General features: G+C 41.7%; 1 protein-coding gene across 1 annotated transcript; it reads right to left on the reverse strand.

The window, feature by feature from the left end:
- Nucleotides 1-32,859: 32,859 nt before the first annotated feature.
- GOLGA5 (golgin A5) lies at nucleotides 32,860-60,364 on the reverse strand. The gene is made up of 13 exons (XM_074996599.1): nucleotides 59,907-60,364; nucleotides 57,822-58,430; nucleotides 54,845-55,066; nucleotides 52,749-52,968; nucleotides 51,859-51,982; nucleotides 50,805-51,008; nucleotides 50,017-50,187; nucleotides 48,297-48,425; nucleotides 40,794-40,892; nucleotides 38,538-38,763; nucleotides 36,997-37,102; nucleotides 34,748-34,811; nucleotides 32,860-33,462 (listed from the first exon to the last, which is right to left on the reverse strand). The coding sequence occupies exons 2-13, from the start codon at nucleotides 58,378-58,380 to the stop codon at nucleotides 33,382-33,384; spliced, it is 2,205 nt and encodes a 734-aa protein (XP_074852700.1). The 5' UTR covers nucleotides 58,381-58,430; nucleotides 59,907-60,364; the 3' UTR covers nucleotides 32,860-33,381.
- Between the last annotated feature and the right edge of the window lie 3,061 nt (nucleotides 60,365-63,425).

Consider the following 63,425-nt stretch of genomic DNA (forward strand, 5'->3'; position numbering starts at 1 on the left):
CATTACCCCCGCCCTTAGTTAGTGGGTTAAAGTTTTAAAAACATCGAAGTGATTTAGGTGCCTTCATCCCATTGTGAAAATAATTGTGCACTGGACTATACTTAACATGATTGGCTTATCTAGGTCAGTAACGTGTGATTTCTTCTTTTTATTTTATGCCGGTAAAAACTGTGATGTGGCGGCCCTTACACCAATTTAGCTCATTTGGCTCCTGAATCAGAAACATTTTTATATCAGTCTAACTCCATCACCCTTGAGGTAGGGAGGGCGAGGAAAAAAGGGGTTTGCCTGTCTAACGATGTATAGATAAACTCACAGGCACTTAAAATCAGTCTCACTGAAAGTCAACAGGATTCCTATCCCATCCCTCCTCCTTCTTCACTGCCTCTTCCCCTTCTCCTTAACCTTACCCTATCCCATCCCTCCTTCTCCATTGCCTCTTCCCCTTCTTCCATACCCCAACCTCCTGCCCCTTTGCCATGCTCCCCATCCCACCAAAGGTGGATACTCACCCTGGCCCAGAAAGCAGGACGGTGACCATACAGGGTGCCCAGCACAGGGGAAAGAGGAAGAAGAATTACCAGCAGAATGCAGTAGGTAATAGCCAAATGAAGAGCACCCAGCAGAAGCAGCAGCTCCATATCACCCCACATCTTCCCCCAGCTCCAGCCGCAGCGCCTCAGTTAGGTTGGGCAGTACTGCCCTCAAACTATGCCCATGGACTCTGGGAAAGGCTGCTGGGCCTATTCCTGTAGGCGAGGGCTGACACAGTTGGGCCTGATCATATGTTGCCTCATATCTGTGCCCACATTAAGCTTCCTAGATGGCAGCCCTTCCTGCTTTACCCTTGTTGCCTCCCTGCAGTCTCCCACACTCTCCCTTCGGATATGTGCGGAGCTTTAGCAAAACCATTGGCCTCATAATGGACTTGGTAGCTGCAGTTTTTATAACCATCCCTTTGAAACTGACTGGAATGTTCAGCAGTGAACTCCACTCTACCATCTTGGTATATTTCATAAACAGACTCTTGACTGTCCAGTTAAGGTCCATTGACTCATTAAAGCAGTCAGCTAATGGAGAATAAAAGCAGGATGTGATGAAAGAGGGATACGGCAGTAGGTTAGACTCTGCTGTTCTAACTAGTGGCTGTTATAGAACAATGCAGACAGTGGATGAACAGGCAGCGGATACTGAATGTTATTATCATTATTATTAAAAGATTGTGGAGTAGGGTTTCTCTGCAACAATCTGACCCATTTAATTATAGCTCACTAAGTCCTACAGTTGAAGGCTACACCACCTATATCCTGCTGATTAACTAGTCTGCAACATGATGTATTCCAATCCTTTCTGCACTGGCAGCCTCATACAAGTGGGGGTGTGTTTTCTGGGTCTTTAGTGACTTTTGGCTGACTGAAGGAATGGAGCTGTTGGTTGTAACAGAGAGGTGGATCTAGTTCTCCTTGTGGAAGAGAGGGGCGTTGTGAGAGAAGGGGGATGAGAACTCATGATGGACCCCACCTCCCACAGAGAATCCATCCTCCACTGAAGCAGGCTTCTTCAATTACAAAAATTAAAATATCGATCTAACCTTCCTGTGACCAGTTCATTAAAAACTGTTTTTAATAATCCAGAAAAACTTCTGATGAAACTCAACTGCACGATGAATTAGTGCTGGGCCTAGGGCAATGACATGGTAAATGGAAGCATATTTAATTAAAGCTGACAGCCATAATGGCATTGCTTGTAATCGTGTCAGAGGATTATCTGTTGCAGGGCAGTGTGAGGGGCTCTGGAAAATTTCCTGCCAAGCCTCCCCCTTCAATCTAAATGTCTTTGTTTGTTTTGAACACCTCAAATCTGCAGGGAAATGAAATCAAATTTTTTTTTCACTTCTGGCCTTAATGCTGAACTGCTCTGTAAGATAAAAAGCCATCCTTATGTTGAGCAAGCTCGAAATAGTTCTGTGACAGCTGTTATGAGAAAATCTACTAGAACAGCATAAAATCTTGCCCCAGTCCTCACCACACTCCCACTGACAGAGGGAGAAAACTGATGAGACTGAAAAAAGAACTGAATGGCAGAACCAGTGCAGCATGCATGGTTAGACGAGCAGCATAAATATACCTGCTAAACACGCTGCCTAATCTATCATACAAAAACAGTCATTTCCAGGGGCTCAGAGAGAGTGGAAAGTTGTGTTAATCACTGTAATATTCTATTCTGTATTTCCCCTATTAGTAGCATCAAGCAATTTTTTATTATATGTAAATATATAGCTTTCTCTATCAGAAATGTGAAAGAAAAAGCAGGGTTCGTGTGTCTTGGTTATGAAGCCTGACAGGACATTTTTTTGATAAAAAAGTGCTGATTTGTTAAAGCCAAAACTTTTGGTGGGAACAGATCAGTTTCACTGCCACTTTCGCGTTTAAATTTTGTCTGATTAAGAATGGAATTTCCAGTTCAAACCAGAAACAAGACCTTTTGCATCACCAGTAGCCCAGTGGTTAGGTCCCTCACCTGCAGTGTGGGTCACTGAGGTTCAATTGAGCAGAGACTGGAACCTGAGTTTCCCACATTTCAAGTGAATGCCCAGCTGCTTGGCTGCTTATGGGGTGGAAAAATCCCTTGTTTTTAAAAAGTTTTGGAAAGTTTTTAGTTTTGTGCTAAGGCCGAGTGGACATATTTGAAATCTCAGAACTGGTTAGAGGATAGGGAAAGAACTCCTGCTCAGCTTAATTGGACACAAAGCCAATAGCAAAAAAGACAGAGCACAGTCACTCCAATAAACCACTGAACATACATCAGAGCAAAATGATTTCTGGTCCATTACTAAGTGGGCCTTGCTACAGACAGCTTGCTAGTGCCCCTGCTAGTGCTCTTGCCCCACCAGCTAAACAGTGCCTGTCTGATAGTGCGGGGGCTGCTGTTGGTTTAATAACAGGGTGGGATTTTCAAATACATTCTGTATTGGCTAAGTCAGATCCCCTCAAAGTCAATGGGGGATCATAGAATACTAGTACTGAAATGAACCTTGAGAGGTCATCAATCCAGTTGCTGGCACTCACAGCTGGACCAAGCACCATTGTTCTCGATGATCCCTGACAGAGGTTTGTCTAACCTGCTGTTAACGATCTCCAACAATAGAGATTCCACAGCCTATCTAAGCAATTTATATGAGTAAATTAACTATCATGGTAGTTAGGACATTTTTCCTAATGTCCAATCTAAGCCTCCCAGGCAGCAATTTAAGCCCATTGTTTCTTGTCCTACTCTCGGAGGTTAAGGAGAATAATTTTTCTCCCTCTTCCTTATAACAACCTTTTAGGTATTTGAAAGCTGTTATCATGTCCCTTCTCAGGCTTCTTTTTCCAAAGTAAACAAACCTAAGTATTTTAATCATCTCACATACAGCATGTTTTCTAGACCTTTAACGACTTTTGTTGCCCAGGACTAGACACAGTACTCTAGTTGAGATGTCACATCCAGAGTTCAGGATGTTGAAAAATGCCAGTGGGTACAATGATGCAGGGCAAATCCAGTTATACTTGTAGGGGAAATTAAGGTATACAAACAGAACAGAGAGTAATCCATTTGAGAGTCTATAGGTAAGGTATATGCTTAGGGCAGGGGCCTGCAACCCACAGCTCCAGAGACGCATGCAGCTTTTTAAGGATATCTTTGTGGCTTCTGACACTGTAACTGAGAAATTAAAAAACCCTGCCTGATTGTTCTTGATAAATGGTGAAAGTCCTGCAGTAAAAATGGAGCACATTACAAATCATTGTGTGTGCACAGTTCCTAAAATAGGGGTTACAAAAAGTACGGTTTGACATTATTTATAAAAGGACAGTCTCATATTAACATGCATCATGGCTCCTGCATTATTGATTTTTTTACAGAATTTAAAAAAAAAATAGCTCTTCTGCATATTTTGTTTGCTAACCTCTGTCTTAGGGAAAAACCACAGTGCCAAATGGAGATTAAATTTTAAGCAGCTTCTACTATTTCAGAAGTGGTACTTGCTTTAGGGCAATGTTGAGTGGGTATTGCCTGGACTAACAAAGATTTATAACCCTGCTACTTTCTCCCTCTCTTTACCAACTTAGACTACAAGTTCTCTGCCTGAAGGACTGGTTCTTGCACAAGTACACACTGCACTTCGTAAAGGGGACGCCATCTCAGTTGGGCTTTCTTGTTGCTACTTGTTACAAATCACAAGATATCATTGAGGTGAATGTGAGCTGTTCATGAAATTAGAGAAAGCAGCAAGGCATTTAAAAACACCAAATCCTTTGCTGGCATTAATTAGTGCTGCTCCATTGAAGTCCATGCCCTTCACTCCCACTGAGGAGCTGCCCTTGTGTATGTAACACGTTTCAATCAATCAGTGAAATGATGGAAAAGTAATATTTTAGCTTTCCAAATAAATAAAATGTCAATACATGACCACACAAAACAGAGCACTATTTCCTTTTAACAATGCAATTCCTTTATTGACTGACTAACCTTTTTTCAAAAAACAACAAAATAAAGCCTATAGAACTTAATTACAGCACTATTACACAAAGAAATTTACAGAGTAGTCCATCAATTGACGTGGATAATGAGATGCACATGTTAACAATGACAATGACTTTTGTTTTCAATCAATATCTTGGTATCTTGCCACTTGATTCTTGTGGGCCACACAGTAGCAGAATTAAAAGTAGCTATCCAACAGCAAAAAAATTCCAGGACCACACTCCAAAGAGAAATTGCTGAGCTACAATTCATCTGCAAATGCGACACCCTCAGCTCAGGCTTAAACAAAGACTGTGAATGGCTGGCTAAATACAAAATCAGCTTCCCCTCCCTTGGTGTTCACACCTGCAGATGAACTGCTGGTAGTAAGCCTCACCCTTGCTGACTGAGCTAACCTTGTTATCCCCACCCTTGCTCTGGCTTATTTATACCTGGCCCTGCAGATTTCCAAGACCAGCATCTGATGAAGTGAGTCTGTCCTCACAAAAGCTCATGCTCAAAACTTTTCTGTTAGTCTATAAGGTGCCACAGGACCCTTCATTGCTGTTACAGATCCAGACTAACGTGGCTACCCCTTCGATACTTTCCACTTGATGTAAGTCATTTTTAATATTGACCTCTGCAGAAGTCAATATCTATATGATGCAGCTAGAAAAGTCTAGCATCTAGGTCAGTGTTCAGATGCAGAGGACTATGGGGACTTCACAGTAGGCCATCCTGCACTATACAAATGGCAGATTATTTTGAAGCGGCAGGAAAAGAAAAAGAGGCGTTGAGAGACTGGAGGAGAACCATAATGGACAATTAGACTAAAATGCATGCTTCAGTGCTGTCAATAATGAACATGCAGATGGAGATCATGGAAGCAATTCCTAAAAATATCAGGCTGTACAAACTCTATACCCGCTGTGCAATACATGCCCCCATTTCCACATTCATTCTCCTCCCCTTGTCAGGGATCTGTACCCTCCAGCCACTCCAGGCCCTCCACTTCAAACCTCCCTCCACATAATTAGTCCTCTCCCCTGCTCTGGGCTTTGTATCCCCTGTCCAGTCTATGCCCCCAATTACATACTTTTTCCCCCTGCACATTCCACCCCCTCCCCTCATCAGAGTCCCAGAATGGGCGGGGGACAGTCACTGAGATCCCCACACTCTACTCCCAGGTTATCACCCACCAACAGAAGGCTAACATTCCAGCAACCATACGTGTATTATCCTTTTGTTTTCCCTATACCCACCTCTCTGCCTGTATGGCTCCCTAAATAAAAACATTGTAGGGTAGAAAAATAAAGTTTGTTTATTAGTTAACATGCTTTGGGGTTGGGTACCGTTGTGAGGGTTGTCACACAGTTGGAGGCAGTTTCATAAAGGGCAAGGAAACAGATGGGTATAGGAAGGATGCTAGTTAATGGCAGGAGACTCAGGACCCTTTACACTCATTCATAAACTTGGTTTTCAAGGCATCCATGATTTTTATTGCCTCTTTCTATGCTTTTCTGTTTGCCCTTGCGTTCAGTTGCTAATAAGTACTGGCCAGGAGATCTGCCTCTGCCCACCAAACTGGCATGAAATTCTTCCCCTGCCTCACACTTATTATGAAGAATACAGCAGGCCCCAATTGCAAAGGTAATGTTTTCTTCACTGAGGTCTAAGTGTGTCAGAAGGCACCTGAACCTGGCTTTTAAATGGCCAAAGGCACATTCTACCATCAGTCTGCACCTGCTCAGCCTCTAGTTGAGCTCTTTACTGGAGTCCAGTGTGCCTGTGTATGGCTTCATTAGCCAAGGGAACAAGGTTTAAGCAGGGTCAACAAGACTCACTATGGGCATTTCCATGTCCCCAGTATTGATTTTTTTTGTTCTGGGAAGAAAGTACCACTCTAAAGCCTTCTAAACAGACCAGAATTCTTTAAGACTCTGACATCATGCACCCTTCCCCACCACCCCATGTTGATGTCTGTGAAATGACCTTTATGATCCACCAGTGCCTGCAACACCATAGGCAAGTACGCCTTGTAGTTAATGTACTCTGAAGCCCAGTGGTCCAGTGCCAGGATGGGGATGTGTGTTTCTTCTATGGCTCCACCTCAGTTAGGGAACTGTATGGCAGCAAATCCATCCACTATGTCCTGCACATTCCCCAGAGTCACTATCTTTCACAGGAAAAGCTTAGTGATTACCTTGGCTACCTGAATGACAAGCCCCACTGCAGATTTGCCCACTCCAGATAGATTTCCCACTGACCAGTAGTTGTCTGGCATTGCAACTTCCATGGGGCAATTGCCACATGCTTCTCAACTGTCAAAGCAGGTCTCAGTCTGGTATTGCTGGGCTTCAGAGTGGGAGATAGCACTTCACAAATTTCATGAAAGTATCCTTACACATGCAGAAGTTTTGCAGCCCTGCTGATCATCCAATTACTGCAAAAAGATGCCATTGCATTAGTCTGAGCTGGTGTCACAGGACCAGAACCTGCACCCCATAGCGCACAGTGACTCCAGTGCTGCCAACAACTCTGCATTCCTACTTTCCAGATCTTGACATCCTTCACTGCACCTCTGCCTCAATCCACTCATTCTCCCTGGGCACAAAATTCAGAATATACTACACTGTAGTGTGGGAAGTCATCACAATACACAGCACCAAACATTGAAGCATCTTAGGATCCATGTTATTCTTTGTAATGGAAGGTGGCAATCAATGTAAAAGTGAAGCAAAAATTCCCTTGTTCATTTCTTTTCAGTGGGAAGTGAGGGAAATGCAGTCTGGCATGAGGACGTCAGAAACCCAGAACCACTTGCGGCGATGTTTTTTCCCCACAAGACACTGCTCCAACAGTTGAACTTAGGCAACACACTAAGTCAATTTTGTGAGCAGTTTTAGACACTCAACTAACTTCCACCTTATAAAAATCCTTTGTTAAAAAGTCGACTTAAATAAACTTGATTAATAAAATAAAATTTATTCCCACATGTACACATACCCAAAGTGTTCTGAAGAGCTGAAGAATTAAGGTCATTTGCAGTTCTTCCACAAGAGAGTCATTGGCTTCAACATTCTTTCTAAATTTCCTGGGAAAATCCTGAAGATTTTAATCTCTAATTTTTATACCTTAAGTTTATAATTTTAGCGAAAGAGAGGGTGAGGTGCATATAATACTTGAAGCAAGGGGATTGCATAAGGATGCAGCAGGCCTGAAGAGAGGAAACTACACTAAACCAAGCAAATCTGGGTTGTAGCATACTGGCCAATAGGTATGAGGAGTTACATTGCTTTCCCTGTGAAGATACTGATCTAAATCGGTCAAAGGAACAAAAGTACTCCTCACACTAACTGCATATTTCAGTGAAGTGTTGCTTCCAAAGCCCACTTATAGACACAATATGGGAAATAAAAACAATTATTTATTTGGACCAAGTGTAGAGATCACATGGCAGGGAAACGGGAGACACCACCTCTCTTGCACTATTCTGGATCCAGGGAGCTACTGTATGGAGGGGGTGGCTGGACCTCATTTTCTCACACATATTCCCCCACACCCTATTGAATGGAGTCTAAGCAAATGGGACCCATTCTCAGTTGGCCAATAGGCATGACCTTAATTAATAATACGTTATTTCCCATAATAAATGCAATGTAAGACATTAAAGAAAAACATTGCATTATATGCACTGTTTCACAGGTGGTTTCACATGCTTGATGAGAAATGGATTTATGGATTCACCAGCTATCCTCTTGTCATATAGCTGGCTATTGACGATTTGAAATGATTCCTGTTTGTCAGTCTTAGTATTTTCAACATCCTGGTTTGCCCAGTAAGGGTAAAATAAGCCAAACAGAGATGCTGGGTAGAAAATGAGTTGCACAGTGTGTGGCTTCACCTGGTTCTTTTGAATTAAAATGTTCACTATCATTCACTATCAATGTTCACGGAGGCGCCCATCTGTCGCCCTGACATTTCATCTCGGGAGGTGTGCTGCCTGCCAGGGGCCCGTATCCGAGACGTTACGCAGGCATTGTCGAGGATTATCCGGCCCTCTGACTACTATCCCATGCTTCTCATCCATGTGGGCACTAATGATACTGCGAGGTGTGACGCTGAGCAGGTCAAGAGTGACTTCAGGGCTCTGGGGGCACGGGTCAGGGAGTTTGGGACACAGGTGGTATTCTCTTCAATCCTGCATGGCAGAGGTAGGGGCCCAGGCAGAGACAGGTGTATCCTAGAGGTGAATGCTTGGTTGCATAGATGGTGTCGCCAGGAAGGCTTTGGTTTCTTTGACCACGGGATCCTTTTCCGGGAAGGACTGCTAGGTAGAGATGGCGTTCACCTTTCGAGGAGGGGGAAGACCATATTCGGACACAGGCTGTCTAACCTAGTGAGGAGGGCTTTAAACTAGGTTCGACGGGGGCAGGGGAGCAAAGCCTGCAGGTAAGTGGACAGCATGAATACATAAGAGATGAATTTGAAATGGGAAGGAGTATGGGCTACACTGGAAGAGTAAAAAGAGGGCCAGGGCAAAACTGGGAGGCAAGACCAAATCAATGTCTGAGATGCCTATACACAAATGCAAGAAGTATGGGAAATAAGCAAGAAGAATTGGAAGTACTAATAAATGAATACAACTATGATATCGTTGGCATCACAGAAACTTGGTGGGATAATACTCATGATTGGAATGTTGGTATTGAAGGGTACAGCCTGCTTAGGAAGGACAGGCAGGGAAAGAAGGGAGGAGGTGTTGCCTTGTACATTAAAAATGTACACACTTGGACAGAGGTGGAGATGGACGTAGGAGATGGACAGGTTGAAAGTCTCTGGGTTAGACTCAGAGGAGTAAAAAACAAGGATGAGGTCCTACTAGGAGTCTACTACAGGCCCCCTAGCCAGGTGGAAGAGGCTTTCTTTAAACAGCTAACAAAATCATCCAGAGCCCAGAATTTGGTGGTGACGGGGGACTTCAACTATCCAGGTATATGTTGGGAAACTAATACAGCAGGGGACAGACTGTCCAATAAATTCATGGATTGCATTGCAGACAACTTTTTATTCCAAAAGGTTGAAAAAGCTACCAGAGGGGAAGCTGTTCTAGATTTAATTTTAACAAATAGGGAGGAAATTATTGAGAATTTGAAAGTGGAAGGATGCTTGGGTGAAAGTGATCATGAAATCATAGAGTTCACAATTCTAAGGAAGGGTAGAAGGGAAAACAGTACAATAGAGATAATGGATTTCAGGAAGGCAGATTTTGGTAAACTCAGACAGCTGGTAGGTAAGGTCCCATGGGAAGCTAAACTGAGGGGAAAAACGGCTGAGGAGAGTTGGCAGTTTTTCAAAGGGACATTATTAAGGGCCCAAAAGCAAGCTATCCCACTGTGTAGGAAAGATAGAAAACATGGCAAAAGACTGCCTTGGCTTAACCAGGAGATCTCGCATGATCTCAAAATAAAAAAGGAATCGTATAAGAAATGGAAACTAGGACAAATTACAAAGGACGAATATAGGCAAACAACACGGGCGTGCAGGAGCAAGATTAGAAAGGCTAAGGCACAAAATGAGCTCAAACTAGCTACAAGCATAAAGGGAAACAAGAAGGCTTTTTACAAGTACATTAGTAACAAGAGGAAGACTAAGGAGAGGGTAGGGCCATTGGTCAGTGAGGAGGGAGGAACAGTAACAGGGAATTTGGAAATGGCAGAGATGTTTAATGATTTCTTTGTTTTGGTCTTCACTGAGAAATCTGAAGGAATGCCTGACATAGAGAATGCTAGTGGAAAAGGGGTAGATTTAGAAGTTGTAATAAGAAAAGAACAAATTAAAATTTACTTAGAAAAATTAGATGTCTGCAAATCACCAGGGCCTGATGAAATGCATCCTAGAATCCTCAAGGAGCTGATAGACGAGGTATCTGAGCCTTTAGCAATCATTTTTGGTAAATCATGGGAGATGGGAGAGATTCCAGAAGACTGGAAAAGGGCAAATACAGTACCCGTTTATAAAAAGGGGAACAAGAATAACCCAGGAAACTACAGGCCAGTCAGCGTAACTTCTGTACCAGGAAAGATAATGGAGCAGGTAATTAAAGAAATCATCTGCAAGCATTTGGAAGGTGGTAAGGTGATAGGGAACAGCCAGCATGGTTTTGTTAAAAACAGATCATGTCAAACCAATCTAATAGCTTTCTTTGACAGAATAACAAGTCTTGTGGATAAGGGAGAAGCGGTGGATGTGGTATACCTAGACTTCAGTAAAGCATTTGACATGGTCTCACATAATATACTTACCAATAAACTATGCAAATACAACTTAGATGGGGCTACTGTAAGGTGGGTGAACAACTGGCTGGATAACCGTACCCCGAGAGTGGTTATTAATGGATTTCAATCCGGCTGGAAAAGTATAACTAGTGGGGTTCCGCAGGGGTCTGTTTTCGGACCGGTTCTGTTCAATATCTTCATTAATGATTTAGATATTGACATAGAAAGTACACTTATTAAGTTTGCAGATGATACCAAGCTGGGAGGGGTTGCAACTTCTTTGGAGGATAGGGTCATAATTCAAAAGGATCTGGATAAACTGGAGAAATGGGCTGAGGTAAACAGGATGAAGTTTAATAAGGACAAATGCAAAGTGCTCCATTTAGGAAGGAACAATCAGTGTCACACATACAGAATGGGAAAGGACTGCCTAGGAATGAGTACAGCAGAAAGGGATCTGGGGGTTATAGTGGACCACAAGCTAAATATGAGTCAACAGTGTGATGCTGTTGCGAAAAAGGCAAACATGATTCTAGGATGCATTAACAGGTGTGTTGTGAACAAAACACGAGAAGTCATTCTCCCACTCTACTCTGCGCTGGTTAGGCCTCAGCTGGAGTACTGTGTCCAGTTCTGGGCACCGCAGTTCAGGAAGGATGTGGAGAAATTGGAGAGGGTCCAGAGGAGAGCAACGAGAATGATCAAAGGTCTAGAGAACATGACCTATGAAGAAAGGCTGAAAGAACTGGGCTTGTTTAGTTTGGAAAAGAGAAGATTGAGGGGGGACATGATAGCAGTTTTCAGGTATTTAAAAGGGTGTCATAAGGCAGAGGGAGGGAACTTGTTCTTCCTTGCCTCTGAGGATAGAACAAGAGGCAATGGACTGAAATTGGAGCAGGGGAGGTTCAGGTTGGACATTAGGAAAAAGTTCCTAACTGTCAGGGTGATCAAACACTGGAACGAATTGCCAAGGGAGGTGGTAGAATCTCCATCACTGGAGCTATTTAAGAAGAGGTTAGATAGATGGCTTTCAGGGATGGTCTAGAAAGTGCTTGGTGCTGCCATGAGGGCAGGGGGCTGGACTCGATGGCCTCTCGAGGTCCCTTCCAGTCCTACTCTTCTATGATTTTATGATTGTTTCTTCTACACATGGCAAAATTAATGGCAACTTTGTCATTATTTTCTGACTTTAGACAAAACATTGAGATTAGGGAGGTCAGTTGTGATGAACTTCATAAAATAATCTATTTGAACAAATTCTTTCAGGGGAAAGAAGCCACAGCCTTGATGTAACTTTAAAAATGTCCTTACCATTTTATTTTTATAACCATAAATAAATAAATACATACAAACAAGAGAGTATGGGCATGTGTACATGGGAGCTGGGAGCAGGCCTTCCTAATGGGGTATACAAATATGTTAGCTGATGCAGAGCTAGTATGCTAAAAGTAGCAGTGGGGATGGTGCATGAGCCACAACAGCCTATATTAGCTGCCCAAGCACAAGCTCATTCACATCCTTGAATTGATGTTTGGGGGGATAACTCATGCCGCTGTCTGTGCTGCAAAATCCACACTGCTATCTGTAGTGCTCTAACACTACTCGTGCTAGCATGTGTTGCTGATATGGTTAGGAAGGAGTGGGGAGCAAGGAGACAGTAACAAACAGGGAGGCAATTCTGCTCAGGATCTAATTTTCAGCAGACAACATAATTTTTGTTTTATGTATTTCTTGTTAGCTAGAATTATTTTCTGTTGTGGGTTCCTGTAGCAGCAGGTAAAGGACATTGTAAAAGAAAGACAATGCTACAAATATTTAGTTTGTTAAGTTTCAAAATTGTCCTTAATATTGTTACACTGGGGGTTGAGTGAAAACCTCTCTGAAATAGATGAGTTTCACTGCCACCCTTCATCCAGGGTTAATATAACAAGCAAACAAGCTCCTTTATGGAACAAATACCTGACACAACAGGAGCCCCTGCTCAAACCTCAGACCTCATTAATCTGAGCTCTGTGGGCAGAAGCGTTTCAAAGGAGAAGGAATGCAAATGGAGGGCTGGGTTTGGTTGGGTAGGGTGTGTGTAAGAGAGAGGAGCAGAAAACAGCAAAGAGGAGGCAAAAAGAGGAACAACTGGAGCATAATCCTGAATAAAGTGGACACAGCTTTTGGACAAAGTGCTGACTGCAAAGGGGCATGGAACTGTGAGCAAAGAAATGGTCTCCTACTGCTTGCAGAGAATCAGGACTTTGGGTACATTCTTTCAAAATAAACAGGACTGCATCAAAGAAATGCCTAACTCAGATCATTCACTTTTCCCCCTCATGGAAACAATCCACAAGACTGGAAATCACCTATATCAAACAGATGACGAAATTAAGTAGATCACCGTGTGACTGGTAGGTAAGCAAACATCACCCTCATTTTACAGATGGGGAAACTGAAGCAGAGAGTGACGAAGACCCATATTTTCACCAGCTGAAGCTGATTCTGGATGGATCCAATTTTGGACGCTCACCTTGGGGACCTGCAGGGCCTGATTATAAGGAGAGACAAGCCCCAGGAATGTCATCTTAAGTCACTGGGAGCTGCAGGTGCTCAGTGACTGTTTCTGCCTGAGGACATAGGAAGTCAATGACATCAGGTATAGTTTGGGCCCCCACCTTATGCACAGGTGCTAATTCATTATCAGTATCAGTTCTCTGGTCCTATCAGCTAAGACATGAAGGCTCTATTGCAATCCCACAATTGAAAAAACCAAATGTAGAGGTAACTTGGTAATGAGTATGTTGTGATTATAATGGTTTAAATCCAGATCTCTGACTGTCTCATGACCCCTGCAGAGGTGCTCTTGTGATAGTTTCGCTGACAGTGCTAAAATCTGGTCATTGCAGAGCAACACACATTTATACCCAAACCCCCCTCACCTAATTCACTTGCATCGCCACACTGATTGCTCCAAGATGCGAGCAGATGTCAGCCAGGAGAGCAGGCGTGAGAGGAATGGAATTTAAATCACAGCATTGTTTTATTGGCGGGGGCGGGAACCAAGGGCTCAATCTTTCAGACAAGATCTGTGTGCCATTTGGAGTCCCTTTAAAGCCACATTAAGGTCACTGATCTGCCTTCTGTGGCTGGCCAAGCTATTTAGCAGTAAGCCACTAATGAGCTCATGCTTATGCTGATACTTCAATACTTTATTTTGCTTCTCACAAGCTCAAAACCTAGTCCCCAGCAGCTGAAAGATGAAAGTGTTTTTATAAACCATGGAACATGTTGGTAGTACTTGCCTCCCTCTGCCACCATCCCACAGTGACCTTGCAACATCCCTCAGACTCTTGGCTTCTGGGAGCTGGGCCAGGAAATGTAAGGTAAGTACTTGGAGGGCCATTCTTCCTGAAGTCCTTCATACATCCTGAGGAGCGACTGCAGAGCAAACCTGCATGACTGCAGAATATGACCGAGCTTTGCCAAGGCAGATGCAATTAACTGTTTGTACTCAGTGGTGTGCAACACCCCTGGCTCAGGTGGGGCCAGTTTGGTTCTCTCACATAGGCACAGCTGCTGCACCTTCCGGTTAACTGCTTGCTGCAGCTGTAATAGATGATCTTCACAGCATTATGGATGTCTGCCAACCCGCTTGGTGGTTGTATTTCTCCCATGGACAGCGACGGCAGTCTTGCAAAGAGCAATGCAGTAAATTTCAGACAGCTGTCCAGCTGGGTAGATCTGGTGTATTTAAATCCCAGCATTTTACTCTGTGCTCTTTAGCTCCCAGATACTGCACCTCCCCATCTTTTCTGTGTCTGACAGAATAAAAAGAACTGGAGGTACAGAATGGATACGTGACTTTCACAAGGTCACAGCTGGGGACCACACTCTGCCCTTGGCTCCAGGCACTACTGCTGCCCTTCTCTGGCTCTGAGGACAGAAGAGATGCTTTTAAGCCAAATTGGCTGTATTCAGGGTTGGAGGCAGTGTCCAAGATGAGCTATTGGTCACCTCTCTTTGGCCTGTTCTACTGCAGGAAACTGAGGAAGCACCTGCCAGTCCTGCATTCTTACTAATGGGTAAACACTCGTGCAGGCCTTTTGATGGTGCCATTTATACCTGGGAAGGATTGCTTGCCCCACTCCTTTGTGGGGCTGTTATGTCCAATGGTAAAATCAGCTTCACAGTCTGTGCTACAGCTGGAATCTCTAAACTTAGGGCTACCATATAAAAGAGAGGACACCCCTGAGAGGGAGTGTATCTGTATCAGTCTCCACCAACTCACCTTGTATGAATATGTTATTAGCATGTATATATAGAACATTCATACAAGGTGAGTTGGTGGAGACTGATACAGATACACTCCCTCTCAGGGATGGCCTCTTTTTTGAAAGGTCAGATATGGTAACCTTACTAAACTGAGGCTGAAACAAGCTTCTACATTTTTCTATTGTAGACAAGGAACAAAGGAGGGACCAAAAAGCTCAGATGCAGTGGCAACATTTCCCCCTCCCTTGCCCACCGGTCGGCTTTACAAACTTCTTTAAAATGCTTACAAATTCCCACACTCTCTGCTACAGTCTGCAGCTATTCAGTCCAGCCGCTGGCAGACATGTGAAATGCAGCTTGCAGGGTGTATCTACACTTGCATTCCTCTTTCAAGAGGTATGCAAATGAATCAAATTGCAAATGCAAATGAGACATACATTTGCATATTTGGCACCTCATTTGCATACTCTAATTTCAAAAGAGCATCTTCGAAAGACGAAAGCCAGAGTAGATGCTGCTGTTTTGAAAGTAAACCAATATTTTCGAAAGAATCTTCTTCCCATTAAATAAAGGGAAGGATTCTTTCGAAGATGAGATTTACTTTTGGAAGAGCAGCGCCTACACTGGCTTTCTTCTTTCAAAAGAAGCTCTTTTGAAATTAGAATATGCAAATGAGGTGTTGGGTACGCAAATTTATACCTCATTTGCATTTTCAATTTACCTCATTTGCATATCTCTTTTGAAAGAGGAATGCAAGTGTAGCCGCACCTGTAGTGTCTCTGCTCTACTCCCTCACTCTACCCGCACTGCTCCACTCCCTAGTGTCCCTTCCAGGCTGAGGAGCAGGAAACAAAGGGGCATTTAGGAACTTTGGCCTTTTTTCAAGGGGGTGCCAGTGATGTGCACCTAGCAGCAGCCTCCTTACTGCACTTGCTAGTTGAGTTCTCCCTCCCTGGAATATTATAAGTTAAATGTTAAGAGCACTGCACTAATCCCAACTCTGCCAAGCCATTTGCTGGACTGTTTGGAACAGTAAAATAGTGTCCAGCTATGGGACATTGGTGCCACTTCTCTGGTCATAAATAAATGGGACTGCAACTTAAGGACATGGATCAGCATGTCCCAAGCACAGGCAGGCTAAGGAAATGGTGACTTTCCTTTGGTATCATTTCTCTTGTTTTTGCATGTCTTGAATGTTGGGTGTAAGACAATTCTCTCTGTACACAAAACTGGAGCTACACAAGCATTCAGAGCTGACATCACCAGCTGCTCCATGTCTTGGTTCTTGGTGACACCACCAGCTAACAACTGTCATCTCCTTCCTAGTATGCCTTGACTCGTTCCACTTGCTCTTCCTTTTGAGCCCACTGTTCTCCCTTTCCTCCTTTCTGCATTAGCTTGGCATTCCCCTGCTAAATCATGGCAGAGGTATATACTTCAGTATGTGGGCCCAATGCAACGGGGAGCAAAGATGGTCTGGACATCACAGAATTGGGCCCTAAATTCTTAGACTGTAATACTTGCCTCTGTAACTGATCAAGTAAATGGGCTGAATGACTGAGGGATGGATCCAGCCTTTAATGCTTTTCCTTTTTCCTATATCTGGTGATTAAAAAAAGGTGGGGTGGGGGCATTAAAACCATCAAGCCAACAGGGCAAGGGGAGAGGGAGGTGGGCAGAGTGAGGCTGGAGTTTATAGGGTACCACAGTGTTTTCATTTTTTTTAATCTAATGAAAATTCAGTGGAATCGTCTTCCTCATAAACCTGTACCACTCGCTTTCCCTATTGTTCCAATTAATCAGCTTTCCAAAGAGGCTGAGTGGTAGGTAACTGGACAGTTAGATCATTCCTCTTACATGTGCTTAAATGAAAACATGAAATACTAAAGCATGAATTATCCAGCTTTACCTAGGCTGCTGCGGAAACCTCTCTCTTCATCCCTTATTTGCATTAAATTAAACACTTTCCATTCTGGTTTCAAATGAATTCTATAGCTGCAATCAACAAAATACCTACCTGCCAATCCTTCAAAAGGGTATTAAGACCAGAATCCTCAAGAAAGCAGAGCTCTGGAATGCCAGTCACACCACACTTACCTGGTGAAGGAACATGAAGTAGCATTTGAGGGGTCTTGTTAGCTTTTCATGATTTTCAAGTAACTGGTTCTTGAAAAGAGATTTGTTCTATTGAAATATAAAAGGAGGGGGAAGGGAGGTCAGGAAGTTATGTGTTGTTAGTAATATTACAAACAGAGACAATCAGGTGCACTTCTTTGTTGCCTTTCTCCTATTAAAGCCCAGCCTGTGCAATTAAAATTTTGCTGAGTAGCTGATGTAATCTGAAATATAAAAGGTTAAACTTTGGGTGAGGAAATTACCAGAAAATGAATGTTTGTATTAAAACAGCAGCTTGAGTCTTCCACTGAGATCAGGGCCTGTTGTGCTAGCAACGGTGCAGATTTATTGTAAAATGACAACCCCAAGTCCAAAGGACTAACCATTGAAATAGGCCTTGAGCGAGAGAAAGGAAATATTACTACCTCCACATTACACATGGGGCCACTTAAAAGACTTGGTCAAGACTACACAGGTAGTCCATGGCAGAATCTCGCTCCAAAAGCTGTTGTCCCATCTTATTTTTCCCCCATATACTGCTGATGTGGTCACTCCCCTAACTAAAAGGCTGTAGCACTATATGGACATTCATTATCAGGCTAAGAAAAGACAGATGTGATCATTTTCCTTAGCTGCGTTGCAAATGACAGCCTGGATATTTTACATTGAAACATCTTGGGGTTATTTTTGAAAGAAAAAAAAAATCTCCCCACACAGTACGTTTTCCTTCTGTGTTCCTCTTTTTCACTTCACAGCTTGCCCAGTGTAACTAGGCTATCCAGCAGCTAGACACTTGGGGCTGATCCATGCCAGCTGACTGAGACTTACGGGATTTGGACTGTGGGGCTGTTTCCTTGCACTTTTGACTTCCAAGTCACAGTGTGGGTAGGTCTCAGAGCTCAGGCTTTGGCCTCAGTTGTCCAGCGCACACTCACTGCAGGGATTTCTTTGCAGAAAGAGGAAGCTGGGTGGCTTCTGTTTCTGTTGTAGTTTTGCACCTTCGGGTTCTGCTGCAAAAGCAGTATCTGGCTGTGTTTGGGTTTCCAGCACTGCAGGGGAATGCTTAAAACTTTAAATGTTATTGACGCTTCAGAAATCAACTCTCATTGTTTCCATTCATATCTCATTTGGTAATGTTGTTCTTAGGACAAACCTGACATTTGCAACCTAAAGCCAAAGCTTGAGAAAGTAATCAGTGAGTTGGTTGCCTCAAATCTGGAGGGGTGGGGGAGGGAGTCAGACTTGCAAGGTCCTGACTTTCAGAGGGCACAGCACCTGCCCACCAAAAATTAGGCCCTGATCTATCAAAGACAGGTATCTTCCTTCCAGGATGCAATAAATAATGCTAATGCAAAACTAGGAAGGAGTCTTAGCTCTGCAAAGTAGTCCTCAGATGTCAAATGGGATTGAAGGGCTGTAATGGCTCCCAGAGATGCTATTCCTATGCCCCTGACCTTGGGGTGGTTGACTGGGTTTCTAGATGCTAGGTGGTGAAGCTGTTGGTGTGCTGTGACTGCTGCTAATCCCATTAATCATAATTCTCCCACTTCGTTGCAAACAGCTCTGTGTTCGTTACAGCTGCCCGTTGTTTTTCATTTTACACTTAAACTGTAAATTGTTGAAGTCAAATACCACCTTATATGTGAATTTAGTGGCCTCTACAATGGGGCTTGTGTCTGGCTGGGGCCCCTATGTTCTATCCCAATACAAATAAATAAATACACTCCCCTTTCTTCTCCCCGTGCTGTATATAGTTGATTAACACAATACTTTTTTCCACATGTCAAGATGCTATATATTATAGCAGAGGCTGGTTGTTTTCATGGCTAACAATGGGGAAAATGTTTTTTGTTGCACCAATGATGTAAAAGAATTGCTCTTCCTCACCACCACCTCAATTATATATTTTTTTTAAATTTAAAAAGATGTCAATTGTGATATTCGTTCAAAGAGGCCAAATCCACATTGCACAGAAAAAGAGTCAGACTCTAACAGCAGTGGTGTTCTGACCAGTTTAAATAAAACATGTTATCTGATGCTGAATGAAATACATGGTTTTGCAGAGCTATTTGTTGGTAAAGCGTAGGAAGGTAGCACTTGCATCATTTACATTCAGTCCACATTTGGGACGGTCTTTGCAACCAAAACTAGCTGCGCATCTTTAAAACAGAAGCACAATCTGAAGCAGGTCTGCAGAGGAACAGTGAGCATCTCTGACTCTTTAGAAAGGGTGTGGAAGCTGTGGTAGCAAGACATTTTTCCCCCTTCTTGTCTGATATTAAAAATCATTGGTCTTATTTTGAACCATTAAAACTGAGCCAGACTCCCTGTGCTCCGAGTGAAAAGCACGTTACAACTGGTATGAGTTCCTACCAAACCCTTAGAAGTGGATTTGGCATGGGCATTCAGTGCAGCTGAGGAGATGGAGAGGAGGCGGATGGCTGTAGGGGCATGCCTCCCTTGGGAGCGGAGATGATGATTCCCAGCTCATGTAGATGTGCTCACCCTCCCTCTCCTGGAGCTAATGTGCTAGAGATAATAGAGTACTTGTAGTAGTATGGGCAGCAGTGACATGGGTTAGTTGCTCCAAGTATGCAGCCACAGGGTTCCAGCAGGTGTGTACTAGGGGAGGCTAGTCACCACTCATTGTGGCCTTTGCTGCCATAGCTATGTTACTCTTTTTAGCACACTAGCTCTGTAAGAACAACCTTATCTATGCAAACTAGGAAACAGGCTCCCTCCTTATGCCAGTTCAATGTCTACACTCAGCACAGTCAGCTTTCTACTTCCTACTCCTGGGCTGGGCAGGGAACAAAAACAACTGTTCAGAATTACACTGGCTGCAGAAGTACCCTTAGGCACTGCTGTGCCTGATAAAGACCTCGCAGATTGCCATGAGCTTCATCACTCCCCTGGCCTGCCTTCTTCTCCAGTTGTCTCCCTCCCTTTAGTTCCCACTGCTGGCTCTACGTCACCCAACTATGGCCCCTGCGGGAGTCCTTAGCTGCCCATTTAGGGAGTTCATCAGCTGTTCCTTGTTGCCTCAGTACCACAAAGCAGCTTTACCTAGGACCAGGAAATTGACCCCACATCTGTATCATAAAGGGTGCAACAATAACCCTGGAGAGCCACATGCCTCAATTTGGAAACCAGTTAATGGGATTGTGCTGGGAGCAGGGGCAGTATGTGAACCTTCTCTCCACTTCCTCTTCCCCTGAGCTCACAACTGCTGCAAAATAAACAGGGCCTTGCAGCTGCTTTTCTCAGTGGCAGGCGGGGAGCCTGCCTTAGTTTCCATGTTGCTTCCACGAGCCAAATCTGGGGGCTCAGGGGGCTGGCTCTAGCCTGGGAGCCATATTTTTGCCCAGCCCCAGCCCAGATGATGATGTCATCTGTGTAGTGCAAATAGAGAAGGGGCACTTGGGGACAGCCATAGTAATGTTGGGATACTAGGGGGCTATGCGGGTACCGATAGCAGTGCCGCTCACTTGAAAGTATAAATTGTCTCCAAACCTGAAATGGGTCTAGTTGAGGACAATGTCCCACTGTTCAGCCACCATGTGTGTCATGACATCATCGCGGATACTATTGCTGAGGGCTTGTAGTCCGTCTTTGTGTGAAATGTTGGTGTAGAGCTTCTACATCTATCCTGGCCAGGATGGTGTTTCAAATGTCAAAGCAAGTGGTGATTGTGAGTGCTAATCGGAAGTCCAAGACTCTGAACGCATTCCTCACTCTCTGTCCTCAAAGGAAGAGACCATGTGTGTAAGGATGCTGTCTGCCTGTTTTCTGTGAGAAGGGGCACTAGGAATGGACTCAAGGAAAGAGCCTTCACCTCTGGACTTTCTGGAGTTTAACGAGGCAGAATGAGTGAATGAGAAGAGGAAGACCCCCAGAGTTATTCATATTCATTCAGAGATTTTGGGGGAAAATGGCATTTTATTACTTCACTACAACCATTTGGAATTATAGACTGACTCACCTGTACATATATTTTACCTGCTTTAACCTCTCAATAACTCTTACTTTCTTTTCTTAGCTAATAAACCTTTAATTACTACAGAATTGGCTACCAGCACGTCCTTTGGTGAGAGTGCCCGTTGATCTGGGGTGCCTGGTCTCCTTGAATTGGGAGCAACCTGATTTGGTGTGATGTTTGGTTTAAGTCTTTTTAGCACAAACTCCAGTTTGTCTGAATGGCAAGATAGGCTGGAGAGACTTAGGGCTCTGTCTGCCACTCTCTGGTAAGACTGGCAATATGATCTGAGACTTCACATTTGTCACTGGTTTGATGAAATATAACTATGGAACATGTCACAAGCTTGGGGTGTTTGGCTGTCTGCCCTCAGTTAGGCACTCACAGTTGTGAACCACTCCAGACAGTACGACAGCTCCACTGGCTACAGGACTGAGGCCATCAAAGACGGCTGAAACAGTCATAATTAGACAATGATATTTGATCACTACTACTGATCTGGGTTGGATTTGAATCAATGATCTGCAGGTAAGAGGCTCTATTATCTCATCTTCCTCAGTATTCAGTACCAGCAAGTTACTTTTTGTTCATCAAGAAATTACCTCTCTATTACAGAAGCGACCTGGGCAACGCAAGCTTAACTGTTTTATTTTATTAGTTATTATATTCAAAGAAACACACTGGGCCAGAGCGAAGAACTATCGAGGTCAAGCAGAAAATAAAATCAACAAACAGTGGCAGTTGGTAACACAAGCACCTACATTACCTGCCTGTGCCTTGACAAAGGCACAGATTGGACTCATGTTCCCTGATATATTAATAAAAGGCTTAGCACAAAGGCCAGAGAGGACTAGAGGCGTTTGTTCTGACACAGAAAGAAAACAAATCAGCACCTAGGGCTCTATAGAATTCCCTAGCCCCTGCCCCTTCGTCTTTGTTTATTTAATACCTTTCTTTTTTTAATGAAAGTAAGTTTACATAGTGAGGCAGTCAGTAAAAAGGCAGAATGCCAGCAGCAATATAAAAGGCACGAGTTTGAAATGACCATTCATTTATTTGTAATATTCCTACCCTGATTGCAGGCAAACAGGCCTTTTTAATAAAGGCTTATGCCACATGGCCCTATTGACAGGGAGAAAGGACAAGAAGAACATAGTAAACAAGTTAGCTCTATCTCCCAGATAAATTAGCTTGATAAGATGTGCATTTACCTTATTCTAGACAGGAAAACAGCATTTACCTACTGTTAATTTAGGACATCACCCTATTCTTAACAGCCATAGCCTGACTCTTGGTCTTAACTAGCTGAAAAGATTAAACCAGCAAAATACTCCGACTGATTACAACCTGCCCATTTCCTATGACACGTTTCTGACCTGTTGTCTGCTAGTTCTTGAAACCAGATCACAAAGCCAATCTGCTGGTGTGATATCCAGGCCCAAATCTGTCACAATGAACACAATTTCCATCAGGCTTATTGTGCCTGCTTTCTGTTCAGCTTTAGGAAGGCAGATATATTAAGAAAAAGAACCAGATCTATTTCCTTCCTCCTCAGCATCTCCATTTATGCAGCCTCTTATAATAAATGGGACCTGTGGGATAGTGGATTAAAGTTCATAAAATGCTCCAGTCGCCAATAACAATGGCGCATTAGAACAGCTGTATTCCATCAGACCAAAGAGCCATCTAGCCCAGCAATCTGTTCACTGACAGTGGCCAACGCCCAGTGCCCCAGAGGGACTGAACAGAACAGGTGATCGTTGAGTAATCCACCCCCCCGCCACATGGACATCATCACTGCCCACTCTGGCTAATAGCCATTGGTGGACCTCCATGAATTTATCTAATTCTTTTTGGATCATGTTATAGTCTTGGCCACATCCCTCTACCATATCTCAGGTGGTCCTTTGTTCCTAGAGGGGAAGTTTCAGTGCTGTGGACAGAGAACGCTTTCTGCTGCAAAACAAAATACGCTAGTTTGAATGTAACCTTGAGTCTCATTCTTTTTTGTGAAGGGCTCATCGTAGCTAGTGCCAGATAAAAACTATTCAGTAAGTCCCACCCCATTACATGACAGGCTACACTGCGCCTGTGGCAGGCAACATAGCAAATCTTACACAGACTTGACAGTAGTTCAGACAGGAGAGACCCAGGGGCATATATTCCCTCACCTCATGGTCCCTAGGCTCAGACATAGACACCAAACTAAAAAACACTGGGGTTATTTTTAAATGACATGGCATTTGTTGCCAGAGTACACACAAGAGTTTTGATAGCTTCTATTTAATTATTTTGAAGTTGTGAAGTAGACTTCTAAAACAAAGATCTGTGTGATGGAGAAATGCTAAACTGGGACTTAAAAAACAAGGACCTGACGTTCTAAAGAGCTCAGCATGCAACATTACCTCCCATTTAGGCACTTTAATAAACAACTAGATTTCCAGACTTTTTCAGCATCTGGAAGATCTGGCTTCTATTAAGGACAACCATCACAAAAGACAGTGAAGCAGTAAGCAGAGTGAGGTATTCAAACATATATATCCTTAGTTTGAGGACTGAGAATTTACGCATGTAACTGCACACTATGAGATTAGAGCACAACCTATATTCTGACTGCATTTGTCATACAGTGCATTAGTAAATTCACTTTCATAGAAGCACTTATTACCTTAACTATAGAGAATACAGGCCCAACCTAGAGAGGAAGATGACATCTGCAGGTGTTGACATTTACATTGTCTCATGAGCTTGTCTGAAATATTTCAGAACAATTTTTTTATAAACATACACTAATATATTTGCACTGCTGGTACCTAAGAATAATTATCAATGGAATGCCAAATACACAAAATTCCTATGTTTCTTGGCTCACCTAGAATGACACCACATGATAAAATTTGAATTGTATCATTATGCCACAAGAGGTTGGGTTAAAGACAAATATCTCTGTAGGCTTTTAAGTTAAAGCAAGATGACTGTTGGATAGAATCAGTGAGGGAATATAGGCCCACATGAGTCCTGGATAAACTGTGATTTTAAAATTAGTTGGTAGTAGCATCAGTCATTGGCCCAAAGCATGTGATCAAGGTAATGAGAAAGAAGTTGTGTTAAACTTGTAATGACCATTAAAGCACCAGTGTTACCTTTAAAGTCTGGGCTGATGTAATAGAAATAAAAGATGGTTAATTGGATATCAGGTACAGTAAATAATTAGCTACATAAATGTGTTTAATACTCCGTAAAAAAACCAACCTTGTTTCATCTGGCCTCTGCTAAGTTTCAATAATTGGCAATAACCTTCTGTTTGTTAAAGGGTATAGGAAGTAAACTCTTAAAGGATTCTTTGTTAATACCTACCTGACCAACTTGGAGCCAACTGATATGGGCAAGCACCCGAAGGTTTAGCACTTTCATAAATATTTTGAATCAGATTCTTATAAATGTTTTGTTATTGTTTGGCTATAGTACATTGCTTATTATGTAGGCCTTTTTTAGACATGTTCAATACTATTCAGCCCACTGAATTAATGAAGGATTTCATGGTTATAGTAGTTTTATGATTGCATCCTGCATTCGTAATAATTCCAGCAATGAGTGGGAAGGTATTAAGCCCTGAAATTTTACTTACATTCCCAGAACGCCCTGAAAAATTAACACTTTCTCGGATTCTTGGGCTGCTGAATCATTCACATGACAAAACAAGCCAAAGATGCTGAAAGTAATATTTTTTGGAAAATATACTATCACTATGATTTGGTTTTGAGCTTTGTAGAACAATTCTGAAGTGACAAAACCCAGTTTTCATTTCAGCATCAGATCTGATGACTCTTCATAACCACATGGATCATTCTACTATAGGATTTTAGGCATAAGATTCTGGAATATCTCAACCTAAGTCCTTGTGTACACCAGCCCTACAAGTCAACATAATAGAGACAGCAGCAAGCAGTGGTAGAATAAGTCAAGAATGACAGGGCAATGAGGGAGGCTTTTGAGACACAACAGTATAGGATATGATGCAGATCCTTTAAAATAAGAGGGGATGCAAAGAACCCATTGTTTTGTATTCTGGGAGGAAATAGTCTCTCACTGTCCAACTATGCAAATGACAGATCTCCAGAGTAACCTGGCATCATGTATCTCACACTGGTATTCATGAACCTTTCTCCATGGTTGACCAAGGCCTGCATGATGAATAAGTGTCCTTTTCGCTTGACAAACTCATGTGCACCTTATGGAGGTAAGGGACAGAGCATTCCAGTGAAGACATTATCGCAGTTTCGGAATCTCATTCTCTCATAGCCAGCAATTATTCTGGTGACATAGGCAGTCTTCACCACCTGGGGGTAAACCAGAGTATTATGTGGTTCATAAACTCCAGCACTACAGCATTAACAGGTAACTTGCCAACACCAAACTGGTTACCTACTGAGCCATTGCAGTCTGGGATACATTGGCATTGCTGTAGCTAGCTCCCAGGTGACAACTGCTCCATTATTCTCAGCCAGGATGCCGCCTCCCCATGGGCATGTCCTGGTCCTGAAGGGTCAGACAAGCTCATGAAGGCGTCTTTCATGTGGACATTCTGACCCACAGCTGCCATCTCAAGTGTACATGACTATGTAGTTCCATTTGGTGTCTGTGGTCATGCTTCAGAACCACCGGCCAGCATAAGGAGATTCCACAGCTATTAACATGCATCTGCTGGCTCCACTGCATCACATCTGCATGCAGCCTGCTGGATTGCCTCAGCAAAGCATGCCAGTGCCTCTTCATAATGATAAAATGCTACTGAAATGCCTACTGGCACCATTTCTAGGCAACTGCCCCTTTACTCTCCCTCTATGGTGCCTTGAGGGTTCCCCCTTTAGGATTCTCACTCGCACACATCACCTCTCTTGCATGGAGACCTGTCTTTTACACTCCTGACAAGGTTTTAAGACTACACAGCTCTCTGCCTGACGCTGACATCCCTAAGCAAGCCGGTCTGCCTAAAACCCAATCCCTGCACTTTTCTTTTCCTCCCTTAGAGGGTTATAAACAGCATACTGCCAGCAATTACAAATTACCATAGAGCACTCCCTAGGTAACCACATTTATTCTGAAAGTAAAAGCATTATAGCAAAAACATATAAAAACAGAACAAGTCAATATATGCACGCTAAAAGCTTACCAGAGGTCACCTGTCAGCAGTATGGGTTCAACGTCTATCCTAAACTTCACAGAAGGATTGGTGCCCACTTTGAACAGAAGGTCCAGTCTCTCTGTGAGATCAAAAAGAAGGTCCCTAGGCAGTTTAAATTAAGTCAGTTTTATGCCAGCGGCACTTTCTTTGTTGTTCTCTCAGGCTCTGTCGACACTAGAGCATAAAGTTAACTTTGAGGGAGTTAGGTCAATTTCATAATGTACCTGTCTTTACTACAAATATCATTAAGTTGATTTCTATGGGTCGGTCCTAAGGTCAACTTTTTTACTCCAGCTATTTCACAAGGAGTAATGCCAAATTTGAATTTACAAGGTCAACTTAATGCTAGTGTAGACACAGTGTTATTTAATTCCATTTTATTGGCCTCCAGAAGTGTTCCACAATGCCCCCAGTACATCTTTTCTGACCATTGCTTTCACCGCCACTGCTCTCCAGATAAGCAGGAAGTAGGAAACAGGAATCAGTTCAGGATTTCTGGCTGTCCCCCCCACTATGCGGCTGCTGGGCTCTCCAGCTCAACCGCTCTACCACATGGCTGACGGGCTCTCTGGCTCGACCCCTCACCACATGCTGGGCTGCTGGGCTCTCCGGCTAGTCACCTAGCCCCCACCATGCAGCTGCCCTGCCACCACATGGCTGCTGGGTCAAAATTAAGTGAATAAAAATAACACTGTAAAAATGAAGCACTTCAACAATACCATGAAAAAAGTTTTCAATAGCTCCAAATTAAAACTTTTCAGATTGTTATTTCTGCATTTTACATTTCTCAGGACTGACCTGCTAGCCTTGTAATGGCTTGTACTGGGGCCACGCTGTGGAAAAATGGCACAAAATACATTTGGTAGTTTGTTTTCAACAGGAGCAGGGAGTGACAGAAATGCACTCTGGGATGATGACATCAGACACCCACAACCACTTGCAGCACCTTCCCCCCCACCCCTGATAACACACTGGCACAGAAACCCAGAATGCAATGGGGCGCAGGAACTCTGTGACAGGTACCCACAATGCACTGCTGACAGAGTCAAACTTAGCAAAGATAATGGAGACACACTGTCAACTTACTAAACATGTGGACACTCACCATCAACTTTATAAAATACAGTGGAATAAAGTCGACTTTAATAAATTCGACTTCATTTCCTAGTGCAGACATAGCCTCAGGAAAACCCACTTGAACCACTATATGCAAGCCTCTCTAAGAGGTGGTACTGCTCTGGAGGTGGTTAACTTGAGTGATTTATCTTAATCACCCCCCACTGTTCTTAGCTCCTGGAGATGCTTAAAGAAACCCTGTGCTCCTGACATGGCATATAGTTCCAAAACCACTTACAACCTTAATAAAGTCTCAAAAGATTCTTCATACCATCACCATTTGTCACTCTCATGTCCTGTTTTCTCTGTTCTTCCCCAAATGCCAACTGCCGGAGCAATCGGGAGATGGATGCATACCTTACAATAGATTGGAAAACAGGTCGCAGAAGGTCATATTTAAATAGGTACATAAATGACCTGATTTTCAAATGTGCCAACTGCCCTGTATATCTCCAGGCATGCAATAGGAGCTGCAGGTGCTGACGAAGGATGAACAAAATCAAGCCAGTTATTTGAATACTTACACATGGATTGAAGAGTTTCACATCAGGTATAATTTTGGAAAATATTCCCCTAGGTATCTTTCACCAACTGGTAAAGACAAATGGGCAATTTGGGGTATCTTGGCTTTTTTGTTTAGTGTGTAATTTGTGTTTAAACATGACTGCGACCAGTGGGGAAATACTAATTCCTGCTGTTTGCTTCATATTCTGTTTCAGTAAGGAGGAGAGGAAGAAAGCCTGCTGATTCCCAGCAGCAATGGTAAGTCACAAAGGCTATTTGGTGCAATACCACACTGCTTGCCAGGATATGATACAGTAATGATGGCATACTCCTTGAGGGGGCTATCCGGAGACACCTGTTAGTTTTGCCAGAAAGGCTGGCATTAACTGTCTTGCTTCCAGCAGGCTACGTTTTCTCATTCCAAATTACACACTAATTGGAATCATTATAGTTCATAACCACAGAAGATAGGAACATAAATGCTCACAATAAGCTTCTTCATTTTCTAAATAGGGCATTTTGGAATTTAATTATCCCCTTGAAGTTGTACATAAATACTACTCTCTGTGGTACAGAATTATCCAAGTTGCACAGAAATTTAATTTTAAAGAGGATATTTTCATTGTCTTGAGGGGACATTGAATAATAGGGTCACATTCTGGTATTAGCTATGTCCACAAAGCAGGAGAAATTGTTAATATCACTAGAGTTATTCTAGATTAAGTCTTGGAATAACAGACCCCAAATTGGCCTGCTTTTCCTTCCCATCTCTCCCCCAAATTTGAGGCTTTTTCAGCCTTTGTCCTGCTGGAGTTCTGTACTAATTACCTGTTTGGATGACAGGAACAGTACTGAAGTCTTACTAGCTTCCTGACAGCAAAGCTTTTCAAAAACATCCATCATAAAATGTCAGTTTGGGAGGTCCGTTCAACCCATTTATGAGACACAATGGAATCCAGAATGCTATTAATTCTGTGCATCAATTTATCTTGAATGAACCTGGCTTTCCACAAAAGTTCACTGGAATCATTTGATTTTAAATCACCAAGTAGCACTTCAACAAATTATGTGAAAATTTAACTTCTATGGAATAAGAATTAAATTTTAAAAGCACAGAATAAAGTTGTAGGTAACATTTGAGATGTATAGAGAAAGAAACTACTTGTTTTTCCTTAGAGAGAGAGAGAGAGAGAGAGAGAGAGACTTACCTCACAAACATAAAATATCCTGACGTTTCAATTATCAGACTTCTAAGTAAAAGCTCCTCTACTCATATATTCAAGATTTGCCTATTCAGAATTTGAACAACTTGAGTAGAGTCAGCTACAAACATAGTGCTGTTCACTCCCTTTGGGGCATCTAGCACTGGCCACTGTCACAAGACAGGATACTAAGCTAAATGACCCTTTGGTCTGACCTAGTATGGTTGTTCTTATGGCAGACTTCCCCTCCCCTACATTTTTGTCCAATAATCCAATGACATGAATATGCCTGTTATTAAAACCAGCCAAAATTTCCATAAGAAAGGGGGAGGGCAGGGATTGGTCAAGTATACTTTTAATTTAGATGTTCATTTTCAGCAAAAATATCCAAAAACTGATTTAAAACATATTTTAAACTCTTGAATTTTTGCAAGAATGTTTTTCCTGACCAGCTCTACCTATGACCACTATAAGTTGTATAATCCAAGCCTTGTAAGGTTTTCCTTCATTGCATTTACTAACAAAACAGTGTTCATATACCAATCGTCTCCCCTGGAACAACAATAGCTAGTATTTCTACATCCCTTTTCATATACAGATCTTACATCACTTTCCAAAACTGACCCTGTGCAAACTATGAGGAATGTAACCCTTAAATAGTCTCAGAGGAGTAGCTGTGTTGGTCTGTAGTTTTACAAACAACAAGCAGTCCTGTGGCACCTTAGAAATTAACAAATTTATTAGGTCATGAGCTAATAAACCAACCTCCCCTGCAATATAAACCCTGGATTCTGTTTTTCTTCCTCATCTTTCCCCACTAAAGCTCGTGACCTGATAAATGTGTTAGTCTCTAACGTGCCAGGGGACTGCTTGTTATTTGTAACCCTTAAAGAGCACCTCCAATTTTCCTTTCATGCATTGTACCTAACCCTGTAGTCACACCTGTGCTGTGACAGCATCCTCCCCAAATTGGTCCATTTATGTCTTGGGTCTATTCCTTGGGACATCATTCTCCATCTCCATTTGAATAGGTGAAAACCAATAGTAGAAAGCAGCAATAATTACAAACAGCGAAACAGCTTACTCCAGAACCACTACTTCTCTGATCTCTAAGCATCTGAACTCAAGCAACAGTTACAGAAAACAAAAATTGCTGTATTTTCATGTGTTCAATAAGCTTTTTGCCCCAATGTCATATTTCTCAGAGAGACATGATGATGCAGTTAACAATTACAATAGAATCTCTGGTTGCTATAGGAAAAGAACAGTATGTGTTAGGTTTGTTAATGGTGCTATTGTTAAAAATACCCTCCAATATCTTAATACTATCCCTCCACCAACATTTTTGTCACATTTATTACTATACACATAACCATGCTACAAAAGGACACTAAAGCGTGTTGCACTGTTAATTTACAGACAAAACATTGGTGGTAATTTCCTGATAGTTTATTCTCTGTATTTTCAAAGCCCCTTTAAAAACATTATTCTTGAATATTTGTTTTTCAAGACTTTTATCAGACGTAAGGCAGTTTTTGGACTAGGTTGCAGCTGATCTTTTAGGAGGGAACAATAGAAGCAAACAAACCTGATACCTAAGGTAAAGCAACAGCTGCAGCCACCCTGGTAAGAAATGAATATGCTGATTAGTGTGTAACTCTGGATTTTCCCCACTGATTAGCAGATATTTGAACAGTTATTCAAAGAAACCAATTTCCTTTGTACCTTGTCTTAATAAGCATATAACTGGCTTCATGTATTCCAGTTACACACAAGTCAAACTGTTAGCAAATCAAGGCTGCAAGGGAGGAGATGATATTAGAATACTAAAGCCTGTGACTACCATAGGACGCCATGTCAGGTAGAAAAATCAGTAGTCATTCAAAGTCCGTATTCACATACGGCTAAATTCAGTTCTCAGCATGAACCTGAGGTGGATTTCAGAACTTTATTACAATGTTGAAATAATCTCCAAATTAAGTCCAACCCAAAAGGCAGGATGTTGTTGAACTAGAAAAGAAATTGCATATGGTAGGGGCAGGACAGATTCAGCCCACCAAGCCTTTTGATCCAACCCAGCCCAGCAGGACCCTGAGGCAGGCTCTCTGCCGTCTGCAACCTGAGATTGGCTGGTGGCTCCCTCTAGGTGCCACAAGCCCCTTGTGGGGAGTGGTGGAGGAAGACTTCACATGTTGCCCCTGCTCAATCATTGCAGCTCCCATTGGCCAGAATTTGGACAATGGGAGCTGTGATGATTGGGGTGGGGGCAGGGGCAGGGTGTGAAGCCCCTCCCACCCCATCAAAAGACGTATGGAACAGAAAGGCACATGGAGGGAGCCTCCAAATGTTTTGAGAAGCCTGGGGCTGATGGAGGCATGGGGCCCGCCCTGAGGACCTGCTGGCCTGGAGTTATATATGTTCCCTCCTGGCCAGAGCATGCCTCTAGGCACTCCACCCCCTCCACAACTTCATGCTCCAGGTCATCATCCAAACCCTCTGCACTCCCTCTCCCCAAGGTCACAATTCCCTCCCAGACCCTGCACCCACGCCTGCATCTCTCCTACCAGCCAGGATATTCTCTTGCACCCATACCTCCTCCCAGACCCTGAACTCCATTCTCCTGCTTCAGGTCCCAACTTCCTCCTCCACTCAAACACCTTCTCAGACCCCACCAACTCTTCTGCATCCAATCCCCTACCCTGAGCTTCCTTCTGTGCCCGACCACTGTCCCAGACCCGTACCCCTAGAAAAGTACGGCCCTTGACCATTTACCAAATCTTGGAGTGATCCACCATCAAAAATTATTGCATACCCCTTGTGTACGGAGTCCTTAGTAAGTCCTAAAAAAGGGAAACAAGCAGATTTTGGCAAAGCAACCTGTGGCTACCAAGGAGGTGCCTGGGAGGGTGGCTGGTTCATTAGAGTTTTACGAATGCTAGGGAAACAACTTGCAGAACTTACAAGAATCGCGTTATGTATTTAAACAGCCCTTACCTGACCTCTTTTCATTCCGCCAGGCTGTCTTCCAAGAGTTAGTGGTAGCTGCAGTATCACTACTGGGACGTGACAGCCAGCCAGGACATATCACGCTTAGTCTGTGTTCCTTCCATATGTGGGACATCACCAAAGTTGGCATGTCTGACACAATTTTTAGTCATCTTTTTATTACTCAGACTGGAGCACCATATGGGGAAAAGTTAACCCCTTTAAAATTGTACTGATTTACCAAGGATTAAATAAATGCATGATGTCACAATCAAATCTAAACCCATATTACAGTGGGTTTGATTTTGGGGTTATTGTTTTCACAATTATTACCCAATGAAGCTGCTTAGTGATGAACCTCTGAAGTGGTTATGTATCATTCTGAAACCATGGTTGGTAATACATTTGTATAAAAACATTTGAATTTGGCTAACCACCTAAAATGTCAGATAGAAACTACCTACATTTCAAATCTGCTCAGATACCTTATGTGTAATGAGAGAGATGCAAAGAATAAATAGCAACAGTATAGTTAATTATATAAATTGCAAAAGCAAATGACATTTCTGAAGCATCTGAAGATATCTTTTGTGTCTGAATTATAAATTAAAAGTTCTAGCTTACCATTAAAAATTCCACGTTTCAGCATACCAGAGAAGATACATTTCTGTTGTGCTAAATTGACAAAGCTACAACAAATGTTTAACATTTTATTTGTAAAAGGTATTTACAAAGAGATATTGCACTAATTATCAGTTCTGCTTCAACAGATGAAAGAAAAAACTCATCTGTATTAACAAAATCAAAAACTAATACAAAAGATTGAGTAACAGGGAGAATAAAGTTTATTTAAAATTTCTAAGTACAGTTAGTTTCCCTGATTACAGCCCATGTTCAGTATGATCTCGAGTATGTACATATACAGCTATAATCTTAGAAATCCTTGTATCTCTATGCAGGTATGAATTTTATATTGTACATGAACCATCAGAAGAGTTAATGTCAAATGTAGAGTATACGCATAGCTTAACAACTGCCTTTTCCCTGGAAACTGCTGTCATTTTAAATAAACTGAAGAAGCTATGCAATAATACTTGTCCAATAATTTAAGTTTTGAAAAGTAGTGCTAAAACAGGTGTGACGTTGTCCTTCTTCCATGGATAATGCCAGGAAAGTGATTTCTCTCATATTTCAGTACTGATCACTAAAAATATGCTCAGTCCAGAATACAGTGAGAACTAGCATAAAGTATATCTCAGTCTATTTGCCAGCTGGACCATCATGGTGCATTTCCGGGGTGTAGGTCAGCAGAACAATCATGACCCAGAGGTGAAGCAATGCCTGGCCAATGAAACACAGAAGTTAGCACACAATGCTAACTACCAACCATGATTTATAAGTTGTAAATCTGAATATAGACAGAAGCAGCGATTTCTGCATATGTGTTTTGCCCAAGTGCCTTTCGTAACACATTTGTTTCGGGGCTTCTTCCATTTTATTCCATTGCACCTAACAAAGGAAGGCAATTCTGATTTGCACTGTGAAGCATTGTGCCAGAAGCCAAAATAAGAAGCATTTTACAGCAAAATTATGAAACACTTGTTATAAATTACAATTAACGTGTCAGTCTCTTGCTAGGCATGGACAATATCTGAAGAAAAAGAATTACATCAGATGGTCCCATACAGGACTAATTTACCACACTGACCGAGATCCAGTTTAGAAAGCAGTTTCAGAACCATATTAAATCAGTAAAATTATCAACTGTTTTCAGTATGAAGCATTTTGCTCACCTTTTGAAAAAGTATAATGGCAGCATTAAATAAGAAAGGAAGAGGGAAAGCTCATCAAAATGGCCAAATTCCATCCCGCATTCAAAAAATGGAACAGGTGGTGGTACAGAAAAGCGGCGTTACACACACTTGACAAAATTAAAGGTATTTGGCTGCTTTGTAACCCCAAAGAGTGCAGCCCAAGGCACCCAGGGATTTATTTTAAAAGCATTATTATGCTTTCTCAAATAATATAGTCATGAAATACAGAGTTAGGAGTACTGAAATATTTAACATAACAGCATACTGCAGATGGGCTCTCTTATATAACTACTGATTACATCAACTGACAGAGACATCAACCCTCTAGTGGAACTGGGAGAAATTTCACTGGAAGTCATGAGAGATGTGAAAAACAAACTACCTTTCTATAGCCGAAGACTAAATAAAAATCATGCTTGCTACTTTGTAGCTTCTTGAACAGAATGATTAATAACCACCAGGCTGAGATAAAATATTATTAAAACATCAGTTTCCAAGTTGTTATTTTAATGGAAGCCAGTCAGCCACAGAAATGTAGTATATTTTTTCAATGAGACTAGAAAATTACCACCAGTATTAGTTATGTAGAAATGTACATACTTTTAAAGGTACTACAAATTCAAGGCAAGACTGTACATATATTGTCAAGCCACATGATTCAAGAACCTGTGTTCCACAAGCAGACTTTAAAATAGAACAGTCAAAATTAATTATATGCGCTTTTTCTTTTATACACTACTGAATGTCTTTCAGATGAAGGCTGATATTGTATAAAACTAATGATAAAAAATACTGCACAATGTTGTACTCACCATATAAATGATCACAAATACTCTTGCTATGGGATACCGTCTTAAAAAGATTCCCAGTCGAATGCTGTGCACGTGAAATACAAACATTAGGACTGAAAAATATTCTGATTCCTTTATCCTAACCCCTCCCAAAATTGTAAAAACCAACCAGCGTTACACATATTTTTCCGCATTTCTGCCTTTTGAATTTTACTTCTCACTCACAACACAGGGGAGCTTAGCTGGCAGAGGTACGTCCACATGGCCTCAGTGCCAGCACTCCCCTCCTGAGAAGCACATTTTGCATAACTCTGCTGGCAACGGCGCTGGGCAGAGCACCATGTAGACATAGCCTTAGTGAAAGAGATGTGTGTCTTTCTTACACTTAGTTATACCCGAGAAAGAGAATGGCCCGTAGAATTCTAGTAATAACACAACATGAAGATTATTATTTCTGTAGATTGCATCATGGTTTAGTAATCTGCTTTAATAAAATAAAAATACACTAGTGCGAAAGTGACAATACTAACACAGAAAAAACATTTAAGTCTCAAGTGTCACATACAGCAGGTCACTCAACAAGGAACCAAGGGTATGAGTAATCCTTCTATAAATTTCTTACAAAACTAGTCTCAGAGGGGTAGATATGCACTACAGAAATGCAAAGCATATCCTATTGAAGCAGCCTGGTTTTTAAGGTTTAAAACTATTACTCCCAAATGAAATGATTTAAGCTTAAGCTTCCCTTTTTTGTGGAGAGCAGAGGGAAGACTAAGATAAGACAGATAAGGTAGCTCCTGAGACAAGAGATCAGAGTAAGTTGGTTGGTAATTCCAAAGCATTTCTGACTCATTCTAGGCATACATTTTGATCACCGTTAGTTCACAGCACAGAATTTTTCTTTGATACTTAAAAAAAAAGTTTGAGGAGTAGCTAGTAAAATAATGTATAACAGCTATATTTCATGCCATTAGTGCTGATCCATGAATACATGGTAACATGTTTCAGTAAAACTAACATACTGGGTGCATTTCCAGATCAGGTAGAATGTTCCTCATCTAAACAACACAGAAACATGACAGTCGGAAAGTTCTGATAAAGAAGATTTCTCTGTCAAAGTCTCAGAAGAAGAAAAGAAATGAGAAGTAGTAGTAGCTGTGACATTGGAAGACCAGGCGCAAGCTCTGGTCAGTGCTGTAAGCATCAGCTGAGCGCTGACAAATTCACAGCTGAAAGCTCACCAATACATTAGTATTGGTCAAGGTGGGTGTTTAAATTTGTAAGAATGTGTCTAAGGCAGGTATGGGGAACCTTTTTTGGTCAGGGATACTGACCCACAGAAAAATCAGTCCAGGGCCACACACAAGTAAAAAGCAAAAACCAACCAACCAAATACCTCACATTCACCTATTCCTGAGAAGTAAAAAAACACTCCAGACCCCCACTCACCTGCTTCCAAGTGAGAAGCAAAAAACCCTAACTCCTAAACCTTCACTCATACTCAACTTAGGGCACTGTGGCTTGTCCTGTTCTGGCCAGCTGGCGCTCCTTCTGCAGTTCTGTGGGGGCAGCCAAAATTCAGGGATTCCAGCTTGCAGCACAGAGATCTAATGCAGGCCGTACCAAATTAAGCCTGGGGCCAGATCTGGCCTGTGAGCTGGAGGTTCCCCACTCCCCATCTAAGGTAAGTGACTAGTCTCTTGGGAGTGGGAGCAACCCAATTATTTTGTGATCTTTGATACCTGGCAACCAACTACCACAAAGTCCAACTTGCCTGGGGGCAAGATACATTGGAATGCCCAAAGGTATAGTCTGTGACTCTCTGTAAGATTGCTACAATGACTCAGGAATTCACAGCTGATACTGAGTTGGGTAAATATAATCACAGAACGCACCATCAGTTCTCCCAGTTTGTCCTGAGGCTGACACTCACAGTTGCTACTTCAGACAGCATGACAATGTCGAAGTTAATTGTTACATATATACGATAACTTGCCATGTTCTATAAAACCTGATAGATTCTTTTAACATGTACCCAGATTGTAACATAATTTGTGACAGCAAAAGAACATACCCATCACAAGATATTGTGATGGGAATAAAGTGAATGGGAATGAACCATATTTAATTTAATATGAATTTGTACCATATTAAACATAGGGTGTATTTTTATACAATTAGAAACAATTAAAAGGAATATTGAAGAGGAATATTACATAAGGAACTAATCCAAGAAGGGAAACATTCCTTTATGACTAATATACTCTTACCTAAACTGGTCTATACTACTTGCAGCTTTGCGAACTTTTCCATACATTCCTGCTACATTAGCATCTACATCACCAAAAAGGACAGGAACACTTCGCATGCGAGCACCTATTTAAAAAACAAACAAATCTGATTAAGCTAAAGATTCACTTCCAGGTAACTCACTTGTCTATTCAAGAGGTACATACAGTTAAATAATTAATTTCATCTTCTTGAAATGTTCAAGATTTTCAATGCATACAGGAAAGGAAATCAGATGAATTATTGTATATTTAAAGGGCACATCTGTCGTGAGAGGAACTGCTGGATAAGATTACAATTCAGTCAAAAGATGTATCCTAGAATATGTTTTTTATATTTTTGTATATACTAAATACACATTTTTAGTATCCAGCACAGATGTTTTATACTCCAAAATAGGAAATTATAATAAGACAAAAATTAAATATATCCTGCAATGATTTGTTATATTTTTATCACAACAACACACGTGCCAGGCAATTGCTTTATCCGATAGCATTTCTAATATGAATTCAGGGTTCACATATACAGGGTTTTATAATGTCATGAAAAAACCTGAAGCAGATTAAAATTTTCACAGATTTTTTTGAATTGAAAGTCTAAGTGTGACTTAACAAAATTACCTTGTTTTAATTTGGCTTTATAAAAGCAGAAAAAACTGAAGACGGTATTTCAGATTTTATTATTCTCCTTACAAAGGAAGTTGTAAAAGAAAAATAAAAGACATTCTACAGGCAAATAACTGGGCTAGCATTTTAAATTAAAGTCCAAGGAGTGGGTATAGTTTGTTTTTAAGTTAATACAATTACTTTTTTCACAGTGCTGCAAAGTAAGGTATCAAAGCAGAAACCAATAGCAGCTGAAGTTTCTCAGATATGATACTACTCAAAGCAGCCAAACCAATCCCAGTGAAGAAGACACATTTGTAGACTGCTTTCTCACAGGATTCCAAGGAAAACAGAATGAGGGCAAACTAATTTTAGCCAAACAGAGGACAATGAATTCAAGGTTTGTTAGAGCTTTCCAAGAGAAACTTGACTGTAGAATACTTATTACTATCCCCACCTTTCAAAAGACAAAAAAAAACCCACAACCACCTTCCCAACCACAACTTTTCCAAAAAAAAAAAAACAAAAAACCACAACACCCCATCACAGGACACACATGCAGGTACCACTGAAACCCACACAAAGTAATTCACAGGTGAAATTGCACTCCAGGTTACAATGGCAGATGTCATGATAAACTGATGTTAAAAGAACATACACGCTATAATTTTAATCACCACGTGTAGAATTATGATTTTTGCTTTATTAAATTCACTTAAAATTCTCTGGACATTGAATAGCCTTTTTTTGTTATTTTCAACTGTACTAGTCAATTGAAAAGATCAATTCACTAAACTCCTTAATTACCATATTTCTCTTATACATAGAGATGTTTAGGGAAATGAACGGGGAATGTAAGTCCTTAGTTAAGCTGAGCACACACACATTTTTAAATATTATCCTTCCATGTTTACCTTCACCAATGTCAATTCCTGCCATATTAATTGTAGGTCCATTAGTACTACTGCCTTGGGCAGTCTTAAGCTGTTGCTCAAGGCGTTCCAGCTGATAGACGAGGGAATTTTTCTCTGTGCTAAGACTCTCCAACATGGTCTGCTTCTGAATCAGAGTCTCCGTCAGCTGATGAAGCCGATTTTCCAGCTCTGACTGACTGCTGCTGCTCAAAGCCTTGTTTGTGAGCTGAAAAAGAAAAGTCAGTGCAAAAAATCTAAGCCATTACACAGGTTTTGAAATAGCTCAACTCCAATGTGCTGCACAAGAGAGGATGATGCAAGCAGTGAGATGCTTCAAATTTTAATGACGTGACAGCTATTAGAGCTACCATCATTAACAAAGGCCAAGACACTTGACTATGAAAGTATTGTGCCTTGGTAACTGATTTCACTAGAAAGCTCCTGGCAAGTTTGTAGGCATAAAACATGAAGAGGGAAGTGAGGGAACTTGGTGCCAGTTAACTGGAAGGCTGTTACAAGTCCATGGCAGCACAAAAGAAGGCATGAAATTGGACATAGGTGAAGAAGAATTAGGGAAAGGGAAGGCACATGGGCACTGGATACAAACAGAAGAAGGATGAGACTAAGGGCTTGTCTATCCATATAACACTTCAGTGGCATAGCTGCTCTGATGCAATGCTTAGTGAAGATGCTCCTTATCCTGTTGGCAAAGTTAATCCACCTATCCAAGAGAAACTAGCTACGTTGATAGAAAAAGTCTTCCTGTCTACACCAGCAATTCAGTCAGTACTTCCCACAGCCTCTGGGCAACAGAGCTTTACTGGCATAAGCCTATAGTGAAGACTTAGTTGCCTTGGTGGTGGGGGAAGGGGGAAAAATCAGCCATATTTATAACTTTGCGCTCAAAAGAATACACTCATCCCTCGCCATACAAGCACAATTGGTTCCCAACTTTCTGCTAGTAGGTGAAAACTTGTAAGAGGGACATTAAATTACCAGTAAAATACATGTAAAAGCCTCTGGTTCCTAGTGCTCCTCAGGGAAGGAGTGGCAGCATGTGACGCTGCTTTGAAAAGGTAAGTGAACTTTGGGTTGGCAGGGGGTTGTGGAGGGTTAAGGCCGGGGACAGTTTGGGGCCATGAGCAGGAGGGTGGGTTAAAACCTGGTGGCGGCTTCTGTGGAGGAGGTGGGGGCTTGTTCCTCTGGGCTGCAGCATAGGAGGGCTTGTTCCTCTGGGGCCGGGCCAGGATGGGTGTTCGGAGTGGGCCGGGGAGGAGGGCTGGGGGAGTGTTGGGAGAGGGCTGGGTGGGGCTGCGGATCTCCCCGGCCCCCAGGCAGGGATTCCGTGGCTGGAGCTGAGCCAGCTGTGGAGCTGCAGGTTTCCCTGCCCCCCCCCCCCGGCCAGGGACCCCGTGGCTGGAGCTGAGCCAGTTGCAGGGCTGCAGGTCTCCTCGCCTCCTGAGCAGAGACCCTGCACTTGGCTCATATAAGCCGGGGAAGTTCACTTTGCACAGTGAACAATGGTAAGTATGTGTGTCCCTCATTTTAGCAAGTACTCATAAGTAAAGTACTCGTTAAACAAGGGATGAGGGTACTTGCTTATGGCTTAATCCACTGACTGTGAACTATACTAGTAAAAAAGAATGCGTGTCTTCCCTCCATAAGGGGGCAAACACCAGATTTCTCACATCAGGCTAGTTCTAGCAGGCAGGCTTCAGATTTCTACAAAGTCTTGGCAGACAAATGGGATCTGACAATTTACATACAACAGCTCTCCAATTTATTTGATAGAGCTGTAGTGACAAAAAATAGCTATTAGTGAGGATGGGCATGGATGGTTTCCCTAGCCTCTGTTTGTCAGAAGCTGGGAATGGAGGACAGGGGACAGATCACTGTTCTGTTCATTTCCTCTGAGGCACAGAACACTTATGTTTCTGAAGACAGACATTTTAAAATTATGTGCTTTTGACATTTATTGCAAAGTTAATTTTCCTTGTAGAGTAGATTTTCTGAAAACCTAATATACTGTTTCATTACTGGAACCTGAACAGTGCATGCGACTGTCAAAAGGATTGCACAAGCACCAAAGTTTTTCAAACAGAATCTGACAATTTCATTTTAACAGCTTTACAACCAGATGAAAAACAGAGTTTTACACAAGCAAAAGTGTAAACTAAAACAAAGAAGGTAATTTAGTTTTACCACCTTTTTAATGGTTTAACAGCATTAAATATACTTAAAGGCAAATAAATTTACCTGATTTCTGAGTTTCTGAATTTCCTCCTCTCTGTCTTTTATTCTGCTTTGTAAAGTATTCTTTGTCCGGTACAATTCTTCTTCGTTGTAATGGAGTTCCTATAAAATTAATTGCAACCAATTACAAAACAAAGGATTTAATAGACAGCTTTTGGAAAGTATTTTGGGTGACATTTTAGCCACTATTTGAGGCTTTACAATAAAGCAGGGTGTTGTATGTTATCCTAAAAATCTTACTGTCTAAAGAAACAAACAACACAGTGAAGGAAGGGATGTAGCAAAGGAGTACCTGACTGAATAGTGAAGAGACCTTGTTAGTACAATTTTTGTACAATGCTTTTAAATTCCCACCTAAAGATAAAACATGTTTATTGTGATTTTTTTTAAAATCTGCCTTAATTCAGTCACCTACTCTTAGAGCAGCACAAAACTGAACTCTCCCTTCAAATCACTGAGTATGCACGGCAGAAGACAAAAATCCTTATCTTACTCATCCTCAACCTGTCTTCAATAGCAAAAACCTAAACAGTAAATACTTTAAAAGAATCTCCATATATAAAAAGTCACAGTTCCATATGTTAAGTGTGGTACTCTGTGCTCCAAAGCAGTTATTAGGTGAATCTTATAATCCCCTTAGTTACCATTGTGATGTGAAATATTTTGCATAAAGTGTGTCCTGCAACATACTGTTTTAAAAGGCTCAATATGTTGAACTAAAATATCCTGTTGGATTGCATGGACTATCGCTGGATATGGGGTTATGAAACTTTGCTGTGTGTGTATTATAGAAGCATGTTGGGAGGCTGGGAATACCCAGGACCAGCCTCAGATGCAACAATAGAGAGATACGCTAACAGCCCATTAAAGAATGCACACTCCCAAGGACTATCACACGAACCTATACAATAGAGGCTGCTTGACCTAGCTGGAAGAAACTAGAAAGGAAAAGAAATAACATCATGCCTCCCCGCCCTCCACCCAGGTCTGCTGGGCACACTCCAGTTGCGGCCAGGATATAAAAGGCAGCAAAGCAACTCGGTTCTGGGTTGACCTCAGGAAGGGAAGGAGGAGCATCAATAGCTCCTGAGAGGATTACTTTTACTCCAAGATGTGGAGGCCAGACAGACTGAGATGGACCCTGACACACAGACATGAGAGGGCAGAGAAAGGAGAGACCAGAGAGTCCCAGAGATGGAGGATTCCCGAGACTTGAGTAGGAAGAGACCCAGGGAAGTTTTACAGGGAACAGTGACCGAACTGGAGAAAGGCTTGGCATGTTTTGGTCAGACCCCCAACAAGCTGATGCAGGTAAACCCACCACTGACTAGGCTCTGGGTTGTGACCCAGTGAAGAGGGCAGGCCTGGGTCCCCCTATCCTGGCCACCACCTATTCTGAGATGATAGTCCAGCTGAGTAGTCGTCTTGATTTCTGCTCAGGTCTCGTTGCCCTGAGAGCAAGAGTTACAGTATTGACTCTGGCCATTGTGCTGCACTTTCCTGACAGCAAGAGCTGTAGTACTGACTTTGGCTGATAGAATGGTGTAGCCTATCAAGGGCTGTATTAAGGACTGGAGCCTCTGAGTCTCACAACCCTGAGACACAGGCCACCTCTTTCAACTCAACTGGGTGGCAATGACACCCCTCCTTCCCAATCCTGGTAAGTGATGGGGATATCAGCTCTGTGACAATCTCTCTAATGGAAATTTCCAATCGCTCAATGAATATAAAATTTTCACAATTTTTTTTACTCCACTCTTTGTCTCTCTGTTGATATAGCAAGGCCTTAGGATATACCCCATGCTCATAAGGACAGAGGTAACAAAATACACTCTACCATCTGCTTTGGTATAATAAACATTATTTAGCCATGCATCTGGGGCAGATTTAAACTTGTGAATTTTAATTTGTTCAAGCAAGCATCAAATTAAAATGTAACTTCCAAAGGACAGATAATCCTACAAAATAAATTGTTCCATGCACATTCGTATTCTCCAGCCATACTTATTTTTTTCTTCTCTTAACAGCAGTTACTTGTTTACAATTACAAAAAATGCCATCAAGATATCAGACACTGGCCTGGGTTCAACTGAATAATTAACCTAATAGTACTAGGCATTAAAACATTCAGTATTATGGCACATTTTAAAGTAGAGAACTCCTCACAGAGATTACTATGGAGTTCTGCTTTAAGTTTAATGGAATAATATGGCTCAGTATGCTCAGAACCTTTTATTGACAATTTAGCCATACCATAGACTAAGCTGTCCAAATGCAACAATACTTGGACAATAGCTTCCAAAAATATCTGTGTAAGCAGGGACATTATTTTCAAACTGCTACATGCTAATATAATCAAGACTTGCTGAAATCCTTTGGATGAATTAGGCAGCAAAAGTTCTGTTGTACCTCATATTTAAATGTTCCAATTTTTTCTTATTTATAGTTTTCTAAATCATCTCACTGGAAATACAAAATGTGAAAGGAGCAAACAAAAAGATGTTACATGTATTTCCTGATATAGAATACACTATTTACCTAAACAGTAAATATACTGTAATAAGTACACTTCGTTTTTTTAAAATTTAAGCCATTTTATCGTTTGTTGTTAAAAACGTTTACAAACAACTATATATGTGGGGCACAGCTGGATCACACAGGATTTTTACATATAAAACCGTTGGATCTCTCTAAAACTGACCATGGAAGATCAAAAAGACAACTTAAAATTGTGCCAGGTGTTCATGTGTGGGGAACTTTTTTTGGGTCATGTGCCACATGAGTAAGAGGCAAAAACCCCCAAAATCTCATTGATGTGGCCGTCAATTGAGAAGAAGAAAAACCATCTCATTCCACTCAAGCTTCAGCCACACAGCGAAGGGATTTTGTAGGCCTCCCTTGGCTCTGGGGTAGGGCCAAAAATATCGGATTCAGTATGTGAGAGAGAGGCTGCAAGGAAGCAGGATGGGTGTGCAGTATCTGGGAGGGGGCAGGGTGCAGGAGTGGGCTGGGGTGGTGAGTTTAGGTAGGGTAAAGGAGCAGGAGGGGAATGCTGCTTTGGGGTCTGTGTGGGAGGTAGGGCACAGGTATGTGCTGGGGGTAGGCGGATGAAGTCTGAGTGGGAGGTAAAGGGCAGCAGAGGGAGGAAGTGGGGCGGGGGGCGGGTCTGGGGACTTTGCAGGAGAGCTCCTGGAGTGTAAACATGAGTTCCGCAGTCAGCCACTTTAAGTGGTGTGCTGTGGTGGAGCAGGCAGGGAGCCTGAGCAAGACACCTGCCAGGCCGCAGATTGGATTGTGGGCTGTGGATCGTGTTTTGCCCTCTACTGGTCTAAAAGCAACACTTCAACAGAAAAGTATACTTGAATAACGATGTGGAATTATTGCTAATTTATTCACAACTTTATTTATTCAACAGTGCTAAGCAATATAATCTTAATATATACACAAACAGCTGGAAAAAAGGAGGTAGCTGATTAGCAAGGATTCTAGTTTTCATGATAAAACAACCAAAATTCTAGGGGAAAAAAAAAAACTTTAAAAATCCAATTTTTTTTATGACCGAAATGGAACATCCTAGCCACAATGTGTGGGTGTGGATGTGTATGTACATATACACGCATACAGAGAGAAAGAGAGAGAGAGAGAGAGAGAGAGGTAAAAATATAAGTTGAACATAATGTTTTATTTATATACACAATAGAACCCTATTTATTCAAACCTACTTTAGCCGTCATTTCCCATTCATATTTCAATTTTACATATCCAAACCACCAATTGTAACACAGCTAACTGCCCGACCTGCCATCACTGTCAGCTCCAGCTGACTGGTGGTTTGGGTAACATGGAGAATAAACTGAGCACAATTGCTCAACCAGATTCATTTTAAAGAAAACACAATATAGAACTAGCCCCAGCAAAACTCCAAGGGAAGTCAGGGGAAGACAATGGGAACATTAAAACTTCTCAAAGGACTGAAAGCCCTCGACCTTTCACTGTTGCAATAGAAAACACCCTGATATATCTTTGACATTCTATCATAAACGTACTACTTACAGAACACGCTTATATGTAACAGAAATTTAATATTAAGAAAAATAGATTGGGGGAAAAAGCTCATTTATTCATGGATTATCCCATTAAAGCTCTAGATGTCAGTCTTCCACCAGTCTACCCACAATAACTTCAATTTTAGACTACATAAACTAATATATAAATATTTAATAATTATATAAATCTTTCAAAACCAAAATACTTATATTTGAAAAGCAATCGAGGTTATGTAATTGCATTGGCACTGATCACATCATTTACAAAATTCTAGCATCTAAAAGATGGGGAATGAACAGCTGCTGACATAACTCTTACACTGTTCAAGTTATGAGCGCTGTAAGAAACTTAAAGCATAAAATGTGAATGAAGTACTTTGTTATCTCACTTCCAATACACAAAAATGTTCTTTTACATAAAATTGTTTTTTTTGGAAATATCTATGTGTGTGTTTCATAACACTTATTTTTTTTATCAAACTAAATATCTATAGATGTGCATCTCAAGCTCATGAAACTGCATTTTACAGAGCACTAAGGTTTTGTTTACACTGCACACCAGTTAAACTCAAATTATCTTGAGTTTATCAATGAAAAATATTTTATTAGAGCTAAGCACATTGTGTTGTGATAAAATATATACTGTTTTATATTTTTTAAGAATGCTAATGTAATTAGACTACCCAATATAGTATTTATTATTTTCTTCATAATTTTTTGCTTTGCATTAGGCACCTATAAAGGATGCGGTATGCATGTTTACACAAAAATTTACCAAAGGGAAAGCTCTACGCAACCCATCAACGCTCTGAAAAATGGGAAGTTACTGCACTATCGCACCAGGGACCTACACTGCTGGTCTTTGTTTCATAGCCAATGCTTAGTGCACACAGTGCTTCTCTGACAACCCACTGAAGTTCTTCACACAGTAGTAGTCATCAGAAAATTTGCAGTCAAGGCTTTTCACTTAGCTCGTGTTCTATCAAACAGTACCCAAAGCACTCTACAGAAAGGCATAAATGCTATTCTCACATTTGGCCTTCAATATAGAACTCTGAGAAAACTGTGTATGAAACAATTCTGTTTCCAACTTCCTGTGGAAACTTGGATAAGGCACAAATTGTCTAGTCCTGTCACATCCACTGTAAACACAGCCTTGAAATTCCTTTTAGGGCCAGAGGTGGATCGGGGAGAGGAATATACTTTGATAGGTTATAAAAATTACTCCTTTATCAATAGCTACTAGTTTCACTTCACTTTCGAAAATTAGACCAGCTCAATTCAGAGTTAAATGGTGCAAATATTTGTCATCCCTGCCCACTGTGGGGTTTTTTTTTGGCCCCCGTCTTCAGAGAAAATCATCTTTTGGATTTTTCAAACAAACATTTTTACCATTCCTGATCTTAAAAATTGCCTCTTGCGTAAGTCATTGTCAAAAAGTATCTATATTTCAAGTCTGCTGCATAGAGTAGTTGAATTAGAGATACAGAAGGGCCCAAAGAAACATTTGATGCTTTGCAAACATTTTAAAAGAACACTCAGGATTTATTTTCAAGAGCATGTCTTCAGTTTAATCAAATTTACAGAAAACATTCCAACTGTCAATGAGACTTCAGACTACAAAATCGAAGGATCTCTCTTCTGTTTGGAACTGAAGTGAAATTAATTTCTGTCTTGCAATGGGACTATAGTTGCAACTTTTACAATGAAGAAGCAGCCCCCTTTCCACTGTCAAGTATGTTCTTGCAGAACCAGAACTGGAACCCTGCCTCTCCAGCTCTAGAAACCACCAGTCTCTTATCACTAGAGCTAAAACAAGAGCTCTGCAAGCAGCCACCTATAAAAATATCCTTATATCCCTTCTAAATTGCAGCCAGGTAATCAGGGCTGGCAATAGGCTTCACTGGGCCCTGGGCAACATGTGTGTGTTGGCGGGGAGGAAGCCTCAGCTCCAGGCACCCTGAAGTGGGTAGAGCCTTGGGTGGAAGGCACAGGGCGATGGGCCAGCCTCCCCAGAATCACCTGAATTACATCACGTGGGACTCCAGTGGTGATTTAAAAGGCCCAAGACTCTGGCTGCTGCTGCCACCACAGCATCAGCTTAGAGACCCGAGCCCTTTTAAATCACCAGGTTCAGGAGCAACTGCCTCCTCTGTCATCCTCTCAGTGGTCCCGCAGACAATAGAGCAGGCAGAACATGCACATATATACAGGCCATACTCCTGTAATCACTTAATCCAAGCAGATTGCTGTATAGGTCTGATCGGATCTTCCAGAACCTGAGATCCTACTGAAGAACTACCACATCCCATCCCAGAAAAAAGAGCAGTAGAGGTGAGTGTTCCAGGCTGGCTAGAGCAGCTGTGGGGAAGCAGAACAGATCAGTTGCTGGCTAAAGCCAGAGATACAAGAATGCTGCTCCTTGCTACACAACCTGCAGGACAGAGTAACTGCTTGTGAGGACTAGGGGAGCAAGGAAGATGTTCATGTCTTGCTTGAATCCCTGCAGTGAGCTTTTGGCTTGAACTAACAGTGAAGCGGCCCAGAGAACAGTAGCTGCACAGTTAAAAGAAGACACAGCAGGTGGCTGCTGCTATGTAAAGGCTCCCCAAGGTGGGACCTGGAGTTAAGGGCAGATCCAGGTCCCCCCACTCTGAGTACACACAGAACAGCCAAAGTCCTAAAGAAGAGGAGTCTACACAGGCACAGGGAACAGACTGAAGGTCCCAAAGACGGTGAACATTTGTGGACTTTGGTATGTCCTCAGAAAGGGATAGGATAATTCTGCTGGACGGTTGGGGCTCCACAGGAGGCAAAAAGTCTCCAGGGACGGAGCCCTGCTCCATTCCCAGAGCAGAGACTGTCGAGATGGGCTATTTTAAGACTAGTCCAGCAGGAGGGCTGAAGATACTAATTAAAGGCATCATGACAGGGTCTTTTGGACTTGTATCTCCAGAGTTCCCTAGCCAAAAGACCAAATCACAGGAGATCTTCTCAAGAAGTTAACTGCCCAGTAAGTGCTGCCACAAATGGTACAGCTAGAGACAGAATGAAGGTAACCACGATAGGAGGTGATTATGTGAGATGAGTGGGTAAATCACAACAGTTTCATTAGCTTGAGTTGAATTCCCTGAAGGCAGAAGAAAATATTAGTGCACATCAAATAGCAGGAGACACCGTGACCAACTGTGTACACACTGAAATCAGAGGCATATAATATTTACTGAAGTCATCAGGCCTACAATGACCCACAACACAAATCATCCATGTTGTTAAATTACAAACCGATTTTTTGAAATACAGATAATGCAAGAAAATGGCTGACAAATCCTCTCCATCCTTATAGAAGCATTCTCCTTTGCCTTCATATTAACTCAAGCAACTCTAAGCCAAAATGATTTTCAAAGCCACGGCTGTACAGAGCTTAGAATAACATTTCTCAGCAATCCAACTCTGTTACCTGCTTTTGCCGTTCCAGTTCAGCCTCCACTTCTTGTCTGGCCATTTTGTGGGTTGTTATCTGGTCTTGGAGGTCTTGAAGTTGTTCTTTTGCTGACTCAGCTTCACTTACCTGCTGAACCTCCATATCCTAAAATAATACATATGTTGTTATTCCTATCCCTGTAGTAATAAGAAAAACTACTCCTGAAGAGTTGAACTTAAAAGATGGAGTTAGCTACTTTTTTGCCTAATCTTCGCTTTCTTAAAAATCAACTTCAGTCTGGATAAATGACCTAATGCATATTTTGTTTTATTTTTTTTTAAATATTTAGGTACTACCAACTGACTGTCTCCTTTCTCTTAGGCTACGTCTACACGTGCCCCAAACTTCGAAATGGCCATGCAAATGGCCATTTCGAAGTTTACTAATGAAGCGCTGAAATGCATATTCAGCGCTTCATTAGCATGCGGGTGGCAGCCGCGCTTCGAAATTGACGCTCCTTGCCACCGTGTGGCGTGTCCAAACGGGGCTCCTTTTCGAAAGGACGCCGCCTACTTCGAAGTCCCCTTATTCCCATGAGCTCATGGGAATAAGGGGACTTCGAAGAAGGCAGCATCCTTTCGAAAAGGAGCCCCGTCTGGACGCGCCGCGCGGCGGCAAGGAGCGTCAATTTCGAAGCGCGGCTGCCGCCCTCATGCTAATGAAGCGCTGAATATGCATTTCAGCGCTTCATTAGTAAACTTCAAAATGGCCATTTGCATGGCCATTTCGAAGTTTGGGGCACGTGTAGACACAGCCTTACTGTCTTCAGGTTCATCTCACCAGGTAGACTTGCCCATCCCTGCAGAAAGCAGGGCTGACCAAAGACAACTGGTGCCTGCTAATATTGGTGTGTATGTGTGTGGGGGTACCACTCTGGAACAACTCAAACCATTACTGCCCCCCAAGGGCAGCATGTCCCTTTCTGGAAAGCAAATTATACCTAGGAAAGCAGCAGCTGCTCTGTGCAGCTCTAAGCTGTTCCTCTGCCTCTTCTAGCAGAATTAAAGCAAAAGCAATTTAGATCAGCTCTAAGCTGTTCATCTGCTCCTACCCATGCCTCTCCCTGGCTCAAATGCTCCATAGGGAGGGACCCAGACAACCCAACAACCAGGGGGTCACGCAACCCTGAATCTTTCCTCTGTCTCCTTCCCATTGCCTGTGGGGCCAACTAAGAAAACATTAGTTGTACAGAGACTACAAAAAGTCCTGTGGCAACTTATAGACTAACACAGATACCCCCTCTGATACTTGCACAGAGACTGCAATTACCATGGAAATCAACAGTCCTAAGCAAGCTTTGACCGAAAAAGCACACCCTTCACTCTCCAAAGAAGTATCAATAACAGTTGTTGGGAAAGGAACAAAACCTTTTGAAGTGGGGCTGGGATGAGGGGAACACAGACAGCAGGAGGGGCAACACATATGTTTTCTCCTCATGCCCTAAAATATCTTATCACCTCTACCCTAAGAATGGGAGTGGTCAAGGAGAATGGAGAAAAACTGAAATATCAATAATAAAGCCTCTGTCTCACTCACACGAGGCTTTAAAAAAATTAAAAAGGTGTCTAATACATTAAAACCTAATAAAGGTGTTTTTAATACCATTTTAATAGTAACACCACAGGCAGTATGAAGGACACCGCAATGCCGTATACTTCTGAACTCAACTATAAGGGTTGCATACAAAGATATCTACCTGTAGCTCTGTTCTCAGCTGCTGTATCTGCCCCATTAATTTCTGTATTTCGTCCTTCTGTGTTTCTCTCTCATGTCTCAGTTCTTCTAGTTCCACAGTACTTGCAGTAAGGCTGTCCAGCCCTTCAATACCAGAGCCTTCTTTTAGACTGTTTATCAGCTTCTCTTTAGACTGAAAGATTAAAAGTGCTTTTGTACTTATAAAGATTCTAACTTCAGTTCTTCCATTAAATACATATGCTCCACTCCCCCGACTCTTATGAGGTCCATGCTAGAATCTCAACAAAAGGTGGCTCTAAATTTTGGGCACAAATCTAACATTTTTTGTAAATATGTATGATTGGGTGTGTGCCCGTGTGTTTCTCTCTTATATACTTATATACTGAACCTGCAATTTAATTCATACAGGTGAACTCTTAAACCTGCATAAAATCCACAGACTATAATGTTGTTCCACCACAGCACAATGGTCCATCCACAGAGATTATATTGCACCATGAGTATCTTAACTTGCATGTCAGTTATCTAAATCGGTCTTCAGCACCATGGGATTCTACTAAATGTAATTCGATCACCCTGTATTTTAAAATCTATTGCATTATTTTATATTGCTGATCGTATACTACAGAGTCCAAATATATATTTCGTGGATCAAATGTGTTAAATGTAAATGTAACAAAATGAAAGACGATACTTCATGGCTCCATTCCCTTTTATATGAAATGTGTCAACATTTTTGCATGGTTTTCTTCTCAATTATTTATACTCAGAAGGGAGCTGCAAGCTTACTTGGAGTATGCGAGTAGCTTTTTGTTTGTAGTCCACCAACTCCTGCTTAACTGATTCCAGGTTGTTTTTAGTTACTTTGACTTGCTGCTGAAGCTCCTCCACTCTCCTCTTTTCATCCACATATTTTCGTTCTGATGCAGTAACTGCTTCTGCCAAGCTCTGCCGCTCAACTTCCATTTTACTAAGGCGAGCTGCAAACTCATTCTATTAGTGCCAAAAAAGTTCGAACAATTAGCACGATCCCAACTTCCAGTTAGCTTCGAAACATCTTATTTTGCTAGCTATAGAAATAAGAGTCCACTCCCTCCAGGTTAAAATCATTTTTGGCACCTTTCACTCAGAAAAACTCATACTAAATACTAGACAGCAGACAGGTCTAAGTCATTAAATAACAGATGTTTTCTTTACTGAATAAAGAAAATTCATCCTATTATTTAAGTTCTGACTGACAAAACGAGCACATTGACGTTTGAAAAGATGCTGTCCACTTGGGGGTTTAGACCTCTAATTCTGATTTTGCAAAAAAGGTAAGAGATTGCTCAATATATTTTTACATATACTACTGAAATATGAACATACAATATTTTGAGGAAGCAGAGATTTTAACATCTTCTTGCTATAGAGGGATCCCCAAAAAGCATACCAAGTCATAAGAAACTGAAAAAAAAAAAAATAGAAAGCATCAATTGAGTCCACTGCTCAAATTAAATAATCAAAAACTGTAAACTATGGAAAGTGAACAAGATTAAAAACAGTTTAGCAATCTATTAGAAACATGGTTTTGCAAATCTATTTAAGTAGGAGTTTCATGTTCAAAGGCTAGAAGTCTGGTGAAAACAGCTACACAAAGTTTCTGAACTGTTTCACTACTAAATTTAAAAGATAAAATTAAAAAAAGCTAAATACATCAGTGATTTCATCAGAGGCTAGATCCTCAGGCTACATGCTCAAACTTTAAATCCAGGCAAAGTCAATGGTAGTTGACACTTAGCATCTCTGAATTTCAGGAACCCAAGAGCAGAAACCCTCAAGTCTGTCTGTTTTCACTTCTAACCTGCATCTGCTTATAACTTTCTTGTTCTCGCTTCAGTGCTGCGTCTGCCTCACGTAGCCTGTCTTGCAGAGTTTGAAGGGCTTGGTTCTGCAGGCTGCTTCCTTCGCTGTGATCTTGTATTATTCTAAAAGAGTAAACAATGTCATTGAAAAAGTGTATTAGTATGCTGCCAGTGTAGAAAAAATAAAATGCCACTGTCTGAAATAAAATATTTTGGAAGGATCAACTAGATGGTTTACCAGTGTTCACTTTGCAACATTCTTCTTTTTTAATGTAGAAAAATTCTACAAATATATAATTTTAAAACACTAATTCATAATGCAGGTAGACTATAAAGAATAAAACCTACAGCTCATCTAAAAGCACCCTACATATTCTGCTCCCTACATTTTACACCTATCTTGAAGAGTTTTACTGTTACATGTTTTAAACAGAAGCAAGTATTCAACTGATTATTGGATATCCATTGTGGAAACAAACAGGAAAGTTCTTGCACTTGTAATCAAACATATTTTACTTTCTCTTCTGGCCAAATATAATCTCTACCAACGTGATATCTCAAATATTAGAACTGTATATATGGTTTACATAAAATGTATTTGAACAATTACCAATTCAGCCACATATAGACACTGACACAAGCAAGTTGCAATTAACCTTATTTAGGACTCTGTCCTGTTCCCACTGAAGTTAATGGCACACTCATGTTTGGAATTATGAGATCTGAATCAGGTCTTAAGTACTACTTACATTTTTAAAAAACTAAAATTCTCAAATTTAGATATATAGGAAAGAAATGACAACTGTCATTTTGATTACTGAAAACACCAAGCTTTTACAGCTTGCATTCTGCAACCCCCTGCTACTGTTTGGAAAAGGTTTCATAGTACCTTGATTTTTCATTCTGTAATGCTTCCAGAGCTTCTGTCCGAGTATTCAGTAGCTGGTCAGCTTCTTGCAATCGCACTTTCAGTACAGCCAGTTGAGAATCCTTGGCAGAAACAGCTTCTGTAAGATCATCAACCCGAGCTTGAAGCTCTCGAACCACCCTGTCACTCTTTGAGTGGTCAACATTCCATTTTTCTACCCTTGCTCTGGCATTCTTTAGTTCTACAAAATTAAAAAAAAGTGTGTGTGTGTATATATAGATATATGTGCATGTATACAATACAATGTACTGTCTTGGGGAAAAAATATTAGATATCATAGAGTTACATTATCACTTGTGTCACAATCCATACAAGAAAAAATTAAATGCAAGCAGTTGAACTTACATCACACTGAAAAACGTGAGAGCTCCAACACTAGAGCAAATTTTTTTTTAAATTCAAACCAGTGAAGCACAAAAACTTAAAAAGGCATAAATACTTAAGGCAATGAATCAGTGTTACCTCGACATCTTTTAATTTTTTTTTTTTAAACATTACATTATTTTTGTGTAAAGGTTAAAACTATCTGGTCAAAATTCACATTCGGTACTGTTTAAAAGACACCCTAACCTGTGGTACTGCCTGCTTTGATTAAACAATATTACTAGTTTATGCATTTCAATTAGCTTATGCAAGGAACATATAGGCTACGTTTATACGAGCACCCGCTTTTGAAAGGGAGATGCTAATGAGAATTTGGGATATGCTAATGGAGGTGCTCCAATGAATATGCACTACCTCATCAGCATAATGGTGGCCATGAAATAACCAAATAGAAATAAGAGGATTTATACCAAATAGGAATAAGGGGATTTTGAAATGTGCGGGGTCCTTTTCAAAAGGACCCCAAGTAGATGAGACACACGCGATCAAAAGCAGCACTTTAGAAGTGCTGCACCTGCCATTATGCTAATGAGGTGCTGCATATTCATTGCAGCACCTCATTAGCAAATCCCGAAGTGTCTCATTAGCATCCCCCTTTAGAAAGGGGGGGTGCTAGTGTAGACACAGCCATAGACTAGTTAGTTTGACTTTATTTTTAATTTTTAGACTGAGTTTTTACTTTCTCAGTCTTAAACATTTGTATATACATGCTGTGATGTTTGGGTTTCCCATACTGCAGGGGGTTGTTATTCCCTTAAAAAATAGTCAGACATTTTTTAAAAGGTGTACACATTTTTAATAGCACTGGCTTTCTCTGAACCTTGTTTTTACTCACTCTAAACTTATGGGCATAATTACCTGGATTGTGTCCCTTCAATCACCTCTCTTACTAGTTTGTTGTCAAATCTGAATGACCATTCTTCCCAACTATTTGAAGTAATGTTTTCTTCTTCCAGATGGTTTCAGTGAAGCCCATGTTACCCAACATACCAGAACATCTTTGTCTTAAAGTCATTAGGATTTAACTAGTTTAGAATGGATAGCTCAAAGATATTTTTCATTCTCCCCAGCTTAGTATTCCTTTAGAGCGTCAGGTATCACAATGGCTACATCTACACGACCCCCAGACTTCGAAATGGCCACGCAAATGGCCATTTCGAAGTTTACAAATGAAGCACTGAAATGCATATTCAGCGCTTCATTAGCATGCGGGCGGCCGCGGCACTTCGAAATTGACGCACCTCGCCGCCGCGCGTCTCGTCGCCACGGGGCTCCTTTTCAAAAGGACCCCGCCTACTTCGAAGTCCCCTTATTCCCATGAGCTCATGGGAAGTAGGCGGGGTCCTTTCGAAAAGGAGCCCAGGGGGGACGAGCAGCGCGGCGGCGAGGCGCGTCAATTTCGAAGTGCCGCGGCTGCCCGCATGCTAATGAAGCGCTGAATATGCATTTCAGCGCTTCATTAGTAAACTTCGAAATGGCCATTTGCGTGGCCATTTCGAAGTTTGGGGCTCGTGTAGACACGGCCAATGTGTAACAAGATACATCTACAGATTCCACCGTAAGTGACTGAATCTGAACACAAGTCACATACAGACAGGCAGTACTAGTTTCTATTTTACTGGAATGTCAAAACCAGTTAATATTTTGAAATATGAGCTTCCAAACTAGTCTACCTTCCTGTGTTTCTTTGGACCTTTGAATTAATGATGCCATTTCTTGATTTAAAGACTGGACCTCATTCCGTAACAGTTGATTCTCCAGACGAAGATTGGACAGTTCGTGCGATTTGCAGTCATCATTAGTTGAAAGGCTGGGATTAGTTGCTCCATTTACTGATGAATCTTTTGTAACATTCAGTTGTGTATCAAATCCAGATTCAGAACTGCCAGGAGTTTCTGTACAAAGAGATCTAAGTTAAATTGAAAATATTTGTTTGCTGCTCTACTAATGGGCTGTGGCTACACTGCCCCTTCCTTTTGGAAGGGGCATGCAAATGCGGCTGATCAGAAATGCAAATGAGATGCAGATTTAAATATCTCACACCTCATTGGCATACTTGCGCAGGATCTCGAGTCCAGAAGAGCTGATTTTGAAAACCAAAATGGTCATGTAGATGAGGTTCATTCGAAAGGAAACCCCGTTCTCTAAAGTGCCCTTCTTCCTGGAAAAAAAAAATAGGAAGAAGGGTAGTTTAGAAAGCAGGGTTTTCTTTCAAATGAACCCCGTCTACACAGCTGTTTTGGCTTTAGAAATCAGCTCTTCTGGACTCAAGATCCCACGTGAGTATGCAAATGAGGTGTGAAATATTTAAATCTGTGCCTCATCTGCATTTCCAATCTGCCACATTTGAATGCCCCTTCCAAAAGGGAGGGGCAGTGTAGCCACAGCCACTGTGAGTAACCATACAATGATCCAGTCATATTATCTATAAAAATAGACATTTCACCATTAAAGTGGACCATTTAATGGGTAATCACAATAAACAGAGCTACATAGTATCATATTCTAGTACTGAGTATAATACATATAATTTGTACAGTGCATTGAGAACAGCTGCAGAAGTCATAACATTTAGCAATGGATAACAAAAAGTCATACTTAGGTTGGGAAAATGTTTTTTTGACTATGCTGCAGAAAACTTCAGAAGAGAACGTTTTAGAATACTTACAGACAGCAAGTGCTTTTTGAAGTCCATAAGTATTGGGACTTCAAACTCTAAGTATCTACACACTTGTACATATTTCCAAAGAAAATTTTTTCCATATGATGTCATTTAAAAGCAACTTAAGTTTCATTCTTGTAAATTATACTACCAGCGGCAAGCCTTAAAAATCTAATCCAAACACACATCTGGGTGCAGATTATTCACTTTATATAATACAGCCTATTAAGATTACTTCAGTTATAGCAATCTCCTCATATCTGCTTACTAATCACTAGGCCTCAAAATTATTTACTTAAATATCTTTTCGCTGAAGAAGGGGAGGCACTTTTCACCATAAAATTGTTTACTATGGAAGCACTAGAAGTTGCAATGATTTGAAGCACTGTAGTAGGCTGTAATATATTTTCATTCTTGTGCATATCATAATTCCATAAGAGGTTTTGTAATATTATTCAAAAGTTCATTGAAAAGTTTATATATCTAAAAATCCAAACTGCATATAGCTCCCATAATTCAGGGATTTTAAGCATCAATTCTGTTCTATCCAGAGGACACCTATTTTTATAGAACACTCTAATCCAGTGTTTCTTAAACTATGCTCTGCAGAACACTGGTGTTCTGCGAACAACTCGCAAGTGTGCTACAAGTGTTTGGCAAAAAAAATACGGTGATGGTATATATTTACTGAAGTCTTACCCAGTTGAACTTCTCTTGTCTGGCACCCTTAGGGCCCTGACCCGTGCCAAACCATGAGAGGTCAATATTGTCTAGCAACATTACCAATCCTTCCACTGCTCACTGGGCTCTTAGTAGACAATTAGGAGTAAACCACAGCAAAATAACAGCACAGAACACTGAGAGTCAGGACTCGTAGCCGAAAAACTTTATGGGACCCTGGGAAACTTGGCCACACCCATGAGAAGTGATCCTCTGGCTAACTAAAATTATGCTGGATTACGGATGTTGCTGTATGAGAGAGTTCCAGATTAGAGAGGTTCAACCTCTACTTAACTAAAAAGACCAGTGATTGGCAAACTAAAGATACTATGCTGGACAAAGCATGCATAATTTGTAAATGTAATCAGGGTGCCATATAACACAAATCTACAATTAATACATATTGAGTTTACTGTGATTAAACATTAAAGAGTTATAAAAACAAATCCAAATTTTAAGGTAGCTGCCATCCCCTTATTATAGTTTCTAAGGCTACGTCTACACTAGCCAGAAACTTCGAAATGGCCATGCAAATGGCCATTTCAAAGTTTACTAATGAAGCGCTAAAATACATATTCAGTGCCTCATTAGCATGCGGGCGGCCGCCGCACTTCGAAATTGATGCGGCTCGCCCAGATGGGGCTCCTTTTCGAAAGGACCCCGCCTACTTCGAAGTCCCCTTATTCCTATGAGCAGATGGGAATAAGGGGACTTCGAAGCAGGCGGGGTCCTTTCGAAAAGGAGCCCCGTGGCGGCAAGCCGCGTCAATTTCGAAGTGCAGCGGCCGCCCGCATGCTAATGAGGCACTGAATATGTATTTCAGCACTTCATTAGTAAACTTTGAAATGGCCATTTGCATGGTCATTTTGAAGTTTTTGGCTAGTGTGGACACGGCCTAAGTCTTTCTAGGAAACTCATTACAATATAAGTTTGATTTAATAATATTAATACAGGTACTCACAATATTGTAAAACTGTACTGATATCAACTAACAGCACCCTTGTGAGGCAGTACATGTATTATGCCCACTTTTACATATCGAGAAATGGAAGAAAATAACAAAGGTTACTCCAGGGCAACCCAGTGAATCAACAGAGGAGCTAGAGTTAGACCTAAGAGGTTCTTGACCGTCAACCCTTTATTATTCAAAAACACCTTTCCCCAGTATTAGAATCTATTCCATTTACTGTCAGCAAATGTTATCTTTCATACAAAGTGATTTTAAATACGCCTGTGTTCAATCAACATCTGCAACTCTATTTAGCTACCATGACTTTGACTCCTGATGGAATGGTCTTCAGTAGTTTTTACATTTTGTGTAGGCACAGAACCAATGCTTGAAGTCCGAGAATGATTTTGAAGAACTGCCTTGCTCTTCTCCTTTTTAGGGTCCATCCTTCCATTAGTTCCTTTCTCAGAACTATTGAGAAAATCAAACAAAAGCTCATCATCAGGTTCAGACTTTTTCCTTCTCACAAACTGGGAAGAAGGTCTGGGTGTGGAAACACTTTCTGCTGGAGGAGAGGCTTCTGAAGACATCCTGGCTGCTGCTTTGATATTTGCAGTTCCAGCTAGGATTGTAACTTTCTGTTGTTTAATATTGTCAGCTGCTGTGGTGATATAGGTTGCTTTAGATGATGTCTGCTGATATTTCACTTCCCTGGTTTGCTGGTTCAGTTCAGGATATTCACTGGCAGACTCCAAATCTGTATTATCATATATTACTTTCCCTGAACTCTCTTTTTTGCTCAAAGCTGATGCAGCTCCTTGATCAACTCTGTTGAGAAGGTCCTCTGCCTTTCCAGCAAGGTCAGCAAACCAAGACATAATGGATGGCTCTTGACAAAAGCTACAGAACAGAAGTCCAAAAGCATAAGCTGCAAAGAGACACAAAATGGTTACAGATCAAATATATGTTGATGACCTGAAGCATTAAGTTTATCTTTGTTGTAAACCATATTTTATTAATAGTTTTGCTCTTGTTTCATCCTTTAGCATGTCATATTACTACAGAGTAGCCAAACCAGATGTTCTTAACAGGAAAACGCAGATTGGGCAGTCAGTTATTTTTTAAGGTCCAAAATTCTTGATCAAAATTAAAAAAAAATATGACAGTAAGTAATTAAAAGAAATTGAGGTGTGATCCAAAATATTTAGCAGGGCAGATCTGGCCTGAGGTCTACCTGTTGGCTACTCGTGATGTAGAACAGTTTTCTTAAAATTTGTTCTGCAGAACTCTGACATTGCATGAACAACTTGCAGGTGCGCCACAAGTGTTTCACACTTTTTTGATACCATACAGTGATGGTATATATTTTATTTTATTAAAACCAGATAAAATCTTACTTCTGCATTGCTGTGATACCCGACTAAATTATTTCATATTGTTTTTGCTGTATATGTTGCTGCTGTTAGGGGGTTTTGGGGTTTTTTTGGTCTGACATTTTGTTTCCTTAAGAAAATTTTTATTGGTGTTTAAGAAACACTAATATAGAGAAATTAGGCCAGGTCCACACTAAGAAATAAAATCATTTTTAGATACACAAATCCAGCTATCAGAATTGCATAGCTGGAGTTGATGCATTTAAAAATCAAAGTATCAATGTACCTAAAATCAATTTTTGCTACTGTTCCCACACTGGGAGGTGCACAGAAGCAGCGCCATGACAGTTCAATTTAGCACACTCCCACTAGCCACACTAAATTGAACCACAGAAGATCAGCTGCCAGTGCCTTGATCTTCTGATAAACAAAGACGTACCCTAAGTTGTAGCTGCTAATCAGCATAGTCATTCAGGGCATCAACACCTGCCAGCAGCTGTGGCAACCCCAATGACCATGAAATGATGATCTGCTTGCAGCTGATCAAAGGAAAACAAACTGGGATGGAAAGGGAAATATGAAGTGATGGGGATAACTACAAGCATATGCCACAAAAAAGTGCGTTTTTGGGGACATTTGGCGTATAGACGTCTCTGGCGGCCCTGGCAGGAACGCCTCATCCAACGTAAGTCCTGCTGCTCTAAAATAAGCACAGCACCTACGACGGTGGATTGTGTGGACGCCACTAATCGTGTTGGAGGGAAGGGCCCATATGCGCTCTAAGGACCAGACTCTGAAAGGTGAGAACGACAGCTGTGTTCAGGTGTGTGTGTGTGTGTGGCGGGGGTCCGTTCCCTGCCTAAACCCTGGAGAAGACATTGGCGCAGCCCTGGGACCCCAGTGCCAGGGGCAGCGTCGGCGGCAGCAGCACACGGCGGGAAGGAGCAGACCTGTCGCCCTTACCCACGCGCCTACCCGGCCCTTCCCATCCTCCACCGCGTTTCCAGGCTGCATCACAGCCCCGGTCTCACCTTGTCCCGGCGCCCAGCCGGGCGACAGGTGGAAGGGGATAAATCAGCGGCGGAGACAGCAGCGGCTACATAGAGGCCGCAGGCCGGACGCTGTAGCTTAACTCCATCTTCCGGGAGACGTGGCCAGGGGCCGGTCGGACGCAAGGACCCAGCGCAGCACGGCCCAGGCCGCCAGAGGCGCAGGCGCAGGCGCAGTCACGCAGTCAGAACCCTGTGTAGGACGGAGGCTCACAGGGACCAAACCGATATCCCCTGCTGCGAGTGCGGAGGGGCAGGAAGTGAGCAAAGCCTCGCCCGACCACGAGATCCCGCCCGTTCCAGACGGGAGGTTAAAAGACAGTGTCCGCGAGGCTCCGTAGCTACCAGAGGGAGGGGCGGAGTTGGAACTGCGGCGCACTTCAGCCATTGCGTCTCGCGCCGCCTGGGGCCTGCGCGCCGGAGCCCTTCCCCGGCTCCCTTTCTTCCACGTGACTCCACTCTCAGCGCCCCCTCCCTCTCGTTCGAGTTCAAGGGGGTCTAACGTCCACAATCTCTTCTCCACACCCCTCCCCCAGCCGCGAACCGGGCGCAGCCCCCCCGATCCGTCCTACCCTGGCGTTGAGCCCTCCTTCCGGGGGTTACGGCCCCAGAGGCAGCCCAAAGCAGGCTGCGCTGCCTGCCCCTGCCCCCGCCACACTCCCAGACACCCCCCACTGGTGAACAGAACTCGCCGGGAGGTTCTCGGGAGATTATTTCAAGGGTCCAGGGTTCTTGCCACTGCCACTCCTGCAGCAGGGGAGCCAGCAGTCCTACGCCCTTTAAAATCGCCAGGTCCCGGGGCAATTGCCCCAGTTGTTCCCCGTCAGCGGGCCTGACGTGCAATACAGTAGAACCCCGAGATACGTTCACTCCAGTTGTGCACATCGTGGGTTAACTCTACTCAGTGGTGGGGAGCTGGCGCCTGGCTCTAGGCTGCCCGACACTCGGGAGCCAGTCGCCAGCTCCCTACCACTCAGAGGAGAGGGGAAGCTGGTTTCCCGGCTCCTGACGGGAGCAGGGAAACTGAGCAGCACAGTAGTGCTGGTCAGTTTCCCTTTCCCTGGGAGCGGGGCTGCCAAGAGCCAGGCTCTGCACTGCCCGCCACTGACAGGAGCAAGGAAAATGACCAGCGCTGCTGCACTGATCAGTTTCCTGTCTCTCCCAGTTAAGCGATGTTTGACTTACCTGGGATTGCCAAGAACGTAGCCTCCATGCAAGCTGGGGGTCTACTGTATAAATAAATGAAGGATATAGCGCATTATAACAGTACAAGTACAAAAGAGCAATCAAGAATAACACTAAATAGGGACAAATTAACAGGTTTTAACCTTTAAGATTAGCAGCAGATTTATAGATGAAAACCACTGCTTTGACTTTCTAAGCAAGGAGGAGCAGCGTGGTTTGTAATTCATTTATAACCTTATTTGGCACATAAACAATATTTATATTCCTCTTACCCTATGACTTTGTCCCTGTAACAATAAAAATATACCGGACTAACATCAAGCTGCACCCTATACAGAAAAGTAAAGGCAAGATGCCTGTCTAAACCCAAAGAAGAGCTTGTCTCTATCACCAGTGAAAATTGGTCTTTTAAAAGATATTATGTCACCCTCTTTGTTTTCCACTGTCACTTGAACTATTGTATTCATGTGTAAGCTCTGTTCTTGGAGTTAAGGGTTTCTAGTCCTAATGTTACCAAACTCATAATCTAACAAACATTCTCAATATTTATAGTTTGTTTCTAGTTACTATATTTCTTTTTCAAATGCATCAGTTATCTTTCCTCTGCACCATGCCACATATAGAAGCAGGATGGAAAATATTTTAAATGATTATAAATGAATTAATAGATTACAGTTTTGTCTATAAATCTGAAAGAATTGTATTTAAAAAGACAAATGTTTATGTAATTTGATTGTTTCGCTGAAGCTCCCTCATATTAATGTAATGTCTGTTTTCTGACAGTAGGAGAAGCTCAAACCTTTCAGTCTGTTTGGAGGATCACAAAGGTCTTTGTTATGTATAAAAAGAAGAGAAAGATCTGACTGTTGTGGAATCAATTGTCATATTATATTACATACCAATATCAGATGTTGTTTAAGATAATACTTAAGAGGGCCTGCCATTTCATATCATACATAGTTAAAGGCAGAAAAGGAGACAAAACTTACAAATTTCTGCCTTTGTCTTTGTGGTTGTACTAGGCTCAAGAAGCAGATTTTGACTGGAGTAAAAAGTTATATTTTACTTGTAATCTCTGTATTCAATATTTAAGACCATTTGTTTTCAGTTTAAAACAATATTTACCAAAAAAAATCCCAGGTCTTACAAAATTATTCATGCTTTTCTAATTTTTATCCTAATTTTGCACCATTCTAATATATGAAAAATAATTTGTTTTATTAGGAAAATGCCATACATTGCATCAGATGTATGCATTATGATAATTCATTAGTTTGTGTATCTATGCAAAGCTGTCTGTAGAAGTAAGAATATGTATTAATTTGGAAGATGGATACAATAAACCAGTGCTTTTATTATGCTGGTACTGAGTACAAGCACCTCAACAGCCCCAGCCACGGGATTGGAGGAGTGCAGAGGGGGTTGGGAGCTGACTTAGTACCAGCTCCTCTTTTTTTTTTTTTTTTTTTTTACAAACAAATAGCACTGCAATAAATAGACACGCACAAAAGCTCTGAAGCAGGCATGCACCTGAACTTACTGATGACTCCCATGGCTCTTAGGTGTATATTTCAAGCTGTTAGCAGATAATGATTTAAGGATTTTATGCAATAAAATGGGAGGAAAACAAAAATCTGTATCAGAATACATTTCAGAACTCAAAGAAGTATTCAAACATTTAAACAGAACAAGAGAAAAGAATGTCGATGTCCACAGTGTGCTGATCATGCCACTGACACCTGCCTTCTTGCTCCCTGGAGTTCCCCACCACCCTGTCCTGTTGAGCCAGATCGTCTGGTCTCCCCCAGCCAGACACAGAGTTGGGGTTATTGCCCCCTGTAGAACAGTGCAGACACTGATTAACCACAGATGTGGGAGGATGCAGTTCTAGGGCACAGCACCTGGGAAATCAACAACCAAAAATGATCAAAACCCCAAATAACTCTATCTCTGTGCAAAAGTTTTACACAGAGAGGGCTCATTAGGTAAGCCCCCTCAATCAATGAAAGGGAAATATGCACAGTGGTAATCATTCTTGGGTAATAACTGTTTACAGTAGGTTTGATTATAAACAAAAGAGTTTTTATTAAGCATGACAGTAGGATTTAAGTGGTTATAAGAAAAACAGACATATCAAAGTGAGTTACAAATTCAACTGAAACACATAGGTAGTTCTTCTATTCCACTAAGAATCTGGTTATACGTGAGTTCTCACCCTAAACAGCTGTTTTCATATCAGGTGAAAGTTTCAGGTTAGAAAAGATCTTATCTTGACCTGGGTCTCCAGTACACTGTACAGCTCTTTCTACCTCTTAG

The sequence above is a fragment of the Carettochelys insculpta genome, chromosome 6, assembly GCF_033958435.1.
Source record: "Carettochelys insculpta isolate YL-2023 chromosome 6, ASM3395843v1, whole genome shotgun sequence".
NCBI lineage: Eukaryota > Metazoa > Chordata > Testudines > Carettochelyidae > Carettochelys > Carettochelys insculpta.

Bases quoted from the DNA above. Each gene is read 5' to 3' on its own strand.
- GOLGA5 (XM_074996599.1), bottom strand. From the start codon at position 58,380: ATGTCTTGGTTTGCTGACCTTGCTGGAAAGGCAGAGGACCTTCTCAAC. The intron at 50,188-50,804 runs GTAAGCTTGCAG...TTAATCTTTCAG, and splicing joins AAGCTACTCGCATACTCCAA to TCTAAAGAGAAGCTGATAAA. The intron at 34,812-36,996 runs GTAAGAGTATAT...TCACGTGCACAG, and splicing joins AGTAGTATAGACCAGTTTAG to CATTCGACTGGGAATCTTTT.